The sequence below is a fragment of the Cheilinus undulatus genome, linkage group 19 (genome assembly GCF_018320785.1).
Source record: "Cheilinus undulatus linkage group 19, ASM1832078v1, whole genome shotgun sequence".
In the NCBI taxonomy this organism is placed as follows: Eukaryota; Metazoa; Chordata; class Actinopteri; order Labriformes; family Labridae; genus Cheilinus; species Cheilinus undulatus.
In genome coordinates, this window is record NC_054883.1 from 21,289,647 (window position 1) to 21,350,885 (window position 61,239).

Consider the following 61,239-nt stretch of genomic DNA (forward strand, 5'->3'; position numbering starts at 1 on the left):
CCTTTGAGCCGTGGCCTACGAATTTGTGTCGTGACACATGGATGTGGCGCATGCAATTCTTGGTACACTACAGTCATTCCTGACACATTTCATGGTTAGTCACGTTACATGATAACCTTGCAAAGCAGACGGATACTCCCGTTTCCTTGTTTTTCACTGGGGAATCCATCTTGCAAAGCTCCCATCTGAACCGTTTGGGCCAGGTTAGAAGTAACCGGACCAATCAGCAACGAGGGGCAGTACATTCAGGCACAGTTGAGTCGTGACATAAACAAGCAGCAGCTAGAGCTGGTGCAGTTATGGAGGAAGAGATTAGCGTGGATGCTGCTAAAGTGCCAGTTTTAGCAGAACTTGACAACAATTCTTCGTTGAAAGAAGAACAAAGAACAGCAGTGCATTGTTTTCTTTTCAAAAACAACAAAGGTCGAGTACTTACATGTCTATAGTCGCCATGTTTCACATTATTCCTCACTAGCTGCACACTGATAGCAGCTACGTCACGTGTTTTGTTGCTCTTATTGGCCTGTAGAGATGTGATAGACAGAACGTTCATCCAATCACACTCTGAGTTTTTTTCAAATCCTCGTCCTTTTCTCAAACGTTTCCTATTGACACTTTCCCAGATGGATGTGTGAAACAAATCCATCTGGCATGTCAGGTTAGTTACTTGACGTTATTCTCATGAGAAACTTTACTGTATCGTTTTCAATGGTATGTTTATGAAACAACTTCAGTGTTGTCACGGAAATAACAACCAGTAACGTTAGGTTAAGCATTCATGTAAACGGACCTTGTGATCAAATTCAACCATTTCATGACAACACGTTATTGCACTCATGTTGTAAATAAATTTAAAAAACATCAAAGCCATAATCAAGTGTTGCAAGTGAACCTATTAGTATTGATGTCATCTGATGGGACTTCGACCCTGTATTTCACGAGAATAATGTTGTTTAACATGACTAACCATGAAATGTGCCAGGAACAACTGTAGCATAACAAGAATGACATGCACCACATCCATGTGTCAGGGCACAAATTCGTAAGCCGCGGCTTAAAGACCATGTGCTGCGACACAAGTTGAGCGTGCCGTGGCACATGCTGTGTGCCGTGTTTCGATCACTCTCCCTAGTTGTGATTTATTGATGATATCAATGCATCAGAGTTTCTTCAGTAGCACTGGTACTAGTGTCCCAACAGTTCCCTCATATTGGAGCAGAAAAGTGTGTTAAACTATTATTGGGTTCTAGTATTGTAAGTACTCTGCTCAAAAAATAAAGGGCACCCTTAATAATACATCCTAGACCTGGATGAATAAAATACTCCAATTGAAAATCTTTATAGTGGAATGCATTAGGAATAAAATCAAATAAGAACAATCAATGGAAACCAAAATCGTTTTCCCATGGAGAACTGGATTCAGAATCATACTCAAAATAAAAGTAGAAAAATCAGAGCACAGGCAGATCCAACTTCTCTGAAATTCCTTGAGACAACTCAAAATGAGGCTCAGTAGAGTGTAAGGCCTTCACTTGTGCACTCCCTACAACATCTGGCATGCTCCTGATGAGACAATGTATGGTCTCCTGAGGGATCTCCTCCCAGACCTGGATGAAGGCATCAGGCAGCTCCTGGACAGTCTGTGCTGCAAACGTGGTGGCAGTGGAATGACGCATGATGTCCCACAGGCGTTTATTGGATTCAGGTCTGGGGAACAGGCAGGTCAGTCTACAGCATCAATTCTGTCATCATGCAGGAAATGTTGGCACACTCCAGACACGTGAGGCCGAGCACTGTCATGCATCAAAAGGGACCCAGGGCCCACTGCACCAGCACATGGTCTGAGCACCTCATCCCCGTACCTAATGGCGGTCAGGGTATCTCTGGCTAGCACATGGAGGTGCAGACCTCCAAGGATATGCCTCCTCAGACCATCACTGACCCACTGTCAAACGGGTCATGCAGGAGTATGCTGCAAGCAGCAGAACATTCTCTGGCGTCTCCAGACTCTCTCACATCTGTCACATGTGCTCATTGTGAACTTGCTCTCATCTGTGAGGAGCACAGGGCGCCAGTGGCAAATCTGCCAATTCTGGTGTTCTCTGGCAAATGCCAATCATGAGGAAGACTGCTGACATGACTCTCGTCCAGAGGACAATCAATAGTACCAAAACAGAGACAGTCGTATTTCAATCCATTTTAGGACAGATAAAAAGCTTACCCTAAAGCAGTCCTGCTCACAGTACCTTAGCCTCTCTACCAAGGACTGTATTGACCCAGATATAACATGGGAATTTTCCTTTAAAGACACTAGAAAAGTTGACTTATTCAGGGTGTAGACGTTTAAATGCCAAAATAAAATCAGTAAAAATCAAAAAGCTGCTTATCTGTAAAATAACTTATGAATCACTCATCAGCTGCTGAGTCAGTCTGCTGTTAGGTCTTACTGTAAATACATGGGATATGGTGCAACAGAATCACGAGTGACACTTTTACCAGTATGAGATATGTTGGCACATACAGGAAGGACAGAAGGGTGGGACACGCCAAAGAAGAGGAGAGAAGGAGTTGTATGTAGATATGAGAAGTCAAAGATGACACATTTCAAGTGAATCTAGATCCTTGGTTCCCAACCTAGGGTCTGGGACCCCCCTTAGGGGAATCTAAGTGATCCCAAGGGGGTGTGAGGCGCCATTTGCCCTGAGGTTATTAAAATTAGATATGCACATATTAACTGAAATCATGGTATAACACTTAAAAATAATTCATACAATTTTTGGGGTAAAGGAATTTGTGTTCAGGACTACTTTCTTTGGATTTACACAAAAAATAATACAAATAGATGTTCATTTTGGCCACAAAGTATCACTATTTTCTGTGCTGGTCCTGGGGTAGCCCAAATTTTCTTAGATACAAGGAGGGGGGACTCACTGATCTAGATGATATTAGAGCTGTGCGTCCTAACCAGTGTCAAAATTTGATGGTGATTATCATGCCAATGATTTGATTCTATTACGATGCATCACACCGACATAAGTATTCAGACCCTTTGCAAAAATGCTGGAAACTTAGTTCAGGTTGTCCTTCAATTTCTCTGGATTTTTGCTGTGATGTATCTACACATCACCGTCCTAGCACGGCAGTGAAATTTCACAGCTCATATAAACCTGAAAATTCTTTGCTAGCTCATTCTTCTTATAATGTAGATATCCCATGAGAATAATTAATTTTCCATGGACAAACTCAGCTCCTAGAGCCTTTAATTTCTCACAGATTTTCTTATAAAGCGCATCGATTCCTGCCTATGAGTGCAGCAGGAAAAAAAGGAGCCTTTTCAGACCGCTTTTTCTATTTCCCCATTTCTCCCCTTAAAAACTGCCAGAACCTAGTAATGTAATAGTACCAGAAAGTCTTAAACTATCCATCGCTGCTGTCAATTTTCACACATGCAGGTCAAGAGCTGAGCAGAAGCTTGATCTTGTTTCAAGGCAGAAATCACAAAAATGACATATTTTAAATGATAAAGAGGATTAATAACTAGATTAACACTTTTTTCACTTCAAACATTTTAACCTCTTAATATTTCAATTCATACGCGTATTTGATGCAGAATTAGACAAACCACATTCATTTTCATGGCCCTATTTTAATCATCACTTTTTGTTACTTCCACCCTTCATAGCATTGATCATGAGTCATAACCATGAGAGTAAAAAATGTGACAGCCGACCCCGGTCTCCCCTAACAGTGTAATTTAAAAACGCACTTAAGATTTAACAATCTGTTACAGGAAATGTCTGCACCTTTACCAACACATATCTTAAATTAATCCCCATAAGAAAATAGCTCTAATCCAGTTCCTTAAAGGAAGCTATCTACACCTTTTACTGTAAGTGGATTCAGTCCCACCAGAGTCTCAATTCCTGTGAACCAGTAGCGAATTCCCGTAAATCCAAAATCTATTTCAGTTTCCTTCTGACGGGCAAATGGGAAGTTATTTACTTGGAATTCCCCTGCTTAGGAAAAAGTCTCCAACACAAGGTAAAGCAGGCAGTCAGTCGGCGGAGAAGGCTGGGCACGGATGCACATGGACTCGGCTCCCGGTAAGTTCTCAAAATGCTCATTACGCTGCTTTACAGGGTACAAATTCACATTTATATTTTGCCCCTACACTGACAAGTCGTTGGGTTTAATTCGGCTTTCATTTTGGGGTGTTTTAAGTATATTTAAATCAGTGCGTCACAATTTCACGCCACCTTACTTTTAGTGCTCCTTTAGCCTACTTACCATTGGTCATTCTTCATTCATATTCACCTCGGGCTACAGCTGGAGTCTGACGCTCTTACTTGTGTCTTCATTGCTGCTCAGGTGCTCACTTAGTTTGGATTTACACTGTTAAAACTAACGAAGTCGTCCTCCTACTTTTGCGGTATTTCTTAAGGCGTCTTTGAAGAGTGGTCTCCCTTTCACTCGTCCTCCCTAAGACACGCAGCTGTGTAATCTCGACATGTGATTTTACTTCCGTCTGGCAGTTTCACTTTACTCAGAGTAAGACGTCCACTTTAAACCTGACAATTTCAGCTATGCTCACACCGCTGTTTGGGGTAATGGAGGCTGATTTTACTGACATCTTAGTTAATGTGATGGGCAGTTTTCCACGTGACACTCAGACCTGCAGCAGACCACACCTCAAACCACACTGACTGACTGACTAGGTGCCATTCATTCATTAAAATGATCCATTTAGGAGAAAATGCAGCCCATAGCACGCGCAGGTGAGCGAGCTCGACCCATTAGCAGCTGCTTTATCAGCAAGGGTGTCAGCAGTAAATATCAGGGATTTAATCTCAGGACTGAGGGTGAGTCATTCCCATCCACGCCCACAGTTTCTGGGCCATTCTTCCGGTCAGACAGCAACCTCGGTTACAGATTCACTCACTTTTACTCATGATTTTCTGGTAGTATGCTGAAAAGAGGACAAAAATGTTGTATTCAAGCTAAAGTGTCTGTGCTGTTGAAAATTAGGCTACCTAACCCTTAATGCGCAGGTGGGTCAAAAATGACCCAGGAAGGTTATTTACAATTAAAAGTTGCCTTTATTTAATATTCCAGGTATTCCCCAAAGAAGACATGATTCTGATATTATTCATTTAATTTGTGAAATGACCGTAAAGGCCTGTGCATTTTGAGAATGTGTTTTGTATGTCAATCTTCCACAGGTGGGCTAAAATTATATGTGTGTGTGGGTGTGTGGGTGTGTGTGTGTGTGTGTGTGTTATATGTACGTGTATATCTAATTCTTTTTTTTCTTTTCTCTTTGTTATTATTATTATTATTATTATTATTAATCTTCGGGGTTGTGTAAGAATTTTATTGCAAGACATTGAGAAACGAAGTAATATACTTTACGATAATTAAGGATAGTAATGAACTTAAACGGAGCTGCTGGTGCTACTTTCTCGGAGCCTCTTTTTTCATTATGATTTTAAATTTTAAATGTAAAGTCAAATAATAGTAATAATAATGATTATAATGATTATATGTATGTTTTTATTCAAACCAAAAATGCTTTAGCTTATACAAGGTTATTCTCTATAAAACAAAAAATTGATTATTATTATTGCATTATCGAGACCAGTGCATTGCACGAGTGAGTAGTCCTGAAATTAAAATAAAGAAATGAAGGAATTTTTGTCTGTCTGCGCATGAACGTTGGCTTTTATTCATATTGCTTTTTTATGATATCTCTGGTATCTCCTCTGTTTTGAAAATGTGAGGCCATCTAGAAAAAAAAACGTCCACGTGTTAAAGCTGCTGTAGAAATATTTCACATAAATGTTATTTACCAACGTTTTTGGCTAAGCCTTTCATTCTACTTCAGCCCTGATTACAACAAGTGAGTTTTATATTACTTTCAACATTTTAACCATTTAAATGCCACTTTGACGCCATGATGTCACTACGTGACATAGAAGGAGTTACGTTTTTGCTACCACATAGTAATCGTTTCTGCTATTAGAATTTTTGCGATAATTGTCCTGAATGTCCATTCAATTTGAAGTAATTTGCTTGAATTGTTTGGAGAAATCTGTTTTGAACTTGTAAGACATTTGTCCTAGAAGTTTGGGGAATTTTTTGGATGTCTGGGAAAAATCTTGGTCTTATGAAAGTTTCAAGATTTTGAATGGAAATTGTAAGGTATTTTGTTTTAATGGTTGGGGAAATTTTTTTTGTCATTTTCACGGAATTTGGAGAAATTAATTTCTAAGTTTTGGGGAATTTGGTTAGTAATTTTAGGGATAGTTTGCTTGGACATTGCTTAGAAATTCACGTGGAATTTTGGGGGGGCATCTTTATTGGAATGTTTAAGTGTTATGGTTAAGTTTCACTGAAATACTTGTGGGATATTTGTAGAAATCTTAAGATATAACTGTATGAGATGCTTAAAAATAGGATCAAGAATTTTCACAGAAATTTAAGGTAACTTCTTTCAAGTTTTAGGAAATGTGTGTGGATTTTGGAAAGAACAATTTCCAATAAATTCAGAACTTTTGGTGTAAATTTTGTTATGTTTGGCCTGAACAAGTCTGTGCGGCCCATGATCAAAATAACCAAAAAAATGACTCCACTATGCCTCTGTCAGTGACTGACACCATTTCTGACTGACTGAAGTGCTGCATTTTCAGCAGAAACAGGACCTTCAGGAGATTTGTGGACATCATTTTTGGTCAAAACATATTCCTGTTCAAACACAAGGGTTATGTTTTAAACCTATCAGCTCTTACTAACCCTGAATCAGTGCGAGGAACAAAAAATGTCCTCTAAATCGAAGGTCAGGTTACAGGAAGATAAACTGTAAGTATATTTTGTCAGTTAAAAGTTTCATTCATCTCTACTCCTGATCAAAACTACAAATTATTCAACTGTAATGACACAGTTAAAGGTTTGAGGCTGATTAGAAGTTGATAAAGAGATTTAACCCAAAGAAAATTAGTGATACATAACATTTTTATTCAAGTCAAGTCAAGTCAAACTTTATTTCTAGAGCACATTTCATACACAAGGCAACACAAAAACAAAGGTACAGAAGAAAAAAGAAGGCAGAAGATCAAATAAGTACAACACACCCATCACACATTAGCCGCACGGATTAAAGAGTGCAAACACATACCCACACAATCCCACCCCACACATACACATACACACACACACGTACAGCCACACTGTAAAACAACCAATAAGATCTAGCCATAAGCTGATGCAAAGAGTGAAGCTTTCAGCTTGCTTTTAAAAGTGTTGACTGTTGGAGCTGCTCTCAGGTCTGCGGGCAGGGCATTCCATTTACTCCGGGCATAGAAGCCAAAAGCAGCCTCCCCTGCTTTGAAGTCAGTGTGAGAGTTCTGGCTGGTGCATAGCTAATTAGTATGTCTTTAATGTACTGAGGCTCCAGGCCATTCAGTGCTTTATAAACAAGCAACAAGATCTTAAAATCAATCCTAATTTGGACCTGGAGCCAGTGGAGAGACTTGAGGACTGGTGTGATATGTTTAGATTTTTTGGTTCTGGTAAGAACTCTTGCGTTTTGAATGAGTTGAAGTCTCTAAATAGATGATTTAGGAAAGCCAGTAAATAAACCATTGCAGTAGTCTAACCTGCTTGTAATAAATGCGTGTACTAATTTTTCTGAATCGGGTGTTGACAGAAAGTTTCCTTATTTTTGAGATGTTTTTTAGGTGATCTGATTTATGTGACTTTTGAAGTTTAAATCACTGTCCATGATGACACCAAGATTTTTTGCCTCTGTATTGCATTTTAAGGATACTGAACTGAGATGAGCAGTGATTTTATGTCTCTGAGTTTTGGAACCAAATATGAAAATTTCTGTCTTGTCTTTGTTGAATTGTAAAACGTTTTCAGACATCCACAGGTGTATTTAATTTAAACATTGGTGGAGAAAGTTTATGGGATCAGGATCGTCTGAGGATAGTGAAATGTACAGTTGTGTATCGTCTGCGTAATTGTGGTAGTTTATTCTGTGTTGTTGAATAATATGGAGTAGTGGTAGCATGTAAATGTTAAATAATAATGGAGAATTGATCCTTGAGGTATTCTGCACTTAAAACCTACTGTATTTGATTTAAAGTCACCTATGGACACAAAGAAATCTCTATCTTGCAGATAGGTTTTGACCAAAAGTAGGGCTGTACCAGACAGCCCCATGCATTCCTCTAATCTGTTGATTAAAATATTGTGGTCTACTGTATCAAATGCTGCAGAGAGATCCAGAAGAATTAGAACAGATAGTTTGTTGGAGTCTTTGGTAAAGTGCAGGTCATTTATTACTTTGATTAAGGCTGTTTCAGTGCTATGGTAGGGGTGAAAGCCAGATTGATAAGTGTCTAAAAGGTTATATGATGTTAAGTAGCTGTAAGTAGACTGTTTTTGCAAGTATTTTACTGAGAAATGATAAGTTGGAAATGGGTCTGTAGTTGGCAGTGACTGTTGGATCAAGATTGTTCTTTTTGAGAAGAGGTTTTACTACCGCTGTTTTTAGTGATGGAGGAAAAGTACCAGACTGAAGGGAGCAGTTGATTGTCTATAGGGGCTGAGGGGCTAAACAGTTAAAAAGAATTTAGTAGGGATGGGATTCAGGCAGCATATGGAGGGTTTGAGCTGATGAACAATCTTTTCTAACTTTATAAAATCAAGTGGGTCAAAGTGGGACATGGTGACATTAATAACATGGTTTTGGGGTAACTGGGGGCGAGGGGCATTTATTGCTCTTGAAGCACTGATATTTTGTCTGATGGTGGAGAGTTTGTCGTCAAAGAGAGAAGCAAACTGTCCACAAGTGTCAATGGAGGTCATCTCTGCTGGGATTTGAGTGTGTGAATTGATAAGAGTGTCTAAGGTGAAAAAGAGCACTTTGTTGTTGTTAATGTTTTCATTAATGATTTTGGAGAAGTGGGATTGTCTTGCTAATTTAATTTCTTTGTTGTATGTTTTCAGTGTATCCTCATAGATACACTGCCACTGCTGCTCTGCCTGACGGCACTGTCTCTTCAGCTGCCTAATGGCCACTGAAGTCCTCCATGGTGCTTTTTCTTTTTGCATGAATTTAGCTTTTACAGGTGCTATATAATCAATAATTTTTTGTAAATTTGAACAAAAGCTTTTTACAGGATCATCCATTGATGATGTGAGCAGCAAAGGCGACTCATTTACAATCATCTTAAAATTTTTAATTGTGCTGTTATCAATAAAACGTTTTTTGATGATTTTAGCAGTTTTGTGCTGCACAGGAGAAACAGACACATCAAACAACACACAGCAGTGATCAGAAAAGGCCACATCTCTTACGACCTTTTGATATAACGAGGTCTAAGGTATGTCCCTTATTGTGAGTCCAGACACATGCTGAGCAAGACCAAAGGAAACTAACATTTCCATAAAATTTTTGGCAACAGGATCATCCTTATTATCAACATGGGAATTAAAATCACCTCAGAAAATCAAACAATCATAGTCCATCAAAATATTGGACAGCAATTCAGAAAATTCACCAATAAAATCATTTTTGGACTATGGTGGCCTATACACAGTGATTATTAGGGCTTTGCTTGCACATTGTAATAATATAGCAAGATATTCAAAGGATAGAAAATACCAGAGATGAACTTCTCTGTAGGTGTAGAAGCTGGAGAAAACAGCAGCTATCCTACCTCCTCTCTTATCAGTGCGAGTGAGGTGGGCATTTTTGTCCTCAGTGGCCTTAACTTGCATAAAATTTGTACACAGTACAAACACATCTGTTGAAATAACTTGAATTTTAAAGTTAATCAAGAGAAAAAATGCCAGATATCATGGTATATGTAGCAGAACAGCCAACATGACTGCAAAATTAAAAGTGAATAATGACTAATTTGGACAAAAATATCTATAAAAGATAAAGAGAGTAAATGTTTTCCTTATATCTTTTATGTTACTTAACTAGAAAAAAAAAATCTCTGTTCACTTACTATCCAATGTTAAAAGTGAAAATGAAACAAAATTCAAACATGAAATCCTCCGGTGTGAACCAGACTATAACCCTGAATACCAGACTCGTGAGTTCTGGTAACCAAACCCATTAAACTTAAAATAAAGAATCTGATTGTAAGAATCATTTTTGACCCACCTGTGCAGGAGTAGAGGTAAAAGAAGAAGAAAATCATTGAAATCATGAAACTTTCTATGGTTTTCACCTTAAAGATAAGAGTAAACAAGACTGCTGCAAGGAATTGTGGGCCCCATGACTAATCTCTTTTGGCAGATTCTACATAGAGGTGTATTACCTGAACACAGGGGTCCTGACTTTCTGTTTCTTGTACTGACCAATCACATATCAGCAGGCTTTGTACCAGTGAAACTCTCCATGTCTGAACTTTGCCTGTGCTGAAAACCAGCTCACACATTGGCCATATTCTTATAATGCTTTATTTGTCAGTGACTATTAATACATCAGATCAAACATTTAAAGTTGAACCTCAAACCTGCCTGACTCTGTGTAGAAAGGCAGCCAGAGGTTACATTTCCTCAAACCAAAACAAACTCCACTAAAACAACATTTAAAGTTGTTATCCTCTTAAAGGCAGACCTGACAGAGCTAGATTTTTCTAGTCTGCATCATGATGTTGTTATTTTGGCAGAATTAAATCCCCATAATTGTGAGAGACTTGATAAATTAAATGAGTTTATTTTTCAGCCACTGTCTTGCTTGGCTGTTGTGATGGGGGTGAATAAGGGAGCAGGTGAAATAACAGAGCGCTGAGGCAGAGGAAGAACTCTAACTATTTAGACATGTTAGAGAAATAAATCAGCATCTGGCATGACTTTTCAACAAATTCAGGCAGGATTGAGCCAGCATATTGACAAAAATCAGGTTATCAGAGTTTATCAATGATATCTAATAAACTTTTTTTTTCTTCTAGATGTCACCAAGGGGCCTCCATAATTTAATTACTTAACATTTTTTTTCTGAATTGTAATACAACCTCAAAAGTAAAACTTGCACAGTTATAGATAAATTCACATCTTTTTAGTTGTAGCTAAATTGGAATGATTTTCCTATTTTAATTTCAGTCATTAAAATCATGTATAAATGATGCTCAGCAGAACAAAGTAGATCTCTAGTATGTCAATGATTAGGTAGGTTGGTTGGTAGGTCGGTCAGTAGGCAGACATGTAGGTTCATAGGTTAGGTTGTTAGTAGTAGGGTAGGTAATGTGGCTGGTAGGCAGATCAGTGGACAGGTAGGTTTATTAGTTAAGTTTTTATAGGTAGAAAGGTATAGGAAGGTCGTTAGTTCGTTAGTTCAGTAGGTATAGGTAAGAGGGTAGGTAGGTATGTAGGTATTAAGGCACATGTTGGAAGGTTAGGTATTTTGCTAGGTAGTTTGGTGGGTAGGTCAGTTGGTAGGTTAGTTAGTAGTAAGATAGGCAGGCTAGATAGCTAGGCTAGTTACTTAAGTATGTATAAGTAGTTGGGTATGTAGATAGTTAAGTAGCCAGGTGTTGGTAGGTTAGGTTGGGTAAACTGGTATGTGGATAGGTAGTTAGGTAGATGATACAGATTATAAATCAAGATATTCCTATTTTCTATTCACAAAAAAATTACATGAATAATTTCCTCTTGTTAAGGTGTTGGTCTACAGAATTAACATGGTAGCACCCCTAGTGCTAAAGTTAGATCATTATATTAAAAATGTGAAAAACAGTTTGGCTTAAACAAATCAATCACAGCTTTAGTATCAGAAAAATGACTTCAACTATAAAAAGTAAGAAATACAGAATTGGGGTATTCACTGATTCAAATTAAAGTGTTACTAAAATCTTGATTTCAAAATTGTGAACATTGGGAAGATAAATGTGCTGTTTAACAATACATGGATTTTTCTGGTTGAAGTGGTTAAAAGCACAGCTAACTTTAACCTACAGGCCTGTGTCTTCCTCTGTTTTTACTTCTTGAACCCCCAGCTCTTTTTGTTTTCTGTTTTTAACAAACTGAATAGATGAATATGTAATGTGGTCCAACAAGTCGAGTCAAAGTTATTTAATACACATTCTGAAACAGTGTGATACTCACTCAGACAACAAAAAGCATTAAAAAATGCCTTATCCACTTTAGTGCACTATCTCCAACCCTGTAACATAAAGGACGTTGCTGCTATCTAGTGGTCAGGAGATAACACTGCACCTACATAATATTAAATTACAGGATAGGTAAAACATGTCCCTCTAGGTTTCCATAATGAACGTTTTCTATTTTTAGAAAACTAGATCAGAACAGTAAAATTTTGTAAAAGCATGATGGTAAATCTTACTCGTCATTCTAAACACAAAACAAACATGGAGTGAGGGGCTTTATTTTGGATTTTGAAGTAGTCTATCACTGCTAAGTGTCATGATTGCTAAAAGAGAAATAGATGATGATAAAGAAGTGGACACTGCAGCCAACCTAAGAAAAAACATTGTTTTTTTTATATTTAAAAAATCATTAACACTTTTTTTTTTTTTTAACATATCATTATTAATGATTTTTTTTTGCATTTTCATTAATAAATCTATATTTGGAACTTCACATTAAGCATTTTTGTTCATTTTTTTAATGACTGGTTCCATTTATAAACATTTACATTAAATCTCTACACAACCTTTTTATATCCATCTTTCTTATTTTGGACCCTTAAGCAAAATTCTAATGAATATGACAGCATGCATTTTCAATCATGTAACATGTTTTAGAAAGTTTCTTAAAGATTATTTGGTGCAAATTTTACAATAAATGTGTTCTAACCAAGTCTTCGTTATTAAAATGAACAGGATTAACCCATTTACCACCTACAAGAACATAAAATATTGTTTATCAGATGTTTCAAAAATCGGTTCCAGCAGTTATTATTCATGTTTTTAATTCATATAATTTCTTAATTAAACACTCACTCTGTAAATGACATTTCGTAGCATTGACCAACACCTTGCATATGTTTAAAAAACACATTTTGAAATAAAATTTATCTCAATTTTGTTTCTTCAAAACCAATTCTTTCATAGTTTTTATGCATGTGATGGTTCTTAAAATGTAATGAAAATAGTGATTTAATCAGATCATCCCTTGCATGCAAATTTGTAAGATTTTGATATGGATTCAATGTAAGGCCCCCAATTTCAGAAAAAACCTCCCTCAACCTTAACAATTCCCCTCATAAAATGTAAGCATTTTTAAAAATCAATTTCTACTATCATTTTATCCCATTTTACCATTATAAGGGCTTATAAAACAACCTGCTATTTAATTAATTATTCATTTAGGCTACACAAAGAGAAATGTGTTAAAAATGTAAAACAAATTGAACACAGTCTGACATCATACGTCTCTGTTCATACAAACGTCCACTTGGGCTCTGCAAACATCTTTGCTATGGAGACATTATTGTTACAAAACTCAAGAGCACATTTTAAAGGTTAAAGGTCACATATTATATAAAATACACTTTGTTAGGCTTTTCTCTTGTAAAGATTTATTTTTGGGCCTTTTCATACCGTTATTAGATAGAGGAAGGACAGCAGATAGACTTTGAAACAGGGAAGAGACTGGGGAGAGACATGCAGAACAGGGCCACAGGCAGGATCCGAACCCTGGTTGGGTAGCACCTTAAACCATTCGACCATCTGCGCCTTCTGCAGCTGAGAGGATTCAGAGCCCCGACCATTAAGCCACATCCATTTCCTGAGAGTGGTGTGTCAGGGGTTGAGTCAGACAGCTCAGTAACATTTAAAGCCACAGACACAGAAACAGCTTGTTCTGAGCAGGGCTGAAACAGAGGGGGTTTTTAGAAATGCAAAAATCCAGTACAGGGGTGTTTTTTTCAGAAACAAACTTCACAGGCATATTTTGAGGACCTCTGAGACCAATCTAAACTTTTCCTAAAGGGGTAAAATATGTGACCTTAAATGTCTTGAGAGCATGATTTATTGATAGGGATGCATAATAAATATAGAAACTGATAAATGATATTGATATTGCATGTATTTTTAATGATTCTATTAGTCTGATGATAAAAAAATATCCACAGATGAAAGTGTCCATTTACCTTCTCATGAGACAGCACATTTGGGATGTAACCGGCCATTAATCTCAGAGAAGAAGCCTCAGCTCTGCAGCTGCAACAGTTCAGTTTTGACAATAACACAGCTGTCTTATTAACCTTTACATTTATTAAGGATGACAGCATGTGTTTTATCTGCAGACTAATCTGCACCAGCCTTTTAGTTCCTTAATGGGATGCACTCTACTATTTGACAATTACCTTTTTTTTTTGAAGGAGTCTAATTTGATACATTTAAGCTGAACTCTTGTCTTGTTGATTGAAATGTCAGATTTTGTAGTTTGTCAGGACATTTCACTTAAAGGCAAAAGTTAGCATTAGTTGAAGCAGGAAGACCATTTCATTTCCATTTATCCTTTCATTCATTAATGATCACCTACTCACGTCTCCCTTTTTCTGCTCTAGTTATCAGCTTGTATGGGCGTCTACTCACTGACTGCTGCAACCCTCCTCCACCCCAGCCACCTCCATTACCTCTCATCGCTGTCCAGATCCAGCTCCTCTGTGCCATCTCTCATCCCTTCCAGTGTCTAGGTCAAACTCCTTAGGAGCCCATTCCCCATCTTATCCTTCTCCTTCCATCACCACCACTTTTGTCTAGACTCCATAGGGGCTATCCCATCCTGCTGCTTGCCTCACTTTCCCTACATGTTAAGACATCCTGATGGAGTCTATCCACTAAAGACAGTTCACATTTCCAAACCTGTAAGATAAATCAGTTACACTCATATTGTCTCTGCTGATTTAAATATCTTTGCTAACTACATAAAAAACACTCTTACCTCAAAATATGTAAAAAATAATAAAAAAAATAAAAAAACTTTTTAAGATCAACAATTGAAAAAAATGATCAGTTATAAGCTATCAGGAGAAGGTAATTATTTGTAAAATACTTATGCATCACTACTTATTGATTTTAGACTCAGAAGGTAAAGCTGCCTTTGTGCTAAAAAAAACCCCCAAACCCCTTCATGTGCTTGGATTTCCTGTTTTTGCTCGAAATGTCCTTTTGCTCTCAAATCTTTAGTTTGCGCAAAATTCATGCGCTCATGCTCAAACTATCTCCATTCAGGTTGCTTCTGCTTGCTTGTGCTGCCGCTCTGATTTTCTCAGTGCATGCTCAGAACATATTTCGCACAGTTCTGTGCAGAACTTTTATGCATGTTTGGCCAAAATTTTCAGCTGAGGTAAAGCGTAGATGTGGAAGGTAAGCTGCCAAAGGGGCACCATTGAGCCAAAGGAAGGTTAACACAACCCCAGCTTTGCTCTGGAAGTCTTTGCATATTAACAGGGACATGGGAAAATAGCATGTCAGAAAAATAACAAAGCCTACATCTCTAGGGCTGAGTGAGGGGGTTGATATGGCGAGTAAGCACAGCTTTTTGCACCATCTAGGCAGGACGTAGGTTGCCCGCCATGGATGTCCCCAGGGCCCGAAAACCTCTGGTGGTCCCTCAGCATATTACCAATGGCCAAAAGAGAGAGACTGGACAAAAGAGATGGCGTTGAAGTTGACCTTGGCACTGAAGCAACACACATTTCAGTCAGGACCATTTTGTCAAGAAACGATATGTGGTTAAAAATACGTCTTAATTAGATTATTATGATTATACTGTTATTTATGTTGTGACTGTTCTGAGATCCCCCTGCCCTTCCACAAGCCTACGTGCAAACATGAAGAAAAAACAGCACACATTCCTGCTCTTCCTCTGCCAACAAAGAAAGCCTAAGGCAAAGAGAGAAGCAGCAAAAACATAAAGCAGAGTAGGCATCACTGACTACAGAATGACATTGATTAAGTCAATAAGGAGGAGCTGGGGTGGAGGAGGGTTGCAAGAGCAGCTTGCAGAAAGAGCAGCAGAGCGTAGCCAGGCATGAGCGGTTTAAATAAGGCAGCATGAGCACAATTAGCCAACAGCATGCATAGAACAAATCAGCTGGCCATCAGCTGATGAGGGCTTGTGTAATTTGACTTTTAAACTTAAATAAAATGCAGACTCTCGGCACACTTTGAAATATTTATTTACAGTAGGAGACATTCGTATACAAACAGCTTATTTTTTTCATTAACATTAATTTACAATACAGACCCACTGGAAGAATAGAAGTGCTCTGCTGTCATTGATTCAGAATGAGCCGAACCACTTGAAAGTCCCTCAGTAATGAGAGAGGAATCAGTGAAATGGCTCTTTTAACAGCACTGTCAAATATTCTGTGTCAAAGCAACTACTTTTTAATTATTTACACAGAATTAGAAAACTCCAAAATATCACCTTAGAGATATATCTGCAATATTACATGGAAATATCTTCAAATAAAAAACAGCAAGACCTAAATCATCAAATATTTTCTCCACGCTTGGCACCAAATACAAAATAAGACAAAAAAAGAAGAAAGGTGGAGCTTAAAGGAGCTGGTTCTGTTCATAGGAAAGCAGCCTTGACGAAGAAATGGACAGAAACGGACAGAGATTTGGCTTCTGAATTCAAACATCAGGTCAAAATGTTGTAAATATGAGCGTAACAAACATCCCAACTGCAAATCAAACTCCAGTCATCGGTACACATGCATTAAAAACATGATGACTGGAACTGTATGAGTGCTATTTACACAGCATGTAGAAAAATATCGACCCTGCAGAAGATGGAAGATGCTGAATATGTGGCTGGAGAGAGCTTGTCATTTTCACCTGATCTGACTTATCGGTTAACTGCCTTCTGCTCTGTGTTGAATGTCACAGATGCTTTCATTAATAGTTTAAATGTTGAGACTGTTGAATTAACATTAGGACTGGACAGGGAAATTCATTATGGCCACAATCAGAATTTGTTTTGAATTACAAGAATGCTTTGTTTTATACATTGTTTTTAGGTTTTACATTGCACCAAATCTGTTATTTCTCATACTTAGACTTACAAATTTTTTCTTAAATTGTTTTCATGCATCACATGCAGGTTTAAACATGCAGTATGCAACGGGGGCTCTCAATCAAAACAATAACAAAAGACAGCATCAGAGGAGAAGAATTAAGGGCAGTGCTGTGCTTGAACGCCCTCATAGATACTGTGAATGTTAAATAAACTTTAGTTCTCTTTGAATGAGGCGGCTAGCATGGTTGACTCTGGAGACAGAACAACTGTTCATGCTACAAGAGGGATTGAGAGTTAACAACTACTGTGCTTGCATCCTGCTTGTCTACAGAGCTCAGCAGTGTCTGCTACTTTTTCAGGGGCTCTGGTTCCCAAAATAATTCGCATTCAAATCCTCCATTGCCATTTCTCAAAAACCCTTATTGGACCACTTTCACTGCAAAAATTAGGCTGAAAAGGTACCTGCATACTCATGACTATAAAACATTTGATTCTGCATGAAAACAACATTAAAAACACGGGAAAAAGGCAAAAGGTACAAGACTGACAATGTACTGTGTGCATATCTTTTGATGAGGATGAAGGAACTACAAATCCCACAATCCCCTGCGATTCCTTTTATTTGTTGTTAAGGATATTTTTTCTAACCTTCCAACCTTACATGTACCTTTTGCTACATGTATCTTTTCTGCGCATATTTCTAATCACAGTTTAAAATTCTACTATTTTCCATTCAAAATAGTTTCGTCATTTTGAGTTTTTCCTACTGTCCCTTGCTGGCTAAGGGTACTTGACACACTGTGACGATGCAGACCTGTTACAGTTAGATCAAAGATTTTAACATGAACTTGACCAGCTAAAAAGGAACTTGTTATGGATTGAAAAGCAAATGAGGGTACAGTAAAAAGGTAAATGTTTCATAACTGACTTGACTACTGAGCTTTCTGTGAGTTTCTAAAGTGAAATGAGGCATTTAGGAGCAGAGATGGACTTACTTACATCCCTGTTGCTTCAGGGACACGTGGATCTCAGTTAATCATGATTAATATGATTAATCTTGACAGCCCTAGTTGCAATATTGAAAATAGTTGGATATCTTACAGGAAAATATACCATTATTTAAAGCTCAAGGAGCTTGTGGTAGGTCTAACTTGGCTATTTTCTACAGCATGGATGATAAGTAAATCTGATATGGAGAAATGAATGGCATTTTTACTTCCAGAACCACACTGTTGGGCTATATATAGCCAGGTCCTGAATGTACACTTTTCTAAGTAAAAAGCAAGAAAAATATCAAAGAAACAAAGGCACTTGTCTTGTACTGACAAGCTCTTTAAGCTGGCAAAACATTTTCAGTACAATTTCAAGCCAGACCTTGGGCCACATATGCCAACCAGACACTCTGGGGGGGCGTATATAGAGTCTAGGCTTGTTGTGGTGTCAAAATAATTATTTTCCCAAAAGTAAAATGGTAAATATTGAACATGTTGAATAACAGCAACAACTGATATGAGCGAGCAGGCCGGTACATTAATACAACTACACCTTCATCTCAGTATTTTCCACCGTTTGGGTTTTTGTTGCAACTGTGCTGCACATCAGGATAGTTAGCTCAGGGTTGTGATCACCCTCCATGTTTGTATTTCCTTTTCTTTGTTCATGCAAGTTTCTGTGAGATCTCGTGTATGTTTAATCTTCAGTGTGATACTGGACTACAGATGCCAAGTGAATGGATTTTAACATGAAAATCATTTGAAACGGTCCTCTTGTCTGTGGTCTTCCACATTATTAGAATTGTTAAGATTTGAAGACCGTATAGTGCTTGGCTAGCCTAATTTAGAACATGATTAAAACACAAAATTGGAATGCAGCTTTTTTTTAGAAAGTTACAGCAGAAGTATGTAAAGAATTAGCTTCCCTGTACACTAAAATGCATTGAAATCAGTTTTTAATATTTGAAGAACATGACAGTTTAATGAAGGCTTTTTCATTTGTTTTTTTTTTTTAAAGCAAGTGCCTTTGTTTCTTCAGTCACAGTTTTCTTAGATTTGTTTCATAGATCTATTCATGCCCTTAATCATAGAGTAATTATCAATACTACAACTGGTTTAAAGAAGCTCTCCAGTCTCATTTATTATGATTAAATGCAAAAGCTCAATGTGTTTTTTCATCTAACATGTTTTCTTCTCTATTTGTATTCTGGACAGTTATTTAGTTACTGAAGTCACCTGCAGAGTTGTCTGTCTTGGGTTCCCTGTGTTACTTTCTTTACAAACACAAAATAAAACAGATAAATCGTGTAAATGTTTGTGTATGCTATTTTGATGATTTTGAACACCCGTTTACACACAATATCTCTTGTATTATGTCTCAGCTTTGTTTTCTCTGCATGTGGTTGTTTCTGCATCTGAATGCTGGTTAATCAAACCATTTTAATATAAATAAAATCATTTGCCACAACAAGACACGCCTCTATCTTTGAGACTGATCTGTGGCTTCCCCTCTATTTCCATCACTATCCTCTGTCCTGTCTTCTCCCAAAATAGGCCCAAAAATAAATCTTAAAATAAGACACACCTCATCACAGCTGTAAAAATTAAGGATTTCTCTTGTTGGGAATATTTGAGGTAAAGTTAGAACTCAACTAAAAATATCTAACTATTTCAGTGCAAAAATTCTACCTTTAAAGGCCTGGAACAAGAGGCAGATATATGAATTTAGCCTTTGCCTCCATCTTTTCTATGGCAGATGTATTTCTGTTTAAGTTTATTCAAAATAACTTTACTAAAGGATCACTCTCCAATACAAAAAGTTGAAGTCAGTTCCTGTAAATCAGTGACTCTGTCATGCTGTCTGTGTTTGGCCATTTGCTCAGGGAGAAAGGAAACATGCATAAGAAAACCATGAAGTTATGAAGCTGCTGTTTGTGTTTTAGGTGATGTGGTGAGAGTCAAACCAAAGATGAGTTATGAAGAGAGTGTGCTTAAAAATGCACTTAAAGACAGAAAGCTTAAATAAATCCAGATTAACTGTACAGATGTGTCTGATGTACACATACAGTTTACATGGAGGCGAACTCTTTTCATCGGATGTTTGTTACCATGAGAGTGCTGACCCTCCCCTGCTTGGTTGTGAGGTTGGCGTGGTCAGAAGATGAACTCTCCAGGGACCTCCTGCAGAGCGCTGAAAGGCTCCTCGAACTTGAAGCGTTTGGAGATGGCCTTCTGCTCGACAGCGAGCGCCCCCTTCTCTGAAGAAGAGTTGGACGACTGACGGCACTGACCCACAGTGTACGCGGCGACCACGATCAGCTCTTCAGTCACTGGACCTTCCTCCTCCTCATCCTCGTCAGCTGTGTTGGTGCTGCTGGGAGGTTCTGGGCTGTTTGTGGAGCTGCTGGTGGAGCTGGACGCCTCCTGGTCCTCTGCTGGGAGGATCTCCTGCACTTTCTTGGTAACCTGATGCTGCAAGGACTGGAGCCAAGGGTGTTTGAGACACTGCTCTGCTGTCGCCCGATCCCTTAACACACAGACACAAGAAGACATTTTAAGTTCTTGTTTCCTAGTGTTGAGAATGCTCAGGTATCTCCTGACCCCGGAGGTAGTTCAGTTGTTACATGCAGAGCAGAATCTCTGAACTTTCTGTCATTATTAAATCTGCTTTATGCTTCTGTGTTGACCTACGCTATAGTAAACACTCGCATGTTGATGTGTGCTGCTCTGCAATACTCCATCCAAACTCTACTCAGCAATGCTATTTTTTGCCAGTTCTCATTCTTGTCTCACATTCCTGCTTGTTTGCATAAGGGAAACCATGGCAACTGAAGCAAGTATATCATTTTGGATATGGAGCTGATAAATATTCAGAGGAAACATCAGGGGAGATGGAAATATGGCCACTATCAGCTGAGACAGAAGATGAGGCACTTATTGGGCAATTAAAGCTCTATTCGCATGGGGTTGGAGCTACCTAGGCACCTCTTGAAATCCATTTTAGTTCTAGTTTTCAGCTCACTTTCCCTACAAGTGTTCACGTCCAGGCATATCACATATTCTGGGTTAAGTGTCTTCATGACATTTTTAAAAACTGGCTTTTCAACAACATTGAGGTCATGTCTTTAGCAATGTGTTATATTACTGCCGCTGTCATCTCAGCATCATCTTGTGGTATATTTTAATGACTACCACGTTTAGTTTGACTTCTTTCTTTTTCAATCTGAACTACTACCAGTCGACAGACCCAGTGCTGTTTCTCGTTGTCTCTCTCTGAACACAGCTAATTCACTGCTAACTTGCCTCGCTGCTCTGTTTACTTCCTTTACTTCCTTCTCTCTCCCATGCTTCTCTCTCCTCGATTGGTACAAAAACGTGCATGTGCGGCAGAGTTTTCTGGATGGGTGGGGGCGTGAGCTCTGCTGTAAGAGAGATGCGTTCAAGGACAATGGGAGAAGCAAAACTCCAGCCCAACAGGTGAGATGTATACTTACTGAGGCTGTTTACGGAGCAGCATCTGGATGAAGGTCAGGGCAGCCTGGTCCAGCTGCTGCAGCTCCTCCTCACTGTAGTTCACGTTGAGCTGAGAAATGTTTAGAAACGTCTCCTGCTTGTCCTCACCCAGGAACGGAGAGATTCCTGTCAGCATCACGTAGGCCAGAACACCAATACTCCTATTTCACAACAAAAAAAAAAATTTAACTACTGTAAAGAGAAAACCATGATCTTCAAGCATGTATTTCCCACAGTTTAGAATTTTAGTCATAAATTGTGGATGTAATAATTAAATAGCCTATTGTGTTTTTGTATTTTTGCACTATTACATATCTCCATGTTGTAAACTCAAACCGTGTCTAAAAAGGCAGACGTGTTTTAAGGTTTTGCAATAAATGGGTTTAGGCCACTGATTATTTGGTTCAGATAACAGGTTAAATTTTTAAGCAATTGTGAGAAACTGTATTGTTTTGTCAGTTATTTTATATATAATATCACCACCAGGGGGCATCAAAGATGAGTCATTTTCTCTGGTGTATTTGATGTCTTTAGCCAGTGGTTCCCAATCTTTATTCCTAGGACCCCCTACTTATATCTAAGAGAAGCTGAGCGTCACCAAGACCCACACAAAAAACCTGATACACTGCTATTTGAAAAAAACAAAAACAAAAACAAAAAACTTTCTAATTGTTTCATTGGAAAAAACTTAGAAAATGGGTCCACAAGACCATCTTACCAAAACTTTGTGATTGATGATTTTAGTTAATATTTGATAATTTATCATAATAATTTGATTTTGACAACCTCAGAGCAGAAAATGTCTTTACGCCCTTGACACCTTTGGCACTCCCCCTAGGGGATTCCAACTATTACATGAAAAGAACACACCTATGTCCTGCAGATCCCCCCCCCATGCTAAAGTCATCATTCAGGAGAGAGTAGATTCTTACCACATGTCTGTTGCTGTGCTTATGGGTTCATAATTAAGAATCTCAGGAGCTGAAAAGGAAAAACACAAACATACTGATTATCATTTGGACTTAAATGTATTAATAAGTGAAATATGTTAGAGGTGTTGTCACACAAACTCACCAACATACTCTGGAGTTCCCATGATCTCTCTGAGCTCCTGGTGGCTGCTGACCATCCTGGACAGACCGAAGTCTACGATCTTGATGTCGCCCAGAGGAGAGCTGCTGGTCAGCAGGATGTTCTGAGGCTGATGGGACAACACTAAAACATTATTATTCAGCAAAAATGTATCTTATCTCTATCATGTTTTCCTTTCTCCTTCCAGTTTTCCCCAACCGTAAAAACGTGACCTCCTGCCACTCCAAACTGGTACCAGGCAAGGGATGGGAATTGATACAATTTTAGTGATACTGATGCCATTACTGATTCAGCTTCTTAATTCAATTCTTAAATGATTTGCTTGTCGATTCCTTCAGTGAATTTTCTTTAATGGAAAAAGTAAACTTTAAAAATTTTCACTGTTAACAACTCAAATATTATTGAGTTTTATTGAGGCATGTGAAAGTAGGGCATCAATAAGGGAATCGTTAAGATTATATGTAAATCATGTCGATGAACTCAACCAATAGGAACTGGTTCTCTACTGGAAGTGGTTCTTGATTCCCATTCTTATACCGGGCTGCATGGTGGTCCAGGGGATAGCCCTGTTGCCTCACAGCAAGAAGGTTCCTGGTATGAATCCCAGTTTGGCAGGGTCCTTCTGTGTGGAGTTTGCACGTTCTCCCCGCCTTTTCAGGTACTTCACCTTCCTCCCACAGTCCAAAAACATGCTTGTGAGGTTAGTTGGTGACTCTTAATTTCCCATAGATGTAAGCCTAGTTGGTTTCTATATGTCAGCCTTACAATTGACTGGAAACCAAGTTGTTGTCCTTGCATCCAGGTGACAAGTTAATCAAGAAGTAATTCTGACTCATTATAGATCCACTAGTAAATTTTGATCTGCTTTTACTGTACATTTTCAAAGCATTCACCACCAAACTATTATGTTGGAAAGAAAGATGCCTGTCTGTGTGCTCTTGTCCCTGAGAGTGTCTGTGTCTGTGTGCCTCTGGACCCCCTAGCTGGCTGTTTTTCCCTCTGGCTATGTCTGTGTAAAGCCTTGAATAAAATTCACATGTATGCTGACCTTAAGGTCGAGGTGGACTACGTTGTTCTGGTGGAGGAATAAGACACCCTCCAGAATCTGCCTCATGAGCCTCTTCACGTCCTCCTCACTGAAGGCCTCATCCTCCCGATCTGCCACACACTGGTTGAAGATTTCTCCTCCTGCCGCACTGCACCAAAACAAAACAAAACAGATGGCGTACACATCAGATAAGAAAATAAACATCTTCATTTGCACCTTCAAGTTTGCCCAAGTACAATCATCTGTTCCAGGTCAGCCACACATTTATGTTCATCTATAATTAAAGTTTGTGTTTAGATCATAAGAGGAAGTGAAAGCACCCTCAGTCTGTGCTCCAAGTTTCTTCCACAACCACATCACAATGATTGAGACTTGTCCTACATCAGGCGTTTAACAGTGAATCCCATGATACTCCCTGGAAATAAATCACAATCTAACCCCAATGTGAGCGTGTGTATATAAGTGTGTGTGTGTAAGATTGTGTCTGTGGTGTTACTTGCTGGAGGTGGTGGCAGAAATAGCAGAATGAACTGCAAACTAATTATAAAGTTAACTTGAATGAGGCTGTTTGTTCTGTCCACTGAGAGCTCTCTCTCCACCTCTCACATGAGAAAACAGGCCTGTGACTATAAAACAAACAGACAAATAAAAAGCAGTCTGAATCAATGGCAGATCTTTACTACAGTCTACGCAATATACCTTTAATTTCCTCTGACCTGAGGTAAACTCTGATGGATAAACCCAATTAGACTGGGTGGATGATTGGAAAGAAAAAGAGAGAGGGCAGTCAGGAATAGACAAGCGGTCCCCTCAGGGTGCTGCTGAATTAGGCTCTATCTCAGAGGAAGCTGTGGAGGAAGAGGGATGAGGGTGTGTGTTTTGGTTTCAAGGTGAGAAGAAAAGGCCTTTAAAAGTGTAAAGGTAAGACTTGATCAGAGCTTTCCATGAGTGCCAACCATCAGCCAAACAGCTGAGTAGTTCTTTTGAGTCCAGCTGGCTACATTACCTTCAATATCTTTATTCTGCTTTAAATGTTGTATTGAAAAGTTGCTGCTCCCTATTCATGGGCATTTTAAATCATTAAATTAATAACAGCACTGATTAAAACATAGGTTAAAAACATAGTGTAAAGATAACCTGATCTGAATCAGATTGCAGCCTGTACATCAGAATCAAATCGTCTTGCAAAGAAGAATCACAGGCCTAACCACAAGTGGGGCTGACACTACATGAGTAATAAAATCCTGATAGATGATTAATACGGGAAGCTGTAAACATAGCTGAGACTGACAACTGAACCTGCTGTAGTGATGCTCTGCAGGGAGAAAAATCAAAGCTCATGTATCACCAGGGAAAGCTTAAATATAACCATTGCATGGCCATGCACTGCAGACATGCAGGGGGCCTGGTGATGTTCAAATTGAGCAACATTTTGCAGCCTTAAGCACTTAACTGCCTTCACAAATTGGTTGTGTTCTGTTTCCCCTTCAACTGTATGAATGAATTCTATTTGTACATGTTCTAGTGATAAAATGCCTGCTTAAGGGGTACTTTGCTTTGGCTTGGTCCTCATGCTGTGGCAGCAGTTTTAACACATACTGACAAAAAAAGCTAACAGATGGCAGCAGTTGTAAACTGCATGATGCAGCGCTAGCTCACTCCTCACACCAAAATAAGTTGGTACTCGATCCAGTAACATGGATCATAGAGTCTATCTACTGACAGCAGTCTAAAAGCAAAGATACTGGATCATTTCACGTTTCTTCAAACACCGGAAAGTCAGGATTGCACAGGAGTCATGCAGGCTGTAAGAAGGTAAAACACTGCAGTAACATCAACCTTCATCGACATACAACACCAGGCTAATTAGCAGTTAGGTGGCTCACCAGGCTAATCTGTGTTATCCCAGTCAGCACTGAATGACACAAAATTTACCCCAACTTCTTAACAGGACCAGGAGATCATAAGCAGAACTCTATGCTCCATTTGTAGGGACATGAACAGCGGTGCTATAAATGAAGGCTTCAGGCAGTCTTAGTAATGCTGTTTAATTCTAACTTGTGGGTTCATTACAGAAGCAGAAGTGCAGTTTTATGTGGAGGTAAAGCTAAAAGTCAATTCTTACAAATCAAAGTGTGCTTATAGTAAAGTGAAACTACTATATTATATGAAAAGTATGAAAAACAGCAAGGGAGTCAACAAAGAGGGACATTTAAATTAAAAAGTAAAATATTACTGTATTCGCATCTATTAATAGCTATTTATTGTGAATAATCTGAATTTTATGGTTAAAAGGTAAGAACCTTAAACCTATAAGCTACCTCTTTTGTTATCCTCAAAAATAAAGACAGTGAATTCAACATGTTTATCATGAAAAATTTATTATCTTAAACCAACATGTATCACGTTACATATTGTATCAAGAGACTGTGAGAAATACCCAGCCCTAGTGTTTGCATCACTCTGCAATACTCCGCCTAAATGCTACTTAGCAGTCACAGTGGAGGCAGTGCTAGTTAGTAAAGACATCGCCCATGCCCATCCTAAATTTAAGCAATAATGAGCTTTTATTTTAAACCTAGATACCCATTATTACTTATTACAGCAACACAAAATCTTTCTTAACATTAACATTTATAGGCACAGGAGGCAAATATCTACTACAAGCATTAATATTATCTAACAGCACCCAAGGAGGGCCAATTTGTTGGGCCTCTCAAAGGCCCTGCTAATTTTAAAGGCAGGCCTGTTGTACAGGAAACTATGGAAACTAAAGCTGAGCATATTGTGCTGGAGCTGCTAAATTTTGTGCAGCTCTTGAATATAGCAATTATTGAAAAGATGAAAAGAGAGGAGACACTGGAGGAGATGGAAAGTACAGCGGCTAAATCAGCTGAGACAGAGGGCGAGGGTATTTTTTGTGCTTGTTAGGCAACTGACAAACAAGGATGAGGAAGAGCACTTCAACAGTAACACATTACACTACTTACAAAGGGTTCTGCAAAAAGTACAGGGTGACAGTAACCTGCTACAGTGTAGATTTCAGTATAAATCACAATGTAACCTCAAAATTAACCGGACGCTACTCTTGCTTCAGTGTTATGCTTCCATAGATATGTAGGTCAGGACCCCTTCACCCTCCTTTACTTACCAGAGTTTTCTTAAAAACCCCTGATTGACTTAAGAGAATGTGGTTCAACCACCAAGTTTAAGCAGTCCTTATATCTACACACAAGCTAAGCCCATAAATCTCATCCAGTTGCTCCAGTGAGAAGTTGTGTGTGAACGGAGGAAGTGCCAGAAACCCAAGAGCACAGGAAGAAAGAATTCAAATTAATAATTAGGTCGGAGACTGTGTGTAGGACTCTTGTCCGCACTGCCCTTGCATACATGCACAGTCACCTGCAGGCTCGCACGTGCGTTAAACTGTTGGCATGAAAGTTATTACTTTAGAGGATCAGACAGAAACTAATCCAGTCTTACAAACAAAACCAACAAATACAAACTTCCTGTGCTTTGCCAGCTTAGCACTGAAAAGTCCAATACATAAAAGGTTCACTCAATGTGTGCCAGCGTTAGAGCTTTGTACGTGCAAAAAATCCACTAGTAAATATTTTCAGTTTATTGGATTATTAGATTATATTTGATTTTTCTTCCTTTTTAAAGACTGCATATTAAGGATGCATGGTGTTGGACTTTTGCCGATATCAAATATTCGGATATTTCCAAAATCATTTTAGCCAATATCAAATCTCATATATAGTTTATTCAATTCAGGTAAACAAGTTGCAACTTAACTCCATGCAACAAGTTAACCTGAGTGTTTTAAGGACTCAAACAATTTTCTTTATAGAGTTTAAGTAGGAAAAAGCAAGTTTGTTTACCATTAGACCACTTTAACAAGACAAAGTCAGTTCTGATTAAACTTTTTTTTAAATGTGTTTTTAAAAGCACTTTACAAATCTAAAACAATACAATGACTTCATCAGATGTAGGATTGTTGGTTCTGCCTAAAACACCAAAAACTTATTTTTACATACTGCCAACACTTAGAGGCGACATAGGCTAATATAAGGGGTGCATATCACCAGTTTTGATATGATTCAATATAACTATAAAATATCATATCTAACGATATGATTAGGGCTGGGCGGTTATGGCAAAAATCTAAATCATGATTAACTGAACTTTTTACCTTGATTCTGATTAATAAACAATGATTCCACGCCCAACCTCCAACTCTGTTCTGTAAACATTTTTATAATTTTAAAACAAATAACTGAAAGGGACATGCACAGATGAACAATTTATGGTTATTTATCAGAACAATTAAAAAAGAACACATCAGCTGAAAGAAAATGATTTTTGGAAAAAGTCAAAATTTCCAAGAAAAGTAAAAAATAAACAACTTACTCCTTGCCAAACAAGACTAGGTAAAAACTTAGTATATGGCTGACTGCAATTATCTGGGATGGTTGTTGAAATGCCTCACTGAAATGTGTGCTCTGGCAGAGTGACATTGTCTTGATTGTTAGTAGTTCATTATTTTTAGCCAAAGTTATAGTAAGTGGTTACTGAAATGTAAAAACCTAGGCCTACATGTCTCTCTCTCTCTGTCTCTTTCTGTGTGTGAGGAGATACTAGTAAAACCTGAGAAGTGTCATCACCACCCTCCTGTCCTACTTCTGTTCTACCGCATCTGATTGGTTAAACACAGACATACATCAACTCAGCTGCTCTGAGCTGCAGGTAGAGAACAGAGGGGGAAATATGCTCTCTGTATTCGTTGCTATTACTGCGCGACTACACAACTGGAAAAGAGCAAAAAGTCCTCCTCTGCACAAGACAAGCAGTCGCTGTGGCTCTGTGCCCTGATTTCAACAAGAACAGCGCCTTGGTCGGAGAACACAGCAGCGGTCCTACTGCGATATCCAAGCTAACAGCTAACACAGCTAACTTAGTAAACGGTACAGAGAGAATATTTTTCTGTCACAGAAAGCTTTCAGTGTTGCTCTCTGAGCGTGTTTGGATTCAGACACGTTGTCTGGTTCAGACAGAAGCACCGCTGCGGCTCGGTCAGCTGAAGACAAGCCTGCTAGTCCTTAGCTGGGACACAACAACTCTTTAGCTATATACAACTAACCCCCCCCCCCCAACTATCACATTGTCATGCCAAAGCAGAGGGCAGAAGAGCCGCATCTTCATTTTCTTTTGCAGAAAGCTTTCCGTGTTGCTCTCACCACTAACTGTGAAGAAGAAATGTGTTGTTCTGGCATTCACACAACAAGTATCCTTTTTCCCCCTCAATTATCACGTAGTTATGCCAACGCAGGTCAGCAGAGGACATTTTCCCAACATGAAAAGCTTATAGGGTTTTTTATTCTTTGTCATACAGAAATTTGGCCCAGTTCTGGTTAAACAGAGGCTAAAGCTATGTATTTAGAGCAGTGGAGGCAGCCATTAAAGGGCTTTCAGCACAAGTAAACCCTGCCCATAGAGCAACTCTGTACGGATCAGCCATACATAAATGATGTTAACTAGTGCCTAGTTAACACACTGGAGGCAGCCATTAGTGACAGCATTCAGTCCAAGCAAACGCAACTCTGTATTATATGGCTCATACAAAAGCGTAACTTACTCAGGGACAGACAGACATACTCACTCAGACATAGACATTGCCATGTGTAGGGCTGACCTCAGCGGTCAGCCAAAAAAGTAAAACACTTGACCAGTAGTATCTAATTAAAAATGCGGAATAAACAAACTTAACATTGTATACAGGGAAGAAAAGCTTGTCTTCCATGACAGTGCTCTCAGGCTGCTAATGCAGCTAAAGCTAACAAAGCAATGTTGGCTACATAGCTAATGTAGCTAAGGTAGCTTTAGCTATGTGCTATGTTTGCTAAACCTGACATTAATAAAGAAAAAGCAAAAGTAGCCACTTTGGCTAATGTAGGAACATTAATTACATAGCTAGTGTAGCTATTAGCTTTAGCTAAAGCTTAAGAAGCAGAAGTGAGCAAATTTTCATCTAACGACTCCTAAAATGGGTCCACACTAGACCTGAGTGATAGGGCCTAATCATGGTCATCAAATCATATCACAGTATTTTTCTTGCCTTTGACGATAACGGTATTATATTACAAAATTAAAAAGAGATCATGCTTTTTAATCCAAATTCAAGTGTAATAACCCCCTTCTCCCCTTAAAACAAGCCTTTGATGGCATACTTAATTTATCTCTAAGTATAGGAACACAGAAAACATGTTTTATTTTTTCATAATTATTAAATCAGTCCTGTTTAAAGGCAAATCCAAAGGAGGACATATACACGTTTTGCACACATACCCAAACATAGTTGCACCTATTGCATAAACATACATAGCCATAATTGTTGCCCTTTATTGCCTTTAAATTAAAAACTATAGGCATTTGTGTTTAAAAATGTTGACTTTATAAGCAGCAAACATTTCAGAAGTCCTAAACACTTTTCTTTCCTTTCCTGTACCCTGATCCCTCTCGAGGAATATGTACCTTTTTCTGCAGCTTTGTATAATCAAGATCAAATCTTTTGGTCTCGGTTTTCCTATTTCAAAATTTCCATCGACTTTTATTGAGCAGGTCTCCTGCTTGAATCATGTTGAGGTTGAGCACTTTTTTATTATAAATTTAACATGAAGCATCAGACTACAAAAGTATCAAAAGAGGACACTTCCCTCTGTTTAGCTGCAGAGCCTTTATCAGACACCACTCGCACTACTTCAGCTATGTGTAGATAAGAAGCGGAGAGCAGTTTCTATCCCTAAACAATCTCATAAAGTGATCGCATAAGGATACAAAATTCAAACATAGATGGCAAAAAGTGGAAGGGGCCTGCACTTAGGTAGTCCTTGTCTGAAATATGTCCAAATAGCTGAGACAGGAGTGGATATCCTCTATATCCTGACTGCTAACTGTTAGCAACTGTTGTTACTGCTAGATTGATGGATGACATGCAGTTGGGCTGAAACTGTCAACAGGCATGCAGGAGGAATTTCAAAATAAAAGCATAGCTTAAGGGTGACAGTGTAGATTGATGTTTTGACTTTCTATCAATCTGATGGGATCACTGATCAACCAATCGAAATGTATTGATGCATCATTACCTAGTTGACATTGACTGCAGATAGATTGGCAGAGTAGATACCAATAATTACCTTTTTTTTTTTTTTTAGCAAAGATCTACCAATAATACTCTGCAGCCTTAGCATCAATATTATTCTAAGTAATTAAATGTATGACCTATTTAAACTACTGACATTATGTTCAAAATCATATTAAATGTAAGACCTTGCAACTGAGAAATCTTACTAAATGGGTTATCTACCAATTTAGATACAAATACAAACTCAAGAAAGACTTTCATGTTTGTAATGTGGACAAAAGAGAATCCTCTATGCCTGCTGCCTGTGTGTCATCCTGAATCCTAGCAGCAGCTTTGAAACTCAGTGAAAGGTCAGGTTCACAGTTTGATTGGCAACTCCCTAATGTAATTAATGAAATGATCGCCAGTGCAGTGCTGTGGGAATGGATCGATTCAGCTTTGATCAGCCACCCGTCACGCTCAACCTCAGATTGTTTACGTGCTAAAAAAATGACAACATGAACGTCAGCTGACCTACAAACACACTAAACACAAAGGGAGCGATGGGGAGGGGTACACTCGTTATCACAAAAGCTAAGCTGACAGAGTGGGGAATACACAAGTACTGGATATTCCTTCACATCCATTCATTTAGTGGAGAAAGTAGATTTAATCAGTCATATGCCATCACAATGAATACAAAGATGCTCCAAGAAAATTGTATCAATGTAGGAGAGGAGAGGACTCAACAAAGGAGGGCAAAGACAAAGAGACAAATGTGCGTGACAGAGAGAGAGGAGAGTAATAAAGTCAGAGTTAGGTCAAGTGAATGCCTCTGAGTGGTCTGTCGTCCTCCCATGATGTATTCATGTCCAGCAAACTGGAATTTCCCACATATTAACGGCTCCATTTACTGCAGACAAATATAGCAACTTACAGTTTGGTATAATGAAGCCATGTGTTTCAAAATGCCTGAAATATGACATCACCAGCCATTACTTTTAGACTCAGATTAATCTGTTGTTGGGTCCCAGGGCAAAAGAGGCCTTATAGAGCCAACATATGTTTCCTGACAGACCCAGAAATCATCCAGGATGTTGATGCAAATTTTACATGCCAATATTGGATATCCATCTAGGTGGTAATATGATGCTACCACCAGATGGTGGCTGTAGCACAAATAAATGCTGTTAACTAACTGCCATTAAATGACAGAAAGAGTAAAACCATTTATACCCTAAATGTTTCATCACTGTGGAGATTCAAGGTAATGAATAAAAGAGACACATTATTTTAGATAACATTGTTGATAATATACAATGATCTGTGTACATTTGTTAGCCTGGTAACAGCAATACCCATTATCTGTTAGTATCAAGCTAATAAATGAACCCAGTCAATCTTTGGCTTGAAATAATCATAATACAGTTGAGACAGTGACATCAGTGTATACCAGGAATGTCCAAACTATCGCCATACTATCGACAAATGCAGCCCCTGGCCCATTTTTGATTGGCCCACAGCAAATTCCAGACATAAAATGGAATACTGCCCACATTAAAACATGAAGCTCGTGCTTAACTGCACTGTACTTCTTGTATTCAGCCCAAGGCAGTGCAACCATGTTAAATCTAAACAAACATTTTGACAATTATATATTTTGATTAATAATGCCCTGATGGATTATCACTGCAAAGAGCAGCTCAAATTACTTTTCTGGGACAGAGCCAGTGGTAGCCAGGGCTAAATGGTCATCATTGGCCATCAGAATCAGCTAGCATCCATACACATTTACACGCCACCGATGAAGCTGTGGCAGCAAACTGGCTCCTGCAGGAGCTGGGGATCGAACCCACAACGTTACGATTGTGAGACATATTACTCATTAGGACATCAGACAATAAATTTGATATGCAATCTTTCATTTCTCTGCCTTATTTAAAGAAACAGTGAGGGCCCATTTATGTTTTACATGCATAACAGCGACAAAACTTTTAACCTGTCCTCTGCATTCATTTCATCCATATTTCCACATGCTATCTAAAAGCGTATGAATACGGACCAGACATTGCAATGCCACCAGTAATAGTGCGGGCAGTGTTGAGCATTGTAGCCAACAATTAAAGCCAGAGCAGCAAAACACAATGAAGAAGAATCATTTGGAAAATGGTAGAGCTTTACCTGAGCGGTCAGAGGAAATATTGCTGAATATTTTGTGAGATGTAGAATTTACAAACACATTTATGCAATGTAGTTACCCTGGGCACAAATACAGCTACAACAAGACAGCTGGGCGAAAGACAAACAGGGCAGCAACAAAGGAGCTGTGAAGATCTGTGTGAGATAGTGTCCTCTAGTGGATTTCTTCTTTAACATCCACCCAAATGTAATAGATGAAGAGTTCCATCCATGCTGTGCACTCTGGAGCTAATCGTGCCCTCCTTCCATCTATTTAATGCTTGATGTTTATGCTGAGTCTAAACTCAATAAAGGTAACCTTGCATATGCCTGTTTCTTTGTTTCTCACTGTGGAATCCATCTTGCAAAGCTCCCATTTGAACTGTTTGGGCCCGGTCAGAAAGTGACAGGATGAGGGGCAGTACTTTCTGGTGCAGCGGAGTCGTGAGGTATGCAAGCAGCAACAAGAGGTTGGTGCAATTATGACGGAAGACAGTGGCGTGGGTGCTGCTAAAGCACCAGTTTTATCAGAACTTGAGGAAATTTCTTGTTAAAGGAGGAACAAAGAACAGCATTGAGTTGTTTTCTTTTCAAAAATGACAAAAGTCGTGTACTGACACTTCTACAGTCGCCATAGTTTGCGTTATGCAGTTCCCTATGCAGTTTAGTCCTTGGTAGGGGCACACCTCGATAGCGGCTACGTCACGTGTTTTGTTGCCCTGATTGGCCCGTAAAGATGTGACAGACAGAACATTCATCCAATTACACTCTGAGTTTTTTTTTTTTTTCAAAAGCTCTGCCCTTTCCCAAACGCTGTATATGAGTGGTTTTCCAGATGGATGTGAAACAAATCCATCTGGCGTGCCAGGTTACAATGAAGGCACTTTCAGGGGGAATCAAGCTGAACCTCCAGGAAGTCAGACACAGGAAAGCAAACTGGTTGATTTCAAAATAAAGAACTTTGTTTACCAACCCTTTATCTAATGGATCACCATTACATCAAATCAGGAAGCAAAGAACAGCAAATTCACATCTTCTAGGCAAAGTTACATAATGTTTATATGTAGTTCTCTTTATTCAGGAATGAACTTCTGAACTCATGATCCTGCTGCTTAGAACTGCACTTCACTTCAGGCACTGACCCAACAGCCAAGGGTGTGACATTAACAGAGCAAAACCATAACGCAGACAACACTCAGTGCACACAGATCTTGTTAGTTTACAAAGTAGAAATGACTGTTTTTAGTTTTCTGAATAGTGATATTCTATATTTTTGCCTACTCATGACAGAGCCAAAGACCTCAGCAGAAGATCCCCTACAAACAACTATTCTGGGTTTATCGTACAAATATATTTTTTAAAAGTTAACACATGTAGATTTTACGGATTTTCTGAAAACCAAAATTTAACATGTAAAACTTACAGACGGATACTTGAAGAGCACTGTCCGACAGGATGGATGTTAAAGCTTCATGTTGACTGCCTAAATCTGATTTGGGTAACAGTATACAAAGTCATGCCACCTCACGTACTCTCTAAAGCCTCTACATTGGATTTGCAGGTGGAAGTCGCCCCAAAACACACGCTTTAACTTCTCCTTTCAGTTAAGAATTGAAAGAAATACACAGAGATGATATGTAAAAAAAAAACAAAATATTTTTGGCATCAATATTATTAATTTCTGACATGTTTTCCATGTGTACGGCTCAGTAAGTTCAATAACAGACTCTGCAGTTTCAATCCAGTTAGCCGGTGTGAATATCACCAAGTCAATCAGAAGCATCAAGCTATTTCTATGGGGTTATTTCCCACTGTATGACTCTCTCTCTCCCTCTCTCTGGGCGAGCTGCCATGCTTTGGCTGGTCACGTGCACTCGTGCAGCTCAACTGACATAATGAACTCTGGGCTGGGGCTAAGCCAGCAATGAGGCCATGGAGCGCTCTGTCACTCTCTTTCATTCTCTCTGGACAACTTCATCTCACAGTTCCCTCCATCACCCTCATATTTTCACCGTTGTCGCCTCTTTCTCCTCTTCTATCATCTCCCTCGCTCTTCCTTTGAGTCTTCCTTTCTCTCTCTCCCAGCCTGAAAAGAGCGTTGGCCCCCTCGCCGCTCCCTCCCTCTCTCCATCCCTTTCATTAAAGCATAAATAGCTTTCTATGTCATGTTGAGCCTCATTCTTAGAAATCTGCCCCCCTTTGCCCTCCATCTACTCATCCACCCCTCAATCCTCCATCATCGCCACTTGCCCCACTGCCCGAAATATCTATCAGCTGTCAGACAAATAAAAAGAAGGAAGGGAGGAAAAAAGAGACAAGAGTACGTTGTTAACATCCCTGCCGAGGAAGAATGAAAGCTTTCTGCTCTATTTCCCTCTGAAATAAAGCAGCTCAAAGGAAAAATACAGGAAAAGACGGGAGGCTGAAAAGGCTCAAGCTGCTACACAATGATTCGTTTAATTGGACGCTCATTTCCTCATCCATAAAATATCTTAGACATAAAATATGATTCTTCCTTTATAGCAAAGCATTTAGTAGGTCAACAAAGCAACTTAGGCGAGACCACAGACTTCTTCTGGTCGATCCAGACTTACTATGCGGTAAGAATTAGAGCCCGACTGATATAGGATTTTTGGGGCCGATGCCAATACCGATATTGGGGGCTAAAAAAAGACGATAACCGATATATCTGCCGATATCAATATACTGGCCGATAACCAATATATCGGCCAATATATGAAATAAGAACATTGATATACACAGGATATATACTGTACATGAACACAAATGTAGACATGTAAATTAACAGTTGCATTTATCTTTGTTTATTTCACAAAGATGAAACTTAGACGACGTTTAAAAGCTGTATAATAGTCTTACATTGTGGCTGTGGACCATATTAGACAGGTAAATGATAAATGGTGAGCCATATTCACATCGCTGTGGCAAATATGCACATAGAATATGTTTACAATGTGTTTCTTGATAACCCTGAGAAAGGCCACAAGCTTAAATGCAGCTGTTTTATGAAGTTGTTCTCTAAAGATCTACTATTAGTGAAACTTTCTGTCTTCACACTGGTAGAATATGTCACAGGAAAGATAAACACCGTATGAATGCTTTTCTGGTTTGTGCTTTTCAAAGTAAAAGCCTGGTTTAGCATTTCTATAGAGAAACTCCGTTCACTTGTACAGAATGCTTTCATTTTGGATAGTTCCTGACACACTTCCACTGTACACTAAATCAAGTCGCTTTTAGGGGGGTTTATTGAAGTAAAACCTATGAAGAAGGACAGGGCTATGAGAGAAAGGAGATGCGGCTGCGTGAAAGCCGCATCAGCAGGAACCGGAGCTGACACGTGCGGCACACGCAAGCAGCAAAACATGCTCCCAACCTGAAACGGGCAGCCGAGTGAGTCCGACTGCAGCAGGGACTGCTGCAGACTGGGCTGCCTGTGAGCAGCACCTGCTGCTCACCAAGAAAAGCAACAACGATAAGTGCTTTCACGTCAGAGTCTCCAAAACTCTCCAATAACACCTGAAAAAGTCACTAGATTTGTTGCTAGTCGCTTTTTTGAAAAAGAGTCGCTAGAGGGGTCTGAAAACTCGCTAAATATAGCAACAAAGTTGCTCAGTTGGCAACACTGAGTTGGGGAGAGCTGCTGCTGCACTAGCTTGTGTCTTGGGCCAGGCACTTGGGCTGAGTTCAGTAGGGACACACAGAATCCCCGCGCAGCAAAAAAGTTAATATATCGGCTACATATTGGCCGATGTTATTAATCTGTGATACGCTATAATCGGCCTGATCAATTGGCCCACCGATCAATCGGTCAGGCTCTAGTAAGAATAAGCATATTTAATAAAAAAAATAAAAAAAATCTCATACATATAAAATGTTTTGTCATATGATACAAGTTTTAATAAAATAGCCTACAGCCTTCTTAAAACAGACAAAACAAGCCTGAAGGGGTAAATGACAAAAGCTGTGTGACTGGCTGTGAGCTTAAAAGTGAGAGACCACAGCACAGTGTATTTCATTAAAGAGAACCCTTCATGTCTACACTCTGTATAAAATTATCTTTAATTACATTGAAAGGTCAAGAAATGTTTCTATTTCAAACACAATTTTGGCTTCCCATGATCATGAAAACAAGATATTCGCGATAAAACAATGCTGAGTTCATGCTGTTACACTCAACACTGTCAAAAGCAAAGAGCTGACTGTACTAGGAGGAATAAAATGGACATTCAGCCTTTATACATCTGAGAGGACAGCACAGAAAGGGACTCAGTCTTTGTGGGTGTCCATGTTGAGGAGGACCTGACCCAAAGTAGAACAGCAGGGACTCCACTTCCTGAAGATCCTCAAAAAGAATCCCCTGATTTAGAAACTTACTGTCCCTCTACCACTGCTCCACAGAGAATATACTGCATTCGTGTGTGGTTTGCTAGCTGCACAGCAGCAGAAAGACAACAGCCCCACAGAGTCATCACCACTGCCCAGAAGATCATCAGCTGCCCTTTGCCTTCTCTGGAAGAACTGTACAGCTCCCACTGCTTCAGGAACGCCAGCAGCATCCTCAGTGATCTTTCCCACCCAGGATACTATCTGTTTGAACAGCAGCCCTCAGGCAGATGATATAAGACATTGAAAACTCAATCAAACGGATTAAACCGTTTAAATGCAATAGCCATTTAGACACTAAATGGTGCTAAGACCAGATAAAAAATCACATGCAATGCCTATCAGGGCTGGGTATTGCCTGAAGTGATAATTTAGTCACAAACTAATTTTACTTCACCATTTAAGAGATTCTCACCAAAAAATGTTTAAAAATAGTACAATGTGCATTCCAACCAGACACATCATTAAAATATCAAGGTCTACATGAAAAAAATGACCCCAAACGTGTAGAATTTCACATTATATTTTACATCCATGTGGCACATCTTGTGCATGCATATCCAATTTGTATTGATAATGTGCCCCAGGTATCCACAAGAAAATGATTGGACATAAGATTCAAATCTTGACTCTGAGTCTAAAGGCTTTTAGGAATGAATACAGGAAGTTTCAAGCTGCATAAACGACTTAGGTTGGAGACTGGTCTTGTTAGGAGCCTATGTATAAAGATCAATCTCTGGATTATATTAATCAATATCATATTAAAAAAAAAGAATCTATCTGAATCTGAGAAGTGATTTTTTGAACCCAAATGTAAACCTTAATAAAGACCACTCATTCTCTCATTGTCAAGGTCATCCTGCAGACCACATGCACATGTTCTGGTCCTGCTTCCCACTGAAACCATTTTGGTCTTGCATATGTGGTGCATATTCTAAGATGTTTAAAAAATATATTATTATTATTCCCCCTGTGGTCGATTTGGATGTAGCTTTGAGATTGCTCTTCCTAAGGGAAAAGCTGATGCTGTCTTAGCATTTACTTCTTAATAGCCAGATGCCTCATTCTGCTCTCCTGGAAAGCACAAGCCCCCCCTAGTTTCACTAAAAAAAATTAGACATACTCTCAAAGGTCCTTCTCAGGATTTTGCTTTTGTGCTTTTGCCTGACAGGTAGGGGAAACACTAATGACAGTTATGTACCCCCACCACACCAAAAAAATAACTCCTCACCTTTACCAGCCATGCTTAATGATTATTAGATATTAGGGGAATTAGAAACGCTCTATTTGGTCTGTGTTCGTATGTGCCACTTGATGATGTGTCTGTGACAAGGCGTACTATCCTCATTCTGGGCAGCAGTTAATTCTGGGATTATCCTTTTCCCCAACAAAGGACTGGGACTGGGATTATGGACTAAGGTGGGGGAGGATTGGGCTGACTGGAGCATTTAAAGGGGCATTAATGGGATCTCCTTAACAGGCAGATTGTACTCTATATGGCATGTGCTGCTGACAGCACATAATCCTGTAAAAGATTGCAGTCCTAACAATGCTGCCATCCCCTCTGATCTATCCCTGTCTATGCAAACTGGGAGTGTCAGTAGGAACCAAGTTCGATGATCTTACCCTTTTAGGAAATATGTAAACACAGTTATTGAATGCACAGTGAAGCCATGCAACAATAACTTACATAATACTTATACACCACTGGTCTTATTAAGAGGAAGAGCAATGAGGACCTTTCTCAGATGACAACGGTTACATTTGAATCTGTCATTTTTTCACTGAACTTACTGTGACTGCAGGAGAACTTCCACTTCTTAATAAGAATGACATTCTACATTACACACTCCTATACAGCGGAGTGCAATATACAAATCCCCCGAGGAGAAGAGACCGGAGGCAATCATGACAACTACTCAGGATAACATTTGTTTATACTCTTTTGGACAATGGCAGCCATCCTGCAAGCTACTATGGATGTTTTTATTACTTTTGAGACGCCAAACGTGACCCTTTTCCTGTTTGCATATTCAGTGTGCAGCTCAGTGGATGAAATGGGCCTGTGTGTTGTGCTTAGAGATGAAACGGTTACTGCTATTAATGACAACCATGATACAATTTTCCCCTCAGTCATCATACTGTTTTTTTGTGATTGTAATTATCACAGTAGGTTAGATTAAACCAAAATGCAGTAGCCTGCTTTAGACTGTCGGCTTGTTGAAAACAAACAAACAAACAAACAAACAAACAAACAAACAAAAAACAATAAACAAATGAACCCAAGACTGTAGGAGAAGCACTCTGACTTTAGTTTCTCCTTTTCTGCCCAAAAAGTCCATGAAAGCTTTCCTAAACTTTGGAGCAGCTCCTGTTAGTTAAAAATATTCATCCAATGTTGAAAACCATGTTGAAATCAACAGAGAGGAAGTTAATTAGCTCACTTAATGAGCCAGCCAAGGGTTGTAATCTGATGCGGTCAAGGACAGTAGGATTATGCAATTTTAGCAAAATGTGGATAAAATGTCTAAATCCAGTTGTGAGGATAAGAAACGTGTGTGCTATTTCTGCAATATGAAAGATATAAGTGATGGAATCATGACCTTTTTAACTTTATAACTCAAAATCTACTGTTCTTAGACCACCAAACTACAGGAAATTATCAGTAGCATTGATGAGGACTCAGATTAATAAGGAGCTATGAATTCAAAATATGATTCATATCTGTTTTTCTTTGGTATTTTTGGTACTTTTTTCAGTCCCATCAAACATAAAAAAATGGATGATATGCTGTTTAAAGCATGTGGTATCAAAAAGGTATCAAAAACCATCAAATTTTGACAACCTTATTAACAAAGTACCTTTGCTAATGCACATGTGATAAGGTTTCCATGTTTACTTTTGTTTACACAAGCTTAACATGTTTTGGCTAGTGCCAGTGCTGCTAAATTTTGTTTAAGGCAGTGTTACTCAACCCGGTCAACCAAAGGGCCAAATTGTTGGAAAAATACCTTTGCAAGAGCCACAACCTAAGTGATGAAAAGTGGCAAAAAAGGGTTGAAGTAGCAATGAAAATAACATAAAGGTGGCAAAAATTGGTGAAAAGGGGCAAAATAGGCATAGCATGGCAAAAATTGGGGAAAGTGAGAAAAAAGTGGAAAAAAATGAGTCACAGGTGGAAGGCAAAAATGGTAAAAGAAAAAAAAATGGCAGAAACGCAGCAAAAAATTAGGGAAAAGGGACTCAAATGGGCAAAAAGCAGCAAAAAGTGGCAAAATGGGCATTTATTGGCAAAAAATGGGAAAAAAGCTAATAGCAAAAAGCAGGATAAAGGTGGCAAACACTGGATAAAAGTGGAAAAAATTGGCTAGAAGCAGCAAAAGTGGAAGAGGGGGCAAAAAATATATAGACAAAAAATAAAGGTTGACAATTAAACTTTAAGCCTACCGTATAAGTATGGGAAACAAACTAAATAATGTGACTTGCAATAGATAATTTCTGAGGTCAAAGTTTCCCTTCTTTAAAGGTTTTTTGGGGGAATAATATTTCAAATTAAGACATGAAAGAGTGCACTGAGTAACACTGATTTAGGGTGTTTTTATTACTGAACTTGATGAAATGATTTGAATGATGAATCAGTGAATATTTAGGTATATTTTAGTTATAATACTGATAACTGAGATATCTTAGGTCATGATGATCGTTATATGAAATTTTGATATTACATCTCTAATAGTAACATGCAAGTATATATATAGTATGCATATTGATCATTAATTTCTTTATTATTTTAAGTATCTCTGAGACTGTGCGTATTCAATAAACCACAGATGACAGCTGAGGCACAATGTGTAAATACTCTCTAATCCACCAGTTTGTCCCCAAATGTTTAAACACAGGCTGTCATCTATGCATGTGAGTGAGTGAGTGAGTGAGTGTGTAAATAGTGGGGGTTGTGGGTGTCGCTATGGTGAGGGATGCAGGCAAAATCCAATATGTGGAGAGAGAGAGAAAGGACAGAAAAGAGTGAGAGGAGGTGTAAGAGCCCTCACAAAAACACACACTCATACACCCACCATGGGAACCAGGTCAAGCATGGCGCGTGAATGACCAGTGAGATGAGATCATCGACAACTGGTGCAGCTACTGAAGTCAACACCATACATGAACCTCACGTGTGCATATGTATGTGTGTGCTAATCCCACATACTGGGTCACACTGCCGCAGTTGGTCATTGTTTGGTGTTACTGGTGGATTTAACTCATCAAACTGCTGTCAGTCTGTCTGACATATCCTTCACCTCTAAACCAGTATGATACTGGGACACAGGAAATTCAATCCATTAAAATCCTACAAACACAACATGTGTGTGAGAGTGTGTGTATACTAAAGGACACAGAAGGCTCATTGCTGGAATAGCTGGTGTGTGCTGGAGCATTCAAATTTGGCCTGAAGCTCTGGAGGACTTAAAAGCACTAGCTATGCTGCCTTTTCTCTTCACACACGAGTAGAGAACATCACACAGTTTACTTCCTCTGAGTTTTAGCATGGATGCAGGCAGTGCACTCACCAGTGGTTTAGAGAAAACTGGAATCTCTGGAGGTATCAGGATCCTTCAATGCCCACATAAAACAAGTCAAGGGTAGGCATTTTTAAATTATGTAAAAATGCAAAAATCATGCAAATCCTAAATGGAAAATGCAGAAAAACAACTCACCTTGCACAATTACAATGCCCTGTGATTATTAATGCCTTTTAGAGCCCTGGCAGGACAAATTTCCAATTCAAAACCAACGCTGTTCAGCATTTAAATGCCCTAGGCATCTGCTGTGCGTTGTCATTGTGCTTACAGCGCTCTCATGACCAAGAGTAGTGCTTATATCTGCACACCCTATGTATAGAAACTGCTTTCCTCAAAGCAGACTGCCCATGTTTATTTCTGGGCTGTGGCTCCTTTCCAGCACATGACTCTTTACTCTTCCCTCACAGTGTCTGACTCTATTCACTGCCCTATCCACATTTAAATGCATAAAAACCCAAAGAATAAATTGATTTTTAAAAGAGTTCAACATTTGGAACATTGCTTTGCCAGTCACCGTCACTTCTCCCTTGCCAACCAATCAAAATTAGGAAGGGGCAGGACTTATGGTACTAGCTTCAAACCCAACAATGGAGTAGGAGAAACTGATCTGGCTTGATTCAGTTACATTATTTTATACTGTACTGTGTGGTGATATTTTTCTGAATAAAGTTTTTTAAAACAGACCTTATAGTAACTACAGAGGAGAGCTCCTCCTCTCCTAACTTTGCAACAATAAATGGTGGTGGCTGGTACTCTTAATCTAACCGTATGATCTAACCACATACAACTCGACCCAGCTTCAGCAACCAAATCAGTTAGATGACACTGATTTCTATTTTAGAGCCCTGACAGCTGACAAACAATGCAGTGTGATGCAGCACATTGTTCTTTCTCCTGTCACTGACCCAGTTTCTACTTTCCTCTCTGTTGCTTTCTACATGGGCAAGGAACAAGAAAATAAGTAGATGACATTGTACCAGGAGTGTCAATAGGAATATTTCTAGAATTTATCTGACTTCCGTCACTTAGAGGACTTGTTACCTTGCTTTACAAAGTGAGGATAGTTGTGCAATAATGTTATGCTCTGACATGTGTCAACATGGAAGAAAAACTTTTGACTCAAAGCCATGAAAGGCAGGGGAAAAAGAGTGCTAGTCTCTGTTTCTATGTATTTAAAATACAAGCTCTAGAAATCATACTATTTACACAGGAAGCCTGAAATTGGGTGGAGAATTAAATTTTTAACGGTTAACAGTGTGGACAGTGAGTAGCTGCATTTCCATTACCCTTAGAAATGCGCAAAATCTAAATAGCACAATAAAAAACTGGCAATGGAAACAACTGAATTATGAGAAACCTCTCAAATATAGCAAAAAAACGGTTTTTAAGCTCTCACGAGGTTTTTCAGAGGTTTTAATATAGAAATATATCGCAAAAGTGCAATGGAAACATTTTTCTGCATTTACAAGCCACAGGAATTACGTACGGTCTCACATGACCAGTTCACTCCAACGGTAAGCTTGCAGATTTTGAAGTTTTTAACATCATCTAGCCTATGTGCTTTAATACAAAAACTTGGGATTAAAGCAGCCCTTCTCTTGAACATCACGGCCACCTGTGGTGCGTATGCCCTGAGCCTGCCCCGTCTGTATGAGCTGCTGCAGGTCACTTTCTCACCATATCAGCTGCGGAGTGGGGCTGCTCGCACTCCAGACGTGGAGGATTACGCACGACGAGAGAAAAGAACATTCCTTTTGAATTTAAAATGTGCCAGAAATATAATATAAAATAAACAGTCATGAATTTCAAATCTCAAATCAAAGTGGAGTGAAGTTTTTGTGGCAACAAGTTAAACTTAAAGTCGCATCTGCACACCTGGCATGCACACACCTCTCTCACTTTGTCATCACATCTGTGTTTGTATGGATCCATTCATACAATATAATTTACATCTTCAACATCTGAAAAAAAAAGATCGTAATTCTAAAGGTATGGTGGCTTTTATTTTGCTGTGGCGGTGCACCATGATCAAGTACTTGTAGCAAAAACCCTGGAAGAGGAGACAAGACTTTTCTTAACATCATGCTTTTACTCTTACATATGGCCTTTGCCATACACACGGACTCTGCCTCTGAACTATCATCTGTTGCCTTCGTCTTTTGTTCAGAATTGTCAAGGCCACCGCTGTAGCTCTAATCATAACCATACCAACACCTGTAAAAGAAATTTATCCTCTCAGACACACTGTTCTTAAGTGTGACATAGCATCAAATCTTGCATCATATCAGCAGATACAGTTGTTCTAAATCTTCAGTGGAAAAATGCTGATCACTTTCTTTTTTGTTGTGTGAGGACTTTGTATGTCTAGTACTGTTTGTTCTTGTAGAGTTAAGTTCTCTGGATGGCTGTTGTATCTGATGGCAAATGAAAGACCCCACTCATGACTGCCAAGATGATAGATGTGATTATGAAACTTTTTAACATAAACACACTCAACTGGACAAGACAAGCCCTGGTAAAAGAAGCCATTTTATAACCACATTTGTAATGATCTGAAACTACTAAAGAGTTCATAAGATAGGAGTCACATCAGAGTTCTCCTAGAAAGATGAGGTCCATAATTTGTGTTTTTGTTGTACAGATACTCACAACTCCAGGACCAGCACCATCTCTGACGCCATCTCAAAGACCTGGTAGAGGTTGACCACTCGAGGGCTGGCTGTGGCTAACTCGAGCACTGCGATCTCGTGGATGATCTCCATCCTGCAGTCTTGGCCTTTCCGTCTCTTCCTCATGAACTTTGCCGCGTACTCGTTGCCTGTGCATTTCTCCACACACTTTCTGACCACAGCAAACTTTCCCCTGGAAGACAGGAAGATCATAAATACTGTTAATGAGGGTGTTTAAGTTAAGACTATTTCAGACACTCTAGCGTATACTACAATACTAACAACTGTACTTAGGAACTCTGAAGTTGGCAGTGTAAGCCTCAATTTAGTGTGCTTTTATCTTCAATGACAACGCCCATGTTTAGCAGGTGGTGTTAACCACCTTTCAATTTCCAACCTACAATTTTCAACACTGATTGTTCTTGATGAAAAGGAAAAAACCTTTGAATTATAACTGTGATAGGCATTAGAAATGTAGTGCCACCACTCTTATTACTTTATTGTGTGATACAGTAAACCAGGTTATTTTCTACATGCTGACCTCCTCGGATTAACTCGCTCTGTAGAAGAGTGCCACTTTTTGGTTACTTTTCCCTAAGAGTTGTGTCACAGATGATGCTGAAAATGCAGTGTCAGTAAGTGAAACTGTGAGGTATTCTGTACCCAGTAGCAGACACTTCCTGTTTGTGGCCTAAATGTGTTTTCTTTTTGCAGTGAGCTTAATGTCAAACTTCTTTGTTTGTCCAAGTGTTTTTTCCCCTGATCCAACAGAATAAGCATAAGTTGTCACCTCCCATACAGCATGTTTTTTTTAGTTAACATCTCCCTGTGTAAGTGAACCAATAGTCTACTTATTTCTCATATTTGGCTCATTTACAGCCTGATAATTTGCCCCGTGAAACAGAGTTACAATGGGTAGTGGTGAAATCTGTCTACTGAGACAGTCACTATACAAAGTTTTATCTCTTTGGCTTTGTTCTCCCCAACTCCACTACTTTTAAGGGTACAGCAACACTACATACTACATACTACACACTACAGGAGTCCAAAAGAAAGTCAAAGGCTAATAAAACAAAGTGGTTTTAAGATAAGAATAAATATGGAAATCTCATAAAAAATCTAATCTTATCCAGTAAGTAAACTGTTGTTCTTTACTGTAAGAGTTAAGCTTATAAAAGGCCTTTATCAAAGTCAGATTGAAAGCTGCTTTAAAAAGTAAAAGTTGCAGCTGGCACCAGAAGTTTACCCACTAATGAGGCAAAGGCTGATGCCAAAAAAAAAAAAAAAAAAAAAAAAAAAAAAAGGAAACTCTCTGGACCTTGCTGTGGTCATTTCCCTTCCTTCTCCATCACAAGAGTCTGGCCTGACCCAGTTCTATTTTGGTCTGGAAGATAAACCCGTGCAAGGACCACAGCTTTGTGTGTGCACACTGCCCTGGGGAGATCCTGTGAAATGCGGCTGGTGATGGAGATGACAGGCCCATATCGTGCCTTCCCTCTGGCTACTGTTGGCAGTCAATGCTCCAATAATCAGCAGGGTGATCCTGGCTGAACGTGGCCAATCTACTGCCAATACTCACTCACACTTACATGACAAAACTGCTCTCATTGCTTCTTTAATGTGGCTTGACATTTAGATTGATGGTACATTAGGATTATAAAAAAACAGAAGAAAAAAATAGATCTCTTGGGGTTCTATATATTGCCAAGAGCAAAAATGTGTCATAAATTCAACCTGCTTTCAACAGAGACAGAGAGAGAGCTGTGAAAAACTGAAGGTGCATAACTTTGTCTACTAGTTAAGGAAGTTTTATAGAGAGTATGGGGCCCCAAAAAGGATGAGGTGTTAAGGTTCAACAAAAAAATACAGATATTGTTACGCAACAATGGACTTCAATGCAGAGCAGCACAGCAGGCAGTTAGTTAGATAGATGGGTGAAAGGCCAATATCCCCTTTGTATTTGATAGGCTGCCATGTGTTTCTGCAGGCCACTGCATACTGGCCGAACAGAGGATAAACACGATTCAGTCAGGACCACTTTGTCAAGAAACTCTTTATTAGCAGTGATTAATTAGCTTTAACTGCTTTTATTTATATTTGGTGGTGTGGCTGTTCTGGAATCCCCATGCCCTTCTACGTGGAAAGCATCAAGCCTGAACAGCACACACTCCTGCTCTTCTTGTGCTAACATGGAAAGCCTGAGACAGAGAGAGAAGCAGCAATAAACCCAGAGCAGAGCAGGCATCAGTGACAACAGAATGACATTGATTAAATCAGATAAAGCATAGATGAGGAGCTGGGGTGGAGGAGGGTTGCATAAAGCAGCTTGCAGAGGAAGTAGCAAAGTATAGCCAGGCTAGAGCAGTTTAAATATGACAGCATGAGTGCAATTAGCCAATAGCATTCTTAGAGTAAATAAGCTGGCCATCACCTGATGGATTTCTTGCATGACATCAGCTGATCTCATATATATGGCAGCACTTGACTCCATGGCCTGCCTGAACTAACACTGTATGGTCGATTTTTTATAAAATAGCTCAGATTAGTTGAAGTAGTTTCCACTGATATATTTTAAACACACTGATGAAGAAAGTTTAGATGATTAGGTGACACGAGAGGTTAAAAGGTAACTGACTTGTGAAAAATTCAATGCATTTCTCCTATATCATCATTTATGGAATGTCTCTGTTCAATCTGTTTACTTGGTCAGAACTAACTGGCATTTTCTCTAATATGACAAGAGTTAGACCGGACAACTCTAAATCATTCCCTAGCTGCTTTGATGTGTTAGCTGAAGCTGAATAAGAAAAGGTCATGGCTTAAAAATCAGTCAGCCATCTCTTTCCCCAATACATTCACTTTAAATGTCTAATCTTCAGTTTATTCACTCAGGAGAAAACACTGAAACTCAGAGGACTTCATCCCGCTTCCAGCTGAAACCAAGTCAAATTCATCGAAATGTACCTGGCAACAATACCCAATTCTGATTCTGAAACCAAAGACTTTTAGAACTTTTATAGAGTTTTATTATTGTGTGCTTAGAGGAAACTGCAAAACATGCAGCCCAATATGTGAGTCTAATACACAAAGAAAAAGACTGTTAGACAGCCATAAAGGGCCTGTATCAGAGTACAGACTGTGATAGCCAACTTGAGGCCTGAAGCAGTAGACTGGGCTGCTTCATCCTCATGTGAGAGTCATAAGGCCGACGCAGCTTGGAGCTAAGGATTCCGGCATCATCGAAGAGACTTGAAATGTTGGTGTAGTTGGTGTCTGCATTGTCAAAGTTAATTAAAAAAAACAAAAAACAAAAAACACTTATTCATGTTAAATGTTTCCACCAGGAATGTATTTAACAGTCTGAATACTGGCCCTGGTAACAATATAGTACTGTGTTAGAGCTGAGCCAGCAGGTGAACTGATATGAAACTAATCCGACAGTTTTTGATAATCACTTTTGTATTGATTTTACTTTTTAAATAATCAAAATTACCTAGTTTATCTCAACTGCTTTTTATAATCAGTTCAATCTTCGAATTGTATGTTTAAAGGACTGAAGTTTTAGGTCTGATTACCTTCAAATATCAGTATCGACATCAGTATCAGCTAAAATTAATTTGCAAATATCAGCATATTGGACAGCGGCAAAAAAAAAAAAAAAAAAAAAAAAATCCAATAAAGTACATCCCTAATCTTTTTTCTGGGGCTTTTCGTGCCTTTATTCCACAGTGGAGGACAGTGGATAGTGTCGGAAACAGAAGAGAGAGTGGGGAGAGACATGCGGCAAATGACCACAGATCGGATTCAAACCCGGGCCGCCCACTTACATGGGTTGCTCCTTAGACCGCCATCTGTGCGCCCCCGGCTGTAGCGTTATCTTAACGTTGTATACTAACTGCCATAAAATCACAAAAGGAGGAGAAAGAGGTAAAGTTTGTTGACATAACTGTCACCGAACTTACAGACTGTGCAATTTTTTGCTAGTACCAAGCTTAAAAAAAAACGACTCTTAGAAAATCACTTCAAATACTTGCTTTGAAAGAGAAATATTCCTAGAAATGCAAACTTTAATTCCTTGCAACATAGGCACAGTAGAGTGATGCTAATAGATGGATTAGGCTGATTCTCTGTCAATAATATTGCAGAGACTGTGGTAAAAACCTGCTCTATATTTGAAGTGTTAAGAGAAAAGTCCTGTTTGATTCTGTACTGTACAGTTTTATAAAAAAAAAAAAAAAAAGACCCTAAGGGGATGACTGATTGAGTTAGCTTCCATCATCCCTCTCTGAAGACATTGGGACAGCACTAACACATGTGACCTCCGACCATCCCTCCAATCTCATTAGCTGCATAATTACCTTTCACCTCACCTTTAACACACATATGGACACTGTCAAAATCTGGCAGGTGTGCTGTCAGCGTTTAAGCGTGTGCCAATACGTAAGCAGGTGCAGCATTAAATCAAAACTTCCTTATATCGGCTAAAAACTGATTTATCACAGCAGTCTTCATATTTAAGACTGCAACTTCCTACTCTTGACGAAACCAATATATAATGTCATGGAATCTTTTTTCAAGTTAATATCATTTTTAATGTTGGATTTATTGTTTAATAAGGGCAATCATTAAATTAGTCAAGTTTGAAGCTGCTAAGAAAGCAGATGGACATTATGAATCACTCAGTTTTGTATAAAATGACAACAAATCTGAACTATGATTAAAAACACATTATAAGAGCTTTCATGACCATGCTCTTTAGCGCTGCACACTGATGCACTGATACAGTGGAGGTTATCCAGTTTACAGTGCACTGGTAAACAGGTTTCATTATTCATTTCTTTGTTTTAATGAGTTCTGTCACAGAAAGCTGTAGATTATTTGAACGTCCCTCTCTTAATCTAAGTCAGTGTTGAAAGACCAATGCTACCAGTATGTTTTGGTCTGGGTGTGGATATATTGGGAGCAGCAGATAGATGCTGTTTGGTTTGGGAGTCTGGGCCTGCTCTTTAGAAACCATACTGGGCCACCACAGCCTTTTCTAAAGCTGTGTCAGCAGATTTCCAAAGCCAGCAGCCTCATTCACAGACTACACCCTGAAAGAGATGGCTTTTGTGCCTGTGTGTGAGAGAGTGTGTGCATTTGTGTGTGTATTCAAATGGTCCAAGCCAGAGGTGATGGCACGGTTACAGTTACTGTAAAGAAGCTGGCTAATGGATGCAGTATTTGGCTTTGGGATGTTACAGAGATAAAGCCACACTGCAGCAGAGAGCTTCAATGCTCTGCATCAGCTCTCTGCAAGTTCATTACAGCCTAGTTAAAGTGTTGTGAACACTAAAGGCCGGTTACGAATACACAAATTTAGCCAGATGTTACGCTCAAATATGGACATTTGGAACAACAAACTCCTGTAATGTGACATAATCAAAGATTTGCCTCGCATACACCATGACCAAAATTAAACAAGACTGGCATGTCAGAGCACTTGTTCAGCTCAGTAGTTAGAGCAGGGATCCCGATCCTGCAGTGGTCGCCAGAACGATTCCTGGGCTTGCGTCCGTTTGGTGCATGCTCCCTCCACCCTCTCTTCCCATGTTTCCTGTTTCTCTTCAGCTATCCTGTCTAAATAAAAGACTAAAAGGCCCCAAAAATAATCTTTACAAAAAAGGCATTTTAGGTGTATTTCAGAGCCATAAACGTAACAGAATGTAACATAATAGATTTGGCCTACTTAACATGACTGCCAGTGACTGTGTCAAACCACCTCATGAGCACTCACAAACAGAGAAACTCTAAAAGACCGGGTGGAAAGAGATGCTTCTCCATTCACACAGTTATCTTAAATCCTTTACGCCCATGTAGCTGACATTGCAAATACCTTCCTTGTTTAGTTTTTCATTAAAATGTAAAAATATGCTCATCAGACTCTATTTAATGGAAACTACACAAAGAGGCATTTGTGAGTATTTTGTTTTCAACATCTCATTTGGTCTTAAGTCACTGGGGTCACAAATTTAAACCATAACACCATTGTTTGCTATCACTCAGTGCTTCTGTTGCAAAGGAGGTTTTATTTAATGCTTTCCTTGTAAAATGTGCACTACACAGGTCTGCTGGGAATATTTATTCAGCACTTGCATTGAGTAAGAAAAATGTCCTTTTTCCCATTTAGACTGGGGGCAGGACAGACATTGTGGCTTCAGATTCAAAAGATCTAAAGTGCCTTGAGGTCAAATAAATTGCATTGGCAGCTAAAGGACACTGATGATCTTCATGCTGCAGCATGGATCAAAAAACCTGCCACAAACTCTACTTTGGGACAACTTTGTACATGTTTTAACATACTAAGGTTTTTTTGTTACAGTTAAAGACATTACTGATATCTTACTGTGGTTACCTGACAGAGATAAAATGAGCTAGAAAAGGGCTTCAGCCAACAACAAGCTAGTAGCTATCAGTGATTTATATAGATGGCGATGCTGATGGATCATCGCTGCTGTTTGCACTCTCATGGCCCGGCTCTGTTAAAAGCTGCCAGGCGGCCCTGGATGCATTTAATGAAATAAAGATTTTCACTGGCTCATGGCCAAACACTTCCACCGACATTGACGGATTCCCCCTGTGCATACCACGGTTGGCTCTAAGCCACAGACACAGAGCTAGGGTGACCCACACCGAGATCTAATGGAAGGAAATTGATCAGCTGGTGACCCTGTTCTTCCAAATCTCAAATGGTTTTTAGGGGGCTCAGGTCAGCCAGTAAAAAGGGTATGGTGTAGGCTAGAGCTGCTTAGCCTGGATTTTACCATGGCACAGACATGAGTATACACGAGTATACTCGACGTATCACCACTTTTGCCATGCACGATGACACTATCGTGAACATGGAGTATGAATTATGTGGAAGGTTTGAGCCATCAGCGTGAATTTCTCGCTGGAGTTTCGCTTCTCCCATTGTCCCCGAACGCATCTCTCACAGCAGAGAGCTCTCTCCCCCGCCCATCCAGAAAACTCCGCACATGTGCATGTTTGTATTAGCGGAGAGAGAAGCAAAGGAGAGGAACGTAAACAGCAGTGTGGCGAGTTAGTGGAGAGTGAGCTGCGTACAGAGACGGATAACGGGAAACAGCGCTGGGTCTGTCATCCAGCAGTCGTTCAACTTTGAAAAGGAAGAGGTTAAACTCACGCGGACTCCGAGATAACGGCAGCAGTAACACAACACATCGCTAAAGATATGAACCAAATTTTGTTGAAAAGCCAGGATTTGAAAAACTCATAACATTCCGCCCAGAATACGTGATTTGCCTGGGCGCGAACATTTTGCTGAAAACTCCCTGCCAGAGTCGTACATGTCAGAGAGAAGATGGCCCAGCAGCGGACAAATGTGATCCACTTCTCCACAACTATGGAGACTTATCTCAGCCTAACAGCTCAAAACACCGACAACAAGTAAAAATGTTCCTGCCTCCAAACAAGCTTTTTTCTCCCATGATCACACAGGAGAGTTTCTTGAACAAGATCTAAAGACACTCTCATGTCATGAACTTGTCAAAAATCACTCCAGCATTCATCAGCACAGATAACTGACAAATATAATCACAGCTGTGAGCCTGAATGGTGGACTAGACTGCAGGGTTTTGGCCTTTGGCCGCATGCAGGATTGGTGAGTTTTGTGTATGTGTGCTTCACCCTTAATGAGGAAAATAATCATTTTATAATCAGCTATAGTAAACATAACTAGGACTTTCCATACACTGTAAAAAACTGAGTATTTCATGATTTATGTATTTTGGATTTATTAGTAAAAGATTGAATGAAATCCTTTTCAAAATAAAACTGCTATATTTGACTTTATATTGATTTTTACCCTGTCTGCATACAATTTAATTAAAAATCCAATCGAACAGTAGATTTTAATCACCAAACTGGTGTCATTAATGCCTGAATTAAACATTATACAGCTGCTAAGAGGACATTTCAAAATATCGCAATACATATTGTGTATTGGGATATAGCAAAAATATATCAGGATATCAATTTTAGGCCATATCGCCCAGCTCTAATCTGATATAAAAGAGTTTAATTAAAAATATTGCCACTCTGTGGGTGGCTCTATGTCAGTGAGCTCCTCATGTTAAATCCTGGCTCAAGAGCCTGGACTGGTTATATGCAATCACTAAAGAGCTCTGCCCTTAGCCATATGGACTAATAAGAGAGTGGCCATTTCTGTCACTACCCCCCCACCCACAATGGAAAAGCTTTTGGCCTGAACCATATGGAATTCAATGACTGTTGCACCATTGTCGTAGACACTAAAGGAGCTTGGCTGCGAGCCATCTGGGACTCCTACAGCAGGGATACACTAAAGGGTAATACCTTAAACCCCCATTACCACAGCCTCAAACACCAACTGTTTCAATACTGAAACAGATTCTGATTTTCACCATTCCCAGTTTCTGTATGGTTCATGTTTAGAGAATATTCTGTAAACTCTGAAAGTGCAGACTCTGACAGCAGCCCACATGGACAAAACTACCCAGTGGTATTAGTTAGGAAGTGTCTCATTTCCAGTATTAGCTCTTACTGTCTGACAGCTATAAGTTAACATGTTCTTTTACTTTTTAATATGTCCCAGTTTTCCTTTGGATTTTCATCATACAATGAGCTAGCGCTTTGCTAACAATTAAGAAGCAGTTGGTCCCTGGGTTCGAAAAATGATCACTTCCTGTCCTTAAAGAAGGTCCAGTGGAATGTTTCACCTAAAGGTGATGAACACCTTTAATATCAGATGGGACATTTTCAAAACAGTTCACCAGTCACTCATTGAATCAGTCTTTCCATTTGATAAAGCTTTCACTGACAAAGCCAAAGATGACATGACATGGTTCCATCAATTGGTGAAATGACACCCAAACATGCACAGGAAGAACGTGCCATCGCAAAACAGAAAGGCCCTGTCCCACAGAGATTTGAACCAGAAGCTTTCTTGCAGTGAGATAATGGAAGACACACCCTAGTCTATATCACACTTGAAACGCTCATAAAGGTGTCTCACTTCGGCAGTTGGTTGGACTGGACCCATGCACCTACATCTCTGACACACACAGAATCTGATTTATGTTCCAAATTATGGGATCGGGAATTCTTCCTTGAAATGTTTTCTAATTCTTTTTCAATGCTTCTCTCCATGTGCACTTCCTGCTTTCCAGTAATTTTTGTGTTCAGCACAACTGGAGCTGGCATTTGTGCACTGGCTATAGTGAAAACTGATTATATAGAAGAAGTCAGATCCCTGCTATCTTTTTCTTTAGGAAGCCCTCATCAGCCATGCTTATATAGGGGAAAGGATAGCCAGATTGAGAGTTTTTATACGGTTACTTCACCTGGAAATCTCTGAAACAGACCCAGAGAAAAGTTGGATACAAACATGACAACCAGGATCCCATTCAGCCAATCCTTTAAGTGTATTTATGGATAAGTAGTCAGAGTAGCTCTGGACTAGGATCAACAGGAAAGTTGGCCTCTCATTTTTTAGCTCTGTGTTAGTCTAGGCTGGTGTCCAGGCTACTGTTTAATCTTGGTTTGGCCCATAGACTGTATCAACAGGGGCGTAGTGTCAATGACATCACCTGTTGGTTTCTGATGCACACTTTGAAGCCAGACGATGGTGGTCACCCTACACCTTCTAAAACTGGCCTTTGGGCAAACTAGTTCGGGGTGAAGAAGTTGAACTTAGGTGAGCCCATAGCATCCTGGCTAACAGCTACAATGTGTCGCCTATCTGTCAGGTTAGCCATGCCTCTAATAACACATAACCCTTATACTTCATTAAATCAGGACATATGAGTTGTAGAAAAAATAAATTCAGAAGGTCAAGCTCAGTCTTCAGATATCACCCCAGGCTACACTTTGTTTAGGATGAAAATAACCATTACTGCAAACACTAGAGATCTTTACTTGTTGTTCTTAGCTTTAAATGACCAAGAACCAGGGTTAAGGATTAATGAGATTATATAAAACCAGATAACAAAAAGTGCAGGTTTTTTACACCAGGGGCTAACTCCAATCAAATCAAGTGCACATTAAAGTCTACTTTTTTCCATTTTTGCCTTATGTCATTGTCATAGTTTCTTTTATTTTACTTATGTGTCACTCAAATTAAAAACATTGGACTTACTGAAAACATGAAAACACTTCATTTGGCTATCAACCGTAATTAATTCACTGTCATTTATTTCCTTTTCCACCTATAGTTCCCATGGTGTACTACATTCAATATAAAGTCACCCATAAGTTTTGGCTGCCTTTACTGACTGTTTGAAATTAAAGTTAAGATGCAGATCGGAGCTGATAGAAATTGGTATTGCAAAATATCATAATGCGAAAATTAACCTAACACCAGACCACTTTTTTAATCTAATTCATATTTGTAACCAACTTTTCACTGGAGTTTCACTTTCAGAGTGATTTCCAGGTGAAAATTCAGAAACTAGAAAAAAGGGAAAATGAAGAGACCACATACTTATGTCTCTGCTGTTGTTATAACATCACATAAAACACATTATTATCAAACAAACTACTATGTTTGAATCAGTCATTTGTCAGCAGATATCAAAGATATCAGATATCAAAATATCTGCTGATACTGCTATTTGTCTTTTTTTAACTATATCTGCCAATCAGGCCGATAATAGCATGCAGCCCTATCGATTTTGGCAAAAATCCAATATTGTGCATCCCTACCTGATTTAATACAGTCTGGTTTCTTTTGGTTTGAAATTTCACCGCTTAGTGCCTGTAGCAGATAGTGTTGGTCTTTGTGGATTGGTTGCTATTTGTAATGAGGCTTCTTTGCATATAGGGGAGCAATTTGGTGCAGAATTTTGAAATGTTCCCTCATTTACATGCATTTTAAGGGGACAAAGAGCTGTTAGTGACTGAGCAGTTTGTGTGCAGTTGGCATGGATTTCCCCTTTGCACATGCTCTGTGGATCAGATGCTATCTGTTTTGCCTTTTGCACAGCTAAAAATGTGCATAAAGCCACATTATTCTATAGTGGACCTGCCCCTGTATGCATGTTATCAGGCTACAGGTGACATGAATGCTGTCACAGATACACCGGGAGAAGATACAGGTGGCTGGTAAGTGAGTGTATTACTGTTGCATCAAAAGCACCTTGTTATGGTGCCCATAATATGTGATCCATTAATGGCAAGGACATGCCAATAGTTTATTTTAACAGCTGCAGTGTGTGACAGTCTCAGCAGCTTAACATGGTGAGTTTAGAAATTGCACTCATGTAACTCAAATATGTTGTTAAAGTACTAAAAGAAGAAAATGTCCATTTGAGTGAAGCTTCTAGTAATCGCTGAGTTTTTGTCCCTGTAAAATCAATGACACTATTCATCAAATGTCCAATATCACACAACAGAGAGGACAGTAAGTTTAATCCAATACAATGATTTGATGTATGAACTTGAAAACATGATCCTATGTCAACTTATCTGTTGAAGGCAATACTGAAGATCAGAGAAGAATATGTAGCTTAACCTCTCATGTTGCTCAGAAGCAGCTAATCTCAGTCACAATGTCGGGTCATGCGATGCAAAAACCTAACACACAGTCCCCATATACTCACAGCTTTAACTGTGACCCTTTAAGACCAAAGCACCATACCTAACACAGCTATATAACAGGAGACTGCTGGCTGAAGACCTTTGATTCAGTCATATAAGACCTCAGCTCCAGTCACTGAGGTTCAGCCTGGGTCAAACACAACCTAGTTAACTTGTCAGAAAGCTGACTATAAAAAATATTCTAATTAAAAAAAGATTTGCTTTATTAGCCTATAGGGGGCAGACTTAAGATAAGCTTAAGGTGACACGTCATGCTCCTTTCTCCTTTTTCAACACAGCCTCTGGTGTAAATGAAACATCTGTGCTGTGCTTAAGTCAAATTACACATCATGGTGCCATCTAAAAAAATTCAAGAACAGACTAGAAACAAAGTCACTGCAATCTATCAGTCTGAAAAGGGTGACAACGCCATTAAAAGCTTTGAAACTCTATGGGGCTTTTCCACTACGGCTTTTGGCCACACTGAGCCAAACCAAGCCGTGCTGATTTGCTTTCCCATCACCAGTTTGGCCGCACCGCGTTCAAATGGCCCCGCCTCCAAGCGTGCCGGGGTGATATTGAAGCACTTTGCAGAGAGCGATTTACTGCACCTTCTGCTACTGATTCTCCCCCTCCATGATAAATTTTCACTCCACAGGGAGACACATTTCTATCCCTGCCTCTGCTCCAGCTGTATATGACTCTGTTACAGCGTGATCTAATGTCAGCATTCACTTAAACATTTATCACACAAGACCAAAATTCGAGATTTTTGTGCATTTTACGTCCGATAGTTGTGCATGGCTTCTCACACTGATGAGTGAGATCAGGAAGGACCAGTTGCAGATCCAGGATTACAAATTTTTCTGCACCTACTATTAACAAAAGTTTGACCCTTTCCCCTTCTGATAGACAAATAAATTCTATACTTTATAAAAAATAAAATGCTGGGCTACCAAAATGACTTCAAGAGCGCATGGACAACTCATCCAGGAGGTCACAAAACAACCCAGAACAATATATAAAGACCTGTAGGCCTCACTTGACTCAGTAAAGATCAGAATTAGGCAAAAATGGAATCCACGGGAGAGTTCCAAGGCCAACACCACTAGTGACTAAGCAGAACACAAAGGCTTGTCTCATATTTGCCAGAAAAAGAAAAAAAAACATCTTGATGAACCCTAAGACTTTTGGGCAAATAATCTGCGGACTGACAGAAGTTATACTTTCTGGGAGTTGATCATCCCATTATATCTGGCATAAAACCATCAGAAAATCCTACCAACCGTCAAACATGGTGGTGGTAGTGTGATGGTCTGGTGCTGCTCTGCTGCCTCACAACCTGGAACTTGTAGCAATGAGCACAGACTCAGAGCAGACTGTCAGATTTCATTTTTTCAGCAGACAACAAACAGAGGACTGGGTTGGCTGATTTCATATTTTGCGGATCAATATAGACCTAGCACACCCAAGTAAGTGCAAAAACACTGATAGGTGTTTTTTTCCTGATAAGTTTTCTTTAAGCCAGCGGGATGAAAGGCATTCTCAAATAGTTAAGCTTTAAAAAACATTAGCGGTGAAACATTAGCCTAACCGTCCGATCCCTGGTGTCAAAAGAGAGACTTGTTTTGACTTTCCAAGGTAAGTTTAACCTAATTTTTTTTAATTCCAATGTGCAGGTTTTATTAAAAACACATGCATGCCGCCGTAATACAGAGAATAAAAATGTAAACCTGATATTGCCTGCCAATGTATAAAAATGATAATGCCTTTAAGTAAGCCTATAAATGCTGGACTGATGTAATGAAAAGCAGACATCTGAAGGCCAATAATGATACTAGTGTTAGAGGGAAATAAATCATTAAATACTTTTATTGCAGCTGTGCCCCATGGAAGATAAAGAGGTTTATGTGGACTACACAACAATTAGAATTCAATATTATTATGCAAATACACTGAGAATGCAACACAATGTCATCAGCATAATATTGTTGCTGGCAGATAATAGCTACAATGTTGCAATGTCATTTAGCAGATGCTTTTATCCAAAGTGACATACATTTGAGAGCAAGAACACCACAAACAAAGATCTAGACAAGAAGAAACAACATCAGTAAGTAATAATAATAGTTTAAAATGTAATAGTAAATGTAACAGTAATAGCTTACAATGTTTGTATGTTAGCACTTGCATAGTCGTCAACAGATCAAAACATGGTCTTTTGGGTAGCATTTCTCTATGTAGGGATCACTACTTGACCCCTGTGCCCCTGTGATCTGTGCCACTCAACAGTCCTGTCTCTGAGCTCATCAGGCAGTTCCTTTGACCGCATGACTTGGTTTTTATTCTGATATGTGTTGTTAGCTATGACGCCTTCTAAAGAGAGGTGTGTGCCTTTCAAAATCATGTCAAATCAATTTAATTTACCACAGGTGGACTCCAATCAAGGTATAAAAAAAAAAAAAAAAAAAAACAATTCCAGCATAATGAGTTAAAATAACAGTGTTGTTGCAAATGGACTGAATACTGGTGATATTTCAGGTTTTTCAATTTTTGATTTAAAATGCAAAAATGTCTAAACTTCTATTTTCACTTTGTCATGATGGGGTACTGAATAAGGGATTTTGTAGCATCAGGCTGTAACATAACAAAACTGAAAAAGTAAAGGGGGTCTGAGTACTTTCTGAATGTACTGTATACCAATATAACTGTGATATCTATGAAATACTGTTGGCCAACTGAAAACAAAAAATGCATATTTTAACTTTTAACTTGTTAAGCTACATTTGAACTGTCAGAGACACTTCCTCTTTAAATTTGTCGTAAATTATGCATCAACAACACTTTTCCTTCGACTTTAGGACAGTTATTCGGTTAATTAACTGTTTCCCCGTGAAAAACCGTTACCCAAAGTCCGGGTTACCTTCCGAGCTCTTTCCCAGGGATGATGGTGAAGTGGTCGGTGAAAGGTTCGTTCTTGATGGCAGTTTTAATTTCGGACAACAAACCGCTGACTCCGCGGCTCTGGTTCGGTTCTGGAGCGGTGTTGTGCTGGCAGCGAGTCCGGCTTCTCGAGTCCCCGGCGCGGGGGCATTCGGGGATCATGGCGACGTTTGATTGGAGCGGTTAGTTTGCAAAATAAAACTTTAACAAAAAAAAAGTTGCAGGCTGCTTTTAGAACTCACAGCTGACTACACGCAGAGAAAGAACTCCAGAAGGCATTAGTGTGGCAAAAAGGAATCACTGTTTAGTGGCATACGATTCAAATACATCCGCATGCTTAAATATGTTGAGAAATAGCGCGGCTGACAAACTCATTTTGATGAAGTTACTCATTCGCGCTTGACTCCTCATGTACCAACGGTCCTCACTCTGCTCCTCACTGACAAACCGAGCTGGTGGTGCTGTGCCTTCAGTAACCATGGGAGACTGCGTTGATTGACAGGCCACCCGACCAATGAGAATGAATGAAGCAAAAACAAAGCTTAACGGCACTGCCCTCTCGTGCATTCATTTGGTAAAAAGATGTTCAAGTGTTTTTTGAACGAAATTTTTCTCAAAGAAATGAAACATTGAAATAATTTAATAATAAAACGTTTAATTGATGCAGCATTGGTTTTTAAAAATAGATAATGTAAATAAGTTAGTAAATAAGTAAGAAAACTTTATCTATAGCACGTTGAAAACAGCTTTCAGCTGAACAAAGTGCTTCCTACTTAAAGCATTATAGGAAACAACCAAAACACAATACAGGAGATCATAGACAAGACACAATAACATGTTATAGAGTACACATTCACTGAGAGGAAGATGTAGCTCAGATTGGAGAAGTTTTTAAGCAGTATCAAAAGCCAAAGAAAACAGGTGAGTTTTGAGCTGGGCCTTGAATGAATGTAGAGTGTTTGCACCTCTAACTTGAGGAGGCAGATTGTGCTGCAGATGTGGACCTGCCACTGAAAAAGTAAGGTCACTTCTAGTTTGCGTTTGACTCTATACATGAATATATAAATAGACATTATTTTCAGAAAGTTTTCAACTTAGAAGTTGTAATTCTTTAAAAATAATTACTTTTTTCTTACATCTTTCTTTCTTTCTTTCTTTCTACAATGTTCATTTTGTGTACAAGTAACTTCGTTACCAGTAAGTCTTATCTAGCCAACCCTGTGTTTACTCATTCATTATATGCATCAGCATTCTGTATTCATTCTATCTACAAGTTTATTCGGTAAGGACGTATTCATTTGTTTGTCTTTAATTTATTTGTCCCGATTGTGTATTTTCTTCAACATTCCTTTTATGTTAAAATTATTTGGTAAAGTCCTATTTATTTATTTATTTCCAACATAGAAGTTGGAAATTTGCTGAAAATAATTTTCATTTTTTAAAAATGTATTTGTTCATCATATATATCACTGTATTCTGTATTTTCTCAAACATTCATTTTATTCATAAGTTATGTTGGTGAAGTCTTATTTATTTATTGATTTGTCTATTTTTTCAATCATTCATTAATTTGACGAAGAATATCAAAACAGAAGAAAGTGAAATAATGTAATTTTAAATGCTCTTCTTTCACAAAATATAGATTATAAAGTACACACACACACACAAAAAAAAAACTAACATCAAATCAAAGAGAAAGAATTTAGATCAGAGGTTAAAAGAAAGAAAAAACATCAACAGCTAACAGTTAAAGTTATTCCAAGTATTACTGAGATATTGTATTCGCAAGAAAAGGATGCGCATGAGCACGCTGACCCATGACCTCCAAAATAAAATCAATTCATTCTTGAATCAGGACAAAATGTTTGAAAAAATCCCTCAAAATTTTGTAAAAATATGATGTTCATTAATGTCAGAAGAATGGCTTGGAAAACAAGGGGTGGATATGAGGCCTAATGACCTTGACCTTTGACCTATTGTCTCCAAAATCTAATCCTCATGCAAAAATGAACATTTGTGCAAACTTGATCAAAAAAAAGTTGTTGAAGTATCCTTGAAATATTTC

General features: G+C 39.0%; 1 protein-coding gene across 1 annotated transcript; it reads right to left on the minus strand.

Annotated features, from left to right (window-relative positions):
- Positions 1 to 14,559: 14,559 nt before the first annotated feature.
- On the minus strand, positions 14,560 to 59,594 carry stk17a (serine/threonine kinase 17a). Its single transcript, XM_041814156.1, has 7 exons — positions 59,155 to 59,594; positions 44,599 to 44,811; positions 23,662 to 23,809; positions 22,596 to 22,722; positions 22,454 to 22,502; positions 21,503 to 21,682; positions 14,560 to 20,535 (listed from the first exon to the last, which is right to left on the minus strand). The coding sequence occupies exons 1-7, from the start codon at positions 59,334 to 59,336 to the stop codon at positions 20,163 to 20,165; spliced, it is 1,272 nt and encodes a 423-aa protein (XP_041670090.1). The 5' UTR covers positions 59,337 to 59,594; the 3' UTR covers positions 14,560 to 20,162.
- Positions 59,595 to 61,239: the final 1,645 nt, after the last annotated feature.

Coding starts and splice junctions, on each gene's coding strand:
- stk17a (XM_041814156.1), bottom strand. CDS start 59,336: ATGATCCCCGAATGCCCCCGCGCCGGGGACTCGAGAAGCCGGACTCGC. Junction 23,810..44,598: donor ATGGTGCTGGTCCTGGAGTT/GTGAGTATCTGT, acceptor GTTTTGGTGCAG/TGCGGCAGGAGGAGAAATCT. Junction 20,536..21,502: donor CTGCTCCGTAAACAGCCTCA/GTAAGTATACAT, acceptor CTGTGTGTTAAG/GGATCGGGCGACAGCAGAGC.